At 41.3% G+C, this 56,377-nt stretch overlaps 1 protein-coding gene and 1 long non-coding RNA gene across 3 annotated transcripts; both read left to right on the top strand.

Moving 5' to 3' along the window:
• Positions 1 to 15,839: 15,839 nt before the first annotated feature.
• On the top strand, positions 15,840 to 38,147 carry LOC139580596 (interferon gamma receptor 1-like). Its single transcript, XM_071409443.1, has 7 exons — positions 15,840 to 16,303; positions 32,119 to 32,239; positions 32,510 to 32,688; positions 32,932 to 33,092; positions 36,081 to 36,252; positions 36,510 to 36,631; positions 36,882 to 38,147. The coding sequence occupies exons 1-7, from the start codon at positions 16,234 to 16,236 to the stop codon at positions 37,266 to 37,268; spliced, it is 1,212 nt and encodes a 403-aa protein (XP_071265544.1). The 5' UTR covers positions 15,840 to 16,233; the 3' UTR covers positions 37,269 to 38,147.
• A 4,696-nt stretch (positions 38,148 to 42,843) lies between these two features.
• Positions 42,844 to 47,575, top strand: LOC139580595 (uncharacterized). 2 transcript variants are annotated; one of them, XR_011676071.1, is made up of 2 exons: positions 42,844 to 43,218; positions 45,941 to 47,575. It is a non-coding gene; the product is annotated as an uncharacterized lncRNA (long non-coding RNA). The 2 variants fall into 2 exon arrangements; XR_011676070.1 differs by lacking the exon at positions 42,844 to 43,218 and adding an exon at positions 43,503 to 43,881.
• The last annotated feature ends 8,802 nt before the right edge of the window (positions 47,576 to 56,377 follow it).

Genomic DNA, 56,377 nt, shown 5'->3' with positions numbered 1-56,377 from the left:
ACTGTAAGGTCTACCTACACCTGTTGTATTTGGCGCATGTGACAAATAACATTTTATTTGATTTTAAGTAAACTTGGAATCATGCAATGAGATGTTGTGTGGTCCTCCTGCAATGACTCGTTGGGAAAGCATTACATTTTTTAGGCTACAGATTACCCTAACCCTAACTTCACAGGGTGGTGAAAGTGCAAGGTGATGAGCTTGCTGCTCCTTTCCAATAAATATTGAGGGTCCTATTCTGGTGACATGACGATCGATGCTTGGCTGCCATTTGACAAATAAGAATAATCTCGTTCTTTTGTTCCTTTCCAATAAATATCGAGGGTCCTATTCTCGTGACATGATCATCGATGCTTGGCTGCTATTTTATAAATAAGAATAATCTTATTCTTTTGTCCATAATAATCTCATCATGTAGGCTATACCTGCACTGTATCTGCGAGCTGTTGGCTAGAGCGCATGTACCAGAGTGGGCACACTCGCTATACACTGAGCGTGTGTACGTAAATCCGAGAAACTCCATTTAGTATTATATGTTAAGTTTCATATGGTTACATGAGACAGATGGTTTCTTAACTTCTCTGCGCTACGGATCCCTTTAGCGGGATCATTTTCCTAAACAACCGCTGAATTGCAGGGCGCAAAATATTACTAACAATATTTATAATCATGCAATCACAAGTGAAATATACCAAAACACAGCTTAGCTTGTTGTTAATCCACCTATCATGGCAGATTTTGAAAATATGCTTTGCAGCGAAAGCCATCCAAGCTTTTGTGAGTGTATCAATCAATGCTACAACAGCTAGCCCCAAATTAGCATGGTCACGAAAGTCAGAAGAGCAATAAAATTAATCGCTTACCTTTGATAATCTTCGGATGTTTGCACTCACGAAACTCCCAGTTACACAATAAATGTTCTTTTTTGTTCGATAAATATTACTTTTATAACAAAAAAACGCCATTTGGGTTGCGCGTTATGTTCAGAAAACTACAGCCTTGTTCCGGTCCTGAAAGGCAGAAGAAAATTCCCAAACGTATCAGATTCAAAAATATTACTAAAAATATTTATAATCATGCAATCACAAGTGAAATATACCAAAACACAACTTAGCTTGTTGTTAATCCACCTATCGTGTCAGATTTTGAAAATATGCTTTGCAGCGAAAGCAATCCAAGCTTTTGTGAGTGTATCAATCAATGCTACAACAGCTAAACCCAAATTAGCATGGTCACGAAAGTCAGAAAAGCAATAAAAATTAATCGCTTACCTTTGATAATCTTCAGATGTTTGTGTAACAGTATAACTTTATGGTGTCCCCTCGCCTCGACCCGGGCGCGAACCAGGGACCCTCTGCACACATCAACAACAGTCACCCACGAAGCATCGTTACCCATCGCTCCACAAAAGCCTTGGCCCTTGCAGAGCAAGGGGAACCACTACTTCAAGGTCTCAAAGCGAGTGACGTAACCGATTGAAATGCTATTAGCGCGGACCACCGCTAACTAGCTAGCCATTTCACATCTGTTACACTCACCCCACTTTCGACCTCCTCCTTTTCCGCAGCAACCAGTGATTCGGGTCAACAGCATCAATGTAACAGTATAACTTTATGGCGTCCCCTCGCCCCGGGCGCGAACCAGGGACCCTCTGCACACATCAACAACAGTCACCCACGAAGCATCGTTACCCATCGCTCCACAAAAGCCACGGCCCTTGCAGAGCAAGGGGAACCACTACTTCAAGGTCTCAAAGCGAGTGACGTAACCGATTGAAACGCTATTAGCGCGGACCACCGCTAACTAGCTAGCCATTTCACATCCGTTAGACTCACCCCACTTTCGACCTCGTGCCTTTTCCGCAGCAACCAGTGATCCGGGTCAACAGCATCAATGTAACAGTATAACTTTATGGCGTCCCCTCGCGCGAACCAGGGACCCTCTGCACACATCAACAACAGTCACCCACGAAGCATCGTTACCCATCGCTCCACAAAAGCCACGGCCCTTGCAGAGCAAGGGGAACCACTACTTCAAGGTCTCAAAGCGAGTGACGTAACCGATTGAAACGCTATTAGCGCGGACCACCGCTAACTAGCTAGCCATTTCACATCCGTTACATTTGCACTCACGAGACTCCCAGTTACACAACAAATGTTCTTTTTGTTCGATAAATATTACTTTTATAACAAAAAAACGCCATTTGGGTTGCGCGTTATGTTCAAAAAACCAAAGCCTCGTTCCGTTCGACAAAAATTCCAAAAAGTATCCGTAATGTTCGTAGAAACATGTCAAATGTTTTTTATAATCAATCCTCAGGTTGTTTTTAACAAACATAATCGATAATATTTCAACCGGACCGTAAGCTATTCAATAAAAGAGAGAAAGAAAATGGAGAGCTACCCCTCTCGCGCACAGGAACAAATCAGAGGACACCTGATTCGTTTAGAAAAATCTCGCTCATTTTTCAAAATAAAAGCCTGAAACTATGTCTAAAGCCTGGTCACAGCCCGAGGAAGCCATTGGGAAATGAATCTGGTTGATACCCCTTTAAATGGAAGAAAGACGGGCCAGGAAACACAGATTTTAAATTTAAAAAATCACTTCCGGGTTAGATTTCCTCAGGTTTTCGCCTGCAGAATCAGTTTTGTTATACTCACAGACAATATTTTGACAGTTTTGGAAAGTTTGGAGTGTTTTCTATCCTAATATGTAAATTATATGCATATTCTACGATCTGGACCTGAGAAATAGTCCGTTTACCTTGGGAACGTTATAAAAATAAAAAAAATAATCTGACCCCTAGCGTCAAGAGGTTATTAAGGCAAAAATGAAAGGAGGGTGATTGGTCTGGGTTGATGGGTGCGCGTATGATGTGCTTGTCTAGCAACCCAAAGGTTGGGAGTTCGCGTCATGGAAAACCTTAGCATTTTAGCTGATTAGCAAATCTTCAATTAATTACTACTTTTTAGCTATTTTGCAACTACTTAGCATGTTAGCTAACCCTAACTCTTGTAGCTAACGCTTCCCCTAACCTTAACCCTTTAACCTAACTCCTAAACTTAACCATAACCCCTAACCCCTAGTCTAGCTAACGTTAGCAAGATAGCTAACGTTAGCCACCTAGCTAGAATTTGTAACATATCATACGAAATGGGTGATGGACATCCACAAATTAATACATACCATACGAAAGGTAACATATAATAAATGGAGCGTCTCGGATTTAAGTACAAAATAATACGAAATGCTGTGAGACCAGGTTGCACAATCACATCTGTATCTATTTCCTCAACTAAGTATCAAACACACACAAACGTCTCCATGACAGATAAATATTTTATGGCTTCAAAATCCCAATGGGTTGTCACTGATGGCCATCCTATGCCGTTTAGACCTAGCTTCATAATTCCATCTTAAAATCTCATGAGCTTCAACTGTTCTGATCAGTTTGAAACTGCGAGTGAAACAGAGTGGAAGCTTGCGAGTTCAGGATGGTCATGCGGGGCTACTATGACTATGAATTTGAGAGAGGAGTATCTCCTCCCAACAGCAGTATCTCCTCCCCACCAGATGTTCATGACCACAGAAGTGAACTTAAATGACCTGACGGATCTGGCCACTGTTTCAACCTTCATTGGGGATCCAGATTGCCCTATTGGAAATGACCCCGATCCCTATGAAGCTCCCTTTTTCCCAGATTATTCTTACAAAGTTACCTTTCAGGAGTTCCATTCAGAAAATTTCCCAAAAACCAGAAGGTTTTCAGTTCTGTCTGACAACAGCTCAGATATATCATGTATGGTGATGTTTATGGTTTCCATAGCATCAAAGGTTGTGGCAGAACTGAGGTGAGCTGTTGTAACTTCTCAAGCGTTATGTCATTGTTCTGTGTTGGACTGTGACATACATTTCATAGAATCCTGTTATCACTACACCTTAACACAAGGCCATTATGTTTTGTAACTGTTGCTTGTATAAAAGGACTGTTGTGTAAACAATATTATTGTATTATCAATCATTATTAATACTTATTATTAATAGTTATAATAATATTTGCAATAAAATGCAAATTAATTACTTAAAAATCATACAGTGTGATTTTCTGGATTTTTGTTTTAGATTCCGTCTCTCACAGTTGAGGTGTACCTATGATAAAAATGACAGACCTCTACATGCTTTGTAAGTAGGACAACCTGCAAAATCGGCAGTGTATCAAATACTTGTTCTCCCCACTGTACCTGGACTTGAACACAGTCATTCATACATACAAATGGATTCAAAATGGCATAGGCTACATAAAAGTATATCTTGTAGGAGGCATATCTCATGGGATTTTATTATTTTACTTTATATATACAGTGGGGAGAACAAGTATTTGATACACTGACAATTTTGCAGGTTTTCCTACTTACAAAGCATGTAGAGGTCTGTAATTTTTATCATAGGTACACTTCAACTGTGAGAGACGGAATCTAAAACAAAAATCCAGAAAATCACATTGTATGATTTTTAAGTAATTAATTTGCATTTTATTGCATGACATAAGTATTTGATACATCAGAAAAGCAGAACTGAATATTTGGTACAGAAACCTTAGTTTGCAATTACAGAGATCATACGTTTCCTGTAGTTCTTGACCAGGTTTGCACACACTGCAGCAGGGATTTTGGCCCACTCCTCCATACAGACCTTCTCCAGATCCTTCAGGTTTCGGGGCTGTCGCTGGGCAATACGGACTTTCGGCTCCCTCCAAAGATTTTCTATTGGGTTCAGGTCTGGAGACTGGCTAGGCCACTCCAGGACCTTGAGATGCTTCTTACGGAGCCACTCCTTAGTTGCCCTGGCTGTGTGTTTCGGGTCGTTGTCATGCTGGAAGACCCAGCCACGACCCATCTTCAATGCTCTTACTGAGGGAAGGAGGTTGTTGGTCAAGATCTCGCGATACATGGCCCCATCCATCCTCCCCTCAATACGGTGCAGTCGTCCTGTCCCCTTTGCAGAAAAGCATCCCCAAAGAATGATGTTTCCACCTCCATGCTTCACGGTTGGGATGGTGTTCTTGGGGTTGTACTCATCCTTCTATTCCTCCAAACACGGCGAGTGGAGTTTAGAGCAAAAAGCTCTATTTTTGTCTCATCAGACCACATGACCTTCTCCCATTCCTCCTCTGGATCATCCAGATGGTCATTGGCAAACTTCAGACGGGCCTGGACATGCGCTGGCTTGAGCAGGGGGACCTTGCGTGCGCTGCAGGATTTTAATCCATGACGGCGTAGTGTGTTACTAATGGTTTTCTTTGAGACTGTGGTCCCAGCTCTCTTCAGGTCATTGACCAGGTCCTGCCGTGTAGTTCTGGGCTGATCCCTCACATTCCTCATGATCATTGATGCCCCACGAGGTGAGATCTTGCATGGAGCCCCAGACCGAGGGTGATTGACCGTCATCTTGAACTTCTTCCATTTTCTAATAATTGTGCCAACAGTTGTTGCCTTCTCACCAAGCTGCTTGGCTATTGTCCTGTAGCCCATCCCAGCCTTGTACAGGTCTACAATTTATCCCTGATGTCCTTACACAGCTCTCTGGTCTTGGCCACTGTGGAGAGGTTGGAGTCTGTTTGATTGAGTGTGTGGACAGGTGTCTTTTATACAGGTAACGAGTTCAAACAGGTGCAGTTAATACAGGTAATGAGTGGAGAACAGGAGGGCTTCTTAAAGAAAAACTAACAGGTCTGTGAGAGCCGGAATTCTTACTGGTTGGTAGGTGATCAAATACTTATGTCATGCAATAAAATGCAAATTAATTACTTAAAAATCATACAATGTGATTTTCTGGATTTTTGTTTTAGATTCCGTCTCTCACAGTTAAAGTGTACCTATGATAAAAATGACAGACCTCTACATGCTTTGTAAGTAGGAAAACCTGCAAAATCGGCAGTGTATCAAATACTTGTTCTCCCCACTGTATATATATATATAAGTACACAAAACATTAGGAACTCCTGCTCATTCCATGACATAGATTGACCAGGTTTCCAGGTGAAACCTATGACCCCTTATTGTTGTCACTTGTTAAATCCACTTCAATCAGTGTAGATGAAGGGGAGGAGAAAGGTTAAAGGAGGATTTTTAAGCCTTGAGACAATTGAGACATGGATTGTGTATGTGTGCCATTTCGAGGGTGAATGGGTAAGACACAATATTTAAGTGCCTTTAAACAGGGTATGGTAGTAGGTGCCAGGTGCGCCAGTTTGAGTGTGTAAAGAACTGCAATGCTACTGGGTTTTCCACACTCAACAGTTTCCTGTGTGTATCAAGAATGGTCCACCACCCAAAGGACATCCAGCCAACTTGACACAATTGTAGGAAGCAATGGAGTCAACATGGGCCAGCATCAGTGGTGGAAAAAGTACCCAATTGTCATACTTGAGTAAAAGTAAAGATACCTTAATAGAAAATGTACTCAAGTAAAGGTTAAAGTCACCCAGTAAAATACTAATTGAGTAAGTCTAAAAGTATTTGGTTTTTAATATACTTAAGTATAAAAAATAACAGTACAAATCGTTTCAAATTCCTTAAATTAAGCAAACCAAATGGCACCATTTTCTTTTATTTTCTTTTTTTACAGATAGCTAGAGGCACACTCCAGCATGCAGACATAATTTACAAAACTAAGCATGTGTGTTTAGTGAGTACACCAGATCATCAGTAGGGATGACCAGGGATGTTCTCTTGATAAGTGTGTGAATTGGACCATTTATTTTAAAATACTTCTTAAAAAACAGTTACTATTTACTATCAGTAACGTAACTTTTGTATTACCCAAACTCAGTAATGTAATCTGATTACATTCAGTTACTTTCCGATTACTTTCCCCCTAAGAGGCATTAGAAGAAGATAAAATGTATGGTACCAATTGAACCACATCTATTGCAGGATAAATCAATGTTAAAGTTTACATAGCTGGCCATATATGGATGTTAAATTTTACTTTATTGGTTGGTTATGTAGGCTTCTTCTAAACCATCGCTTTCAACTACATATAATAATATGATTAAATGATATCTTTACATTAAAAACCAAAGTCTATCAGAATTCCAGTCATTCCAATAAATGTTATACCCCTTGATCTTCAAGAATAGGACTTGGAAATATGGAAGTATAGATTAGCCAAATTGTTTTACCTGGGCATAACCCCAAAACTAAGGACTTATTAGCCAGCCCTACTCTATTGTTTATGATTTTGTTGTCATGGAGGACTGATTGGGCTCATTGATTCGAGTTGAAAAATAAATGCTGCGCTCATGAAATGGCATGCTTTGAGAACTACTGAAAAGTGCTATTTACATGTGAAAAATGTATGCCATATACTGCATTTGCTATAGGCCTATTAATAAACTTTTTGTTGGTGACACTTTGGTATCTTGATAATCCACAGATGAAATTGAGGGATGGGCCTGGAGAAATGTAACCACTCTCAGATTAATAGAAAGAGCCTGACCATCACTGATATCAACATTTTTGTTTTAACCATGTTATGAGCCTATACAGTGTTTATTTACATTTACAATGTTACGAACATTGGAGAAAAACAAGCTTATATTTTGGGTTCTCATGGAGTGTGACAGTTGAACCAAACTCCTGAGGCATTTATAAGTTATATTCTTCAAAAATCAATGGATATATATATACTTTATATGTCCAAAAATGGATGTAGCAACTACAGATTGCCCCTTTAAGTTTATCAAAAGTGTACGAGTTTGAACATTTGTCCATTAGGCCTATGGATTAAATATTTTTATCAGCATGCAATAGTTGAGCAATAAAAGCCCCACTTTTATTCCATAGGCTGGGATTCTGTAGCTGTTGCAAGAGCACATTTTTCACTGGCTTTCCACTGGTTTCAAAAACAATGTTTGATAGGCAGTTTAAACTTTTTGAATTCTATCATTATTGGGTGCATGGGCATCTCGACCCTCACAGTTAACATCCATTTGAAGAGCATAACCTGAGGTCTTTTTGAGTCGTTAAATCCGAGTTTCCTCTTTTTTGAATCCAAGATGGCGTAGCAGTCGGACGTGTGTTTGTCTTGTCTTGTCCCGTGTAAATAGTCCTCGTATTTTTCGTATACATTTCGTATATATTTTAATTTCACTTTCCATCTAGGAACTGAATATACATTCCTACATTCCGCATCACCCAATGTGGTACGGACCTGCTATTTTTTATACTTTAGAACCGTAACCCCAATCAGAAGCTAGCCAGATAACTAGCTACTAGCTAGTAGTCAGTTAGCCACTGCTGCGGTCTTCACCCTTAACTCGGACACAGCCAGCTTCAGCTCGGGCCAATACCTGCCAGTCTGCAAGCGCGATATCAACCCAGAGCATATAGGACTGCTTTTTCTCTACCACATCACCGGATTCCTGACGCAAGCTCTGGACAATTACACTGTATCATCACAGCTAGCTAGCTGCAACCGAGTGGCTACTACTGGCTAACACCTCTGTCCCGAAGCAAGCACCAGTTAGCCTTGAGCTAGCCTCGAGCTAGGCCCATCTGCCGGCTAGCCGAAGAGGTCTACCAGCGAATTCTTGGGCTACAATACCTCTTTTGCCAATTGGACTGGACCTTTTTTTGCCGACACAGAGCCCTGCCAATCCATCACAACTGGTCTAAATCAGCTACAAGCTAATTTAGCCATTTTTTTGCCGCTGCTAGTAGCTTTTACCTTCTGCACAGACACCAGCCCTGTTATTAGCCTGGATATTACTCACCAATTTACCAGCATCGGACTGTCTCTCGACAACAACGCCGGATTCCTGCCGTAATCCCTGAGCCACTACTTCTGATCCTCACAGCTAGCTTGCAGCTAGCGCAGCTAGCGCCACTGCCACGAAGCTAGCACCAGTTAGCAAACACAATTCTACAATTCACAACCTCTCTTTCGCCATCGCCATCCGGCTTGGATTCTCTGTCGACACGACCACGTCTGAGCAGACCCCCTCCGTCTGAGCAGACCACCCCCCGGGCTACTAACTTTAAACGCCGCGTGCTAGCTTAGTGGAGGCCTCCCTGCTCCATCTACGGCTGCCCCCTGGACACTATGATCACTTGGCTACATAGCTGATGCCTGCTTGACTGTCCATTAATTCACGGTACTCCATTCTGTTTATTTGTGTTTTATCTGTCGGCTCTGTGCTTTAACTCAGGATCTGTGTGTAGTTAATCCGACCCTCTCTGCCTAGTCGTCGCCATTTTTACCTGTTGTTGCTGTGTTAGACTAGCACCCTGTTATTGCTGCTGTTATCTTACCTGTTGTTTTAGCTAGCTCTCCCAATCAAGACCTGCAATCACTTTATGCCTTATTGTATGTCTCTCTCAAATATCAATATGCCTTGCATACTGTCGTTCAGGCTAGTTATCATTATCATTGTTTTGGTTTGCAATGGACCCCGTAGTTCCACTCTCCGTACCTCTGATACCTCCTTTGTCCCACCCCCCACACATGCGGTGACCTCACCCATTGAGACCAGCATGTCCAGAGATACAACCTCTCTTATCATCACCCAGTGCCTGGGCTTGCCTCCGCTGTACCCGTGCCCCACCATACCCCTGTCTGCACATTATGCCCAGAATCTATTCTACCACGCCCATAAATCTGCTCCTTTTATTCTTTGTCCCCAACGCTCTAGGCGACCAGTTTTGATAGCCTTTAGCCGCACCCTCATCCTACTACTCCTCTGTTCCTCGGGTGATGTGGAGGTAAACCCAGGCCCTGCATGTCCCCAGTCACCCTCATTTGTTGACTTCTGTGATCGAAAAAGCCTTGGCCTCATGCATGTCAACATCAGAAGCCTCCTCCCTAAGTTTGCCTTACTCACCGCTTTAGCACACTCTGCCAACCCTGATGTCCTTGCCGTGTCCGAATCCTGGCTTAGGAAGGCCACCAAAAATTCTGGGATTTCCATACCCAACTATAACACTTTCCGTCAAGATAGAACTGCCAAAGGGGGAGGAGTTGCAATCTACTGCAGAGATAGCCTGCAAAGTTCTGTCATACTTTCCAGGTCTATGCCCAAACAGTTCGAACTTCTAATTTTAAAAATTAATCTCTCCAGAAATAAGTCTCTCACTGTTGCCGCCTGCTACCGACCCCCCTCAGCTCCCAGCTGTGCCCTGGACACCATCTGTGAATTGATCGCTCCCCATCTAGCTTCAGAGTTTGTTCTGTTAGGTGACCTAAACTGGGATATGCTTAACACCCCGGCAGTCCTACAATCCAAGCTTGATGCCCTCAATCTCACACAAATCATCAAGGAACCCACCAGGTACAACCCTAAATCCGTAAACATGGGCACCCTAATAGACATTATCCTGACCAACCTGCCCTCCAAATACACCTCTGCTGTCTTCAATCAAGATCTCAGCGATCACTGCCTCATTGCCTGTATCCGCCACGGGTCCGCGGTCAAACGACCACCCCTCATCACTGTCAAACGCTCCCTAAAACACTTCTGCGAGCAGGCCTTTCTAATCGACCTGGCCCGGGTACCCTGGAAGGATATTGACCTCATCCCGTCAGTTGAGGATGCCTGGTCATTCTTTAAAAGTTACTTCCTCACCATATTAGACAAGCATGCTCCGTTCAAAAAATGCAGAACCAAGAACAGATATAGCCCTTGGTTCACTCCAGACCTGACTGCCCTCGACCAGCACAAAAACATCCTGTGGCGAACTGCAATAGCATCGAAGAGCCCCCGCGATATGCAACTGTTCAGGGAAGTCAGGAACCAATACACGCAGTCAGTCAGGAAAGCAAAGGCCAGTTTTTTCAAGCAGAAATTTGCATCCTGTAGCTCTAACTCCAAAAAGTTCTGGGATACTGTAAAGTCCATGGAAAACAAGAGCACCTCCTCCCAGCTGCCCACTGCACTGAGGCTAGGTAACACGGTCACCACTGATAAGTCCGTGATAATCGAAAACTTCAACAAACATTTCTCAATGGCTGGCCATGCCTTCCTCCTGGCGACTCCAACCTTGGCCAACAGCCCCGCCCCCCCCCGCTGCTACTCGCCCAAGCCTCCCCAGCTTCTCCTTTACCCATATCCAGATGGCAGATGTTCTGAAAGAGCTGGAAAACCTGGACCCATACAAATCAGCTGGGCTTGACAATCTGGACCCCCTATTTCTGAAACTGTCCGCCGCCATTGTCGCACCCCCTATTACCAGCCTGTTCAACCTCTCCTTCGTATCATCTGAGATCCCCAAGGATTCAAAGGGGGAGACACCCTGGACCCAAACTGTTACAGACCTATATCCATCCTGCCCTGCCTATCTAAGGTCTTCGAAAGCCAAGTCAACAAACAGATCACTGACCATCTCGAATCCCACCGTACCTTCTCCGCTGTGCAATCCGGTTTCCGAGCCGGTCACGGGTGCACCTCAGCCACGCTCAAGGTACTAAACGATATCATAACCGCCATCGATAAAAGACATTACTGTGCAGCCGTCTTCATCGACCTGGCCAAGGCTTTCGACTCTGTCAATCACCATATTCTTATCGGCAGACTCAGTAGCCTCGGTTTTTCTAATGACTGCCTTGCCTGGTTCACCAACTACTTTGCAGACAGAGTTCAGTGTGTCAAATCGGAGGGCATGTTGTCCGGTCCTCTGGCAGTCTCTATGGGGGTACCACAGGGTTCAATTCTCGGGCCGACTCTTTTCTCTGTATACATCAATGATGTTGCTCTTGCTGCGGGCAATTCCCTGATCCACCTCTACGCAGACGACACCATTCTATATACTTCCGGCCCTTCCTTGGACACTGTGCTATCTAACCTCCAAACGAGCTTCAATGCCATACAACACTCCTTCCGTGGCCTCCAACTGCTCTTAAACGCTAGTAAAACCAAATGCATGCTTTTCAACCGTTCGCTGCCTGCACCCGCACGCCCGACTAGCATCACCACCCTGGACGGTTCCGACCTAGAATATGTGGACATCTATAAGTACCTAGGTGTCTGGCTAGACTGCAAAATCTCCTTCCAGACTCATATCAAACATCTCCAATCCAAAATCAAATCAAGAATCGGCTTTCTATTCCGCAACAAAGCCTCCTTCACTCACGCCGCCAAACTTACCCTAGTAAAACTGACTATCCTACCGATCCTCGACTTCGGCGATGTCATCTACAAAATAGCTTCCAATACTCTACTCAGCAAACTGGATGCAGTTTATCACAGTGCCATTCGTTTTGTTACTAAAGCACCTTATACGACCCACCACTGCGACCTGTATGCCCTAGTCGGCTGGCCCTCGCTACATGTTCGTCGTCAGACCCACTGGCTCCAGGTCATCTACAAGGCTATGCTAGGTAAAGTGCCGCCTTATCTCAGTTCACTGGTCACGATGGCTACACCCACCCGCAGCACGCGCTCCAGCAGGTGTATCTCACTGATCATCCCTAAAGCCAAAACCTCATTTGGACGCCTTTCCTTCCAGTTCTCTGCTGCCTGCGACTGGAACGAATTGCAAAAATCTCTGAAGTTGGAGACTTTTATCTCCCTCAACAACTTTAAAAATCTGCTATCCGAGCAGCTAACCGATCGCTGCAGCTGTACATAGTCCATCTGTAAACTACCCACCCAATTTACCTACCTCACCCCCCATACTGCTTTTATTTATTTACTTTTCTGCTCTTTTGCACACCAGTATCTCTTCTTGCACATGATCATCTGATGATTTATCACTCCAGTGTTAATCTGCTAAATTGTAATTATTCGATTTATTGCCTACCTCATGCCTTTTGCACACATTGTATATAGATTCTCTTTTTTTTCTACCATGTTATTGACTTGTTTATTGTTTACTCCATGTGTAACTCTGTGTTGTCTGTTCACACTGCTATGCTTTATCTTGGCCAGGTCGCAGTTGCAAATGAGAACTTGTTCTCAACTAGCCTACCTGGTTAAATAAAGGTGAAATAAAAAAATAAAAAATAAAAATAAAAAAATTGCTAGCAATAGCATAAATTCTTCATTTAAGCTATTGTGCTTGGCAATAGGAGCACTCTCTATACATGCACTCTTTCTTCAGGTTCTCACAGCACAAAGACTCAAACTTTCTCAATGTTGCTGCAGCTGATCACTTTGTGAGGCTGTAGTTTGTCTGCCATGAACTGGAGGTTGGCGTGGGTTTTGCAGAGACATGTGTCCCGATCCTGGACTGTTGGCTTGACAACCCAAAAGGACTTGAATTGTGCCATTCAAGAAGCGCTTCTGCTTTTTCTTCTTGTTCCTCGTTAGTGTGTCCTTTTTCCCTGTTGTTGCTCTGCTGTTGTCATCACGTTCATAGAATCTAGTGATTTTCTCTTCTGTGGCAGTGCTAATTCTGTTACACTCATTTTTCCTGGAGTATTGAAGACTTGATGGCCTGTTTTCATTTGCCCTCATTGCTTTTGCTGAAAATCCAAATTCTCTGTTTGCAGCTTTGACCAGCCCATACTTTCTCAGGATGTTGCCTCTGAGCATTTTTGAAGCCACTTGTTTGTCCTTGGCACTGCACATTTTTTATACTTTTGTTTTAACTCTGCAATGATGGCATTTTGATACAATAAAATCCTTCTCAAATTCTTCGGAGTTCCCTTCATTTTCTGTTTTGTCTTTGGGGAATCTTGTCTCTTCATTTTGTTCATCAGTCGATCATAACTTTTTTGTATTTCTCAGCTTTCCGTAAAGCAATCAAGTTTGACATTTGTCATACTAAGATCTCTGTATGCTTTTGAGCGACCTCTTCCAACCTTTTTCCTTCCAGCAAGTATTCGACTTCTCATTCATGTTGCAGACGATGAGGAAGGGGTATCAGGGTGTGCATCAGGGACAGGTATGTTGGCCTCATGTTCTGGCTGCAAGTCATCTGGTGACTGAGGTGATGTGTTGCCTGATAGGTAGGTCTCCATTGCAACTGTTCTCTTTAAAGTCTGTCTTCTATTCCGTTGGTTACATTTCCATTGCCATCTCTTGTTACTTTGTTCTCGCTTTGTAAGCTCAGAGATAGATTTCAATTCTCCCTTCCCTTTTTTCTTCCAGTATCTCTCCCTGTCTTTTTGCAAATGTTCCTGGTATCGTATAGGATCATTTTTTATTTTGTTTCTATATGTCTGTGACCTCTGTGCTGTTTTATGTGGAATCTTCTAAAAATAAAGACAAAAACTACTTTGTTTTCAACTTGTGCACACCGTGGAGCATTTTCTAGATTCAATGAATTTAAACCATGATTAAATAGGCTTAAAGTTTTTTTTAAAGTACAGTAAAAACTAATAAGGTAATGGATGTGTCATTTCCACCACTTTCTGTCATTTCCACCACACTTAAGTTTGTGATGGAAATGACTGTGATGGAAATGACATTTCTACAGTTTCTGGAGAAAATTGACAGACAGCTTAGCATGCTTTGATGAGTATTACAGCTAGGATATCGTTCACACTAAACACATAAAATATTTTTAAAATTCTAAAATTCTACCACAAATTACAGAAATTATAGCCTGTTTGGAAATGACTGACAATTAAAATATTCTCTACACAAGCCATATTTACCTCGATTTTTCTTCAACCTCTGGACATCACATCTGGAACCACTGTTCACTGCAGCCATGTGCTTCAGTGTCACAATATGTTACCATGGTAACTAAATGAACATTCTCTTGAAAAAAATTTATTAATGAGGAATTTGTCCTCAGTGGTGGAAATGACACCACTCCCAAAGGACAGGTATATTGTGTGTAAAAAAAACTATGTAAAGGGCATACTCACAATAAATATTGATTTGGATTTTATTTAATTGACTCTTTCTGTAGTACATAACATTATATAATGTGCAATTATTAATGTTTTCTCATAGAAAAACATAGTAGAAGCTTAAAAGTCTGGGTCAGGGACAAGGGCAAAATAGTGAAATTTAGGTATAAAATGTATCTAAAGTAGCTAAAATACTTGATAGGGAGGTGTTTAAAAAAAGTATGGGGTGATCCAGTGTGAACTTAACATACAAATATTTGTTTTATTTTTTATAAAATCCCCCAAATTGACCCGAGAACATGGAAGTGCCCGTAGTTCACCCTAATATCAAAGTCTCTGTAAGAGTGTGTGGTTTCATAGCGTAGCTTGCCACTGACAGAGAGGTAGCGGAGCAGAAGATCCGGGAGATGGCGGAGATAGGGTTCATCTAGCCATCCAACAACCCTTTGCGCCTCTGTAGTCCTAGTCAAGAAGGACGGCTCAAGGCACTTCTGTGCAGACTACAGGCAGCTGAACTATGTGACCATGAAGGATTCCTATCCCATCAAGTGCATAGATGAATACACAAGGCACAATTTTTCCTTTTGATATGTCAGTCACTCAATTAGCCATGTCAAATAACAATTGCAGGAAATTTGGTTCAAAACAGCAAACATCTCTCCACCCCATGGCAAAATGTTTATAATTGCAGGAAGTGTTATAAACTTGCAAAATGTTCTCTCTGCCCAATGACAAAATTGTATAATAGTAGAAAACGTGCTTTAAAACAGCAACATTTCCTCTACGCCACATGGCAAAATGTGTAGAATTGCAGGAAATAAACTTTGAACATTTTCTCTCCCAAGAGAGTAGTGCAACCAAATCACGCTGAGGGCCCACAAAAATAGATTCAATGATATACATCTGGTGTAATTATTGGTACCATGATTGTATTCGAAATGTGTAAGTATTTACACGAAGATTGACCACGAAGTTAGCCATTTCCCCCTTCACCAGAATGGGGGATCGGGCAAACAATGCCTGTAGTACCGCGGTCGGCCTGGAACTTCGTCTGCAATGAGAGGGTGCAGTCGTTCTGCGCTGGTTCCCTGAGTTAAGGTTAGGTTTCGGGGAGAGGAAGCTGATCCGAAATGTGGAAACTTCACTACGGCGCAAGGCGACATGGTATCACTGCACGGGAGTTTTCCTACTGCCAGTAAACGTTTGTAGCAGGCGGGTCTAATGGCTGTTACAGGAACATTTCATTGGAAGTTGCGTACTGTGTAGCCTGCCGATTGGAGCAACGTCCTGTGGTCTGGCTGTACCGGAAATGCCTCAAGTTATTTAGACAAAGAAAGGGCTCTCAAGTCATCTAAAATAGCAATAGCTTATCATATAGACATTCAAATACATTTCATATAGTTTTACATAGGACTATAGACTCGACAATAAAAAATGGTCGGGATAGGATTAGCCCACATTTCCCTGATCTTCGTTTTAAGTCAACGTCATGTCGACTCTTACGGTAAGTAATTCTTGCCCTAAAATAGTTGGCTATAAATGTTGTTTGTGATTAATCACTTGGAGCTGATGTTACTGGAAGTATTTAGTACAGTATTCCTGCTTACATTTTTCAACAACATAATGCAGGCTATAGGCCACTGTACAATATGCTAATGTTCTTGGAATTTATATTGCTATTCCAAAAGTATACTTAGTATGAAAATATGTTCTAGGATCTCTTGGCGTAACTGCTAAGGTGTTGGGGTTGACAGTAGCTGGACCTGTGTTCGAGTCCCGGTCGAGGCTACCCCCCGAATTCGCTACAATATTGTCAGTCCATGTGTTTTCTTTTATTCAGGCGGTGGACTGATACACATACCGTTGGCCTTAAACGTAGTCAGTTGTTGTCAATAAATAAGGTGCTAGTTTGCAATAAGTGGTGAGCACTGTTTATTGTCAGTTGTTTTTGCATTATATTTGTATGCCAGTAGCCTAAGTCAAGTTTTTTGTTCCTTCAACCTCAGTGGGGAATTCACTGTAGATTTCACACTTACACCACAGAGAAACATACAGTTACAGTAGACCTCTCTGTGGTCTGACACCTCTGTGATCTGACACCTCTGTGATCTGACACATGTCTAACTTCATGTGTGGGTTATTACTGTGCCCTCAGTGGTTTTTATGGAGTGGTCTAGTCTAGAGTGTTGTGCTCCACAGAACAAAGGATATTGCCTTTCTCCACTCTAAAGTAACATTTATGTTGGGAAACTAAATCCGGAAGTGTATTTCCTCAAAACAGCACAGATGCTATGTGAGGAAATGTTCAATCGTTTGTACGTGCACTACATACCATACATAATGGCCCACTGAAACATGAGTAATTCTTCTGCAATTCATTTATTAAAAACATTTTGTTATATCCAACATCCAATTATCCCCTGACAATGAGACCAGTTCCTTTCTGACTAAATACAGGCTGATATTTTCACCTTCCTCAGCTAATAGTGCCAGGCTTCTACTGCAAGTGAGATGTTATCTTCGCTGCAATCACTTACTATACCATATGCTGTGCTGGAGATTTATCAGGTTGTTTAACTTGCACACAATGCAGCCCATATCTTGAATATTTCCCAGTGAACTTAAAGCTGCACGTAGAAATGTGAGTTATAGATCTGTCATTCTCATTGAAAGCATATGGGGCGGCAGGTAGCCTAGTGGTTAGAGCATTGGGCCAGTAACCGAAAGGTTTCTAGTTTGAATCCCCTGTCGTTCTGCCCCTGAACAAGGCAGTTAATTAACCCACTGTTCCTAGGCTGTCATTGTAAATAAGAATTTGTTCTTAACTGACTTGCCTAGTTAAATAAAGGTAAAATAAATATCTAAGAAGTGGTAGATGTGCTTTGTTTCCCGTTCTTACATTTATTTTTTGCGTCTTTTACTTCTGGTTTTGTACACAGTTTCAAACAGCTTTGCAATATTTTTGGTTATTGAAAATATATTTCACAGCAATTTAGATGGTACAATATTCTCTACACTATTCATTGCTTGTTTAGTCACATAAACAGAAATTCAAATCAAACTTTATTTGTCACATGCGCCGAATACAAGTGTAGACCTTACCGTGAAATGCTTACTTACAAGCCCTTAACCAACAGAAGAGTTAAGAAAATATTTACCAAATAAACTAAAGCAAAAAATTATAAAAAGTAACACAATAGCATAACAACAATGAGGCTATATACAGGGGATACCGGTACCGAGGTAATTTGTACATGTAGCAACAGTGTACAAAACAAATGGAGGGGGGGGGGGGGGGGGGGGGGTCAATGTAATAGTCCGGTGGCCATTTGATTAATTGTTCAGCAGCCTTATGGCTTGGGGGTAGAAGCTGTTAAGGAGCCTTTTGGTTCTAGACTTGGCGCTCCAGTACCGCTTGCCGTGCGGTAGCAGAGAAAACAGTCTATGACTTGGGTGACTGGAGCCTCTGACAATTTTATGGGCTTTCCTCTCACACTGCCTATGATATAAGTCCTGTATTGCAGGAAGCTTGGCCCAGTACGCACTACCCTCTGTAGCGCCTTACGGTCAGATGCCTAGCAGTTGCCATACCAGGCGGTGATGCAACCGGTCAGGATGCTCTCGAAGGTGCAGCTGTATAACTTTTTGAGGATCTGGGGACCCATGCCAAATATTTTCAGTCTCCTGACGGGGAAAAGGTTTTGTTGTGCCCTCTCCATGACTGTCTTGGTTTGTTTGGATCATGATAGATCGTTGGGGATGTGGACACCAAGGAACTTGAAATTAGGCAAACTATTAGAATTTTAGCATCCAGCTATCATAAACCATAATTTATTGGCATGGGAATTATTTAGATGAACATTTTTCTTGTTATTCTACGGCATACCTGCATAGAACAGTCAACATACATGTAAGCATACAGTATATATTTTTATTCCTTCTTGAAATGGAGTTGTGGGACTTTGGTGGTTCCTCAAAGACAGTACCTGCTCTTGTGAAATAACAGTGACGTGCTGCTGTGTTCTGTTGAAACTTTTCAGACGTCAGACATAATGATCCCCAGAGTCATTTGTAGAAAGAAAAAAACATTGTTTTGTGGATCTCCCCGTTACAATTTGCTCTTAAGTCAGTTTTTATCTTTTGTTTTCCTTTAATTCCAAACTGATACAGACGATTTTGATTTACCGGTGGATTGAGTTTAACCAAATCTTTCACAAATAAGGAGCTAGGCCGATCATGAATCTGTATCTGCAATTGTGTCTAAAAAATAGTAAAGGCTGAACCGATAAGACCATGTAGAACAGGCACTATTACAGATATATTAGGTGCTATGGGATAGGGTTCAACCACCACAGGTCTGTCCGGCAAGAATAAGTCCAAGATATCTTCAGAAGAGTATTCAGATAATGGTTCACCACACCACACTACTTTGTAAAAGTGAGAGTGTATAAAAGGGGTTCTATGGAAAGAATAGAAAGGAATAACCATGATTGTAAGGTTACATACAATATTCAGGCCCAGTAAACTGTAGAGGTATACAGGTAGCCTAGTGGTTAGAGCGTTGGGCTAGTAACCAAAAGGTTGCTGGATTGAATCCCTGTGCTGACAAGGTAAAAGTATGTCGTTCTACCCCTGAACAAGGCAGTTAACCCACTGTTCTCCTTTTGTGGCCGTCATTGTAAATAAGAATTTGTTCTTAACTGACGTGCCTAGTTAAATAAAGGTTAAAAAAAATACACTGAGTTTACAAAACATTAAGAACATCTGCTCTTTCCTTGACAGTCTGACCAGCTGAATCCAGATGAAAGCTATGATCCTTTATTGATGTCACTTGTTAAATCCACTTCAGTCAGTGCCAATGAAGGGGAGGAGACAGGTTAAAGAAGGATTTTTAAGCCTTGAGACAATTGAGACATGGATTATGTGTGCCATTCAGGCAATATATAAGATTTAAGTGCCTTTGAACAGGATATTGACACAAACCAGGCACACCGCTTTGTGTCAAGAACTGCAATGCTGCTGGGTTTATCACAGTTTCCTCTGTGTATCAAGAATGGTCCACCACCCAAAGGACATACAGCCAACTTGTCACAAGTGTGGGAAGCATTGGAGTCAACATGGGTCAGCATCCTTGTGGAACACTTTCGACACCTTGTAGAGTCCATGCCATGACAAATTGAGCCTGTTCTGAGGGCAAAAGGGGGGGTGCAACTAAATATTAGGAAGGTGTTCCTAATGTTTGGTATACTCAGTGTACATGCTATTATCTATGTCTATAACGTACTAGTATTAACAGAATATATATCCTAAACAATGCAGATGGCACACAGCATAAATGAGCGATGCATGACTGGCTAAATAACTACACTGCCTTAGCAACACACAATTAAAGAGCAATGTCATGTACAATACTTAGACACTTAGATGCACACGCTAACACAAGTACCGATAAACTTGAGGTACAGTTCAACGAGTCCAGTCACTTCTGACCGAGATCTCACTCAGAAGACAGGAGCGGGGTTCAGTGAGGTGCATGGGGAATGACAGACTGTGATTGGCTGATACAAGTGGGGTTTCTTATAGCTACCACTAATGAGAAAATAAGGGGTGTTGGCTCAGTTTCTGTCACAACACTGATTGTACAGATTAGATTACATCCATGGTTGTGACTATTGAGACTGATCACGGTCCTGTTATGTTTGGAAATTAATACTGTTTGTCTTGTCTTCCCAGTTGTAGGCCTAGGCCTACAGTACATGGTGTTTCTGTTGTTGAAGAGAAAGCATTGCAAATGTATCAGTGGAATCACTGTCAAGTGAACTGCAAAGACAAGATGTCAGGAGCAATTCAGAAAATAACTGAATATACTGGGGTGCAATTTTGTATACAACATCATTTAACGTATCAGTTTTTGTGCATTTGTGAAATCGGCAGGACATTTCAATATTTACCTTGGGGTATGTGCTGTAGTGGTCTACATCCTGTTTTGTTGATAGGCTTTTGATTCAGAAGACAGGACGGTGAACAGACCATGACTCCTCATAGTGTGTGTTTAAGACACCTTCAATAGAGTATACTGGTTTTGCAAGTATTTGGATAAACTGAAAAGCTAATGATATCATTACTATCACAAACTATGCAATTAATATTTGGTGCCCTTCATCATCTCAAAAAGCCCAAAGCAGCTGTATTCGATGTCTTAAAGTATGACAGAATGCAGAATAGTTATAATAGATGTCATAAATGATATAGAGCGTATTCTTGTGTGTTAAGATGTTCATGGTAGGCCTGAAGGCCAATCAAGATTGATTAAATTAAATCATCTTTATCTTTATTAAGTCTCGTGACTTTACTTTCATTAATCTAATTACTGTTACTTATCTAATCAACTAACTATATTTAATTGTTACCCGATTTAAATTAATCATGTAACAATTAACTCATTAGGAATTGGGGCACCACGAGAGCCGTTCTTTAAAGAGCCCGAATTAAACTCTAAAGGTCTTAACCTATCACATCCATAAAGTCAACTTATTAATCATAACCACGCATCATATTCATTCTGAACAGTCTTAACCTCCTGCATCTGCAAAAACCCCAGCCTTACTTAAGATTCAGTACTACACAAATTGGTTTAATTATTTATTTACTAGCTAACTAAATGGTAACACAGGATAAACATGCACACTTAATACATTAGAAACAGGTCCCTAGCGGACTGACACAATATGGCAGCTTGTTACAAAAGACATGGAGAGGGTGAGAGAGAGAGAGAGAGACAGAGACATAACACTTTGCTACATTTAGAAACTACTCTCACAGTAATCATATACTTTACACACGCACCGCCGCCCGTTTGGAGTAAGAAATCATTAATGTATTTACGTGTAAATGTCTTGGTTCGCCATGTATCTCTGTCGGAACCAGGCCGCCTTGGAAAGGTAATTGGACCTTTTTGCGGCAAGCTTGTAAGGCTCTGTTATGAGAATTTAGTTCTCAGTTGTTCATAATACCCAATTGAAATAATTACTCAGCCTGAAACCCAGAATTTGTAAGAAACTGGTTGAAATGATTCAGACGGAGGCCCAGTCACAATAGTCAGAAAATGTATTTACGAGAGCGCTCTGCTGTGCATATACAAAGATGTTATTTTTATACCATTCCTACGCACATACATACACACTAAACTTTGGATTCTCTCTTTCTCTCCTGGAGTCTCACCAAAGTTTATTACCACACAGCTGACAGTTCCAGTCCCCTCCAGATACGGGAAATCTGGAGGGGCTCTCCATGTCTTCATCTTATCTCCCCAGAGTTATAGCCGGGTCGGTTCAAACATAGTTTAATGATCCACTTTGTTTTCTTTAGGCACACACATACCTTCCTCTCTTCCCATGTACATGCTACATAACCTCTTTCTTATTAACTAACATTATTTATCAATACAGAAAAACAGGGTAGAATTCAATTAGTTATAGTTAAATGTATACATCATTTAGTCATTATTCATAAAATTCATAACAGGCTCTGATTGTCCAAAATAGGTTCCCCACCCGTCTCCTACTGTTGCTCTCCTCTGCCGTCGCCCGGCATCCGGCGACCCGTTGTGTAGTCCTGAACAGAACTACAGAGCTCATTTATACTTCCACTTTCTCTGGAAGATAATTATTTTAAGATAGGCTAGACAGCCGTGTCAATGGTTCTCAGTGGGGTGATGAGAGTAGCGTACTACGGTGATTTGAGAAGAGTAGTAGAATTGTCCCGCGTTGAGATTTCAGATTTTGAACCACTTTGGACGTGAGCTGCCTCTCAATGCCTCTCTGGTCTGATATGTTAATTCTTAACCTATCGTTTTATACAGTTCGTTCAAAAGGGGTGGGTCTTGAGGCTGACACGCTCTCTGACCTCACTCAAGTGGGCGGTGACTACTTACTTGTACAAAGTCATCGAAACAATTTCCTCTTATAGTTTCTAAGATCACATCCCTCTCAAAAACACTTTCAGAATTTTAAATATTTCATACACAACGTAGAAGATAACTTCATACATGTAGTGTATACTTTTCAAGTTACAGTATTTCCTTTAACATTTTTAATGACATCACAAAATAACAACCAAAATAACATTATTATTCGTTAGATCGCCTTTAACCATTCCCCACGCTCTGTTAGAAATATTGTTCCAGTATTCGCTTTAGAACGTGTAGAGTTTTTAACTCAACAATGAAATTAAACACAGACTACCCTTGCTAATCAGGAGACTCTCGGGAATGTTTTGGTGGACTGTCAATACAATTGCTCCACCAGGACCTGGTACGATCAAGTTTGTAGCATGGCTAGCATGGATGGCTCTGATTATGCACTGTTAGCTTGCAGTCAAAGCTACAAAACACTTTTGGAGCTAACTAGTGCTTTCAAATTGTATTCTGATGTTGACAGCAGGTGATAGTTATATTCATTACATAGCTCACTCAGCTAGATAACATACAGTACCAGTCAAATGTTTAGACACACCTACAGTTGAAGTCGGAAGTTTACATACACTTAGGTTGGAGTCATGAAAAATTGTTTTTCAACCACTCCACAAATTTCTTGTTAACAAACTATAGTTTTGGCAAGTCGGTTAGGACATCTACTTTGTGCATGACACAAGTCATTTTTCTAAAAATTATTTACAGACAGATTATTTCACTTATAATTCACTGTATCACAATTCCAGTGGGTCAGAAGTTGACTCTGCCTTTAACAGCTTGGTATATTCCAGAAAATTATGTCATGGCTTTAGAAGCTTCTGATAGGCTAATTGACATGATGTGTGTCAATTGGATATGTACCTGTGGATGTATTTCAAGGTCTACCTTCAAACGCAGTGCCTCTTTGCTTGACATCATGGGAAAATGAAAAGAAATCAGCCAAGACCTCAGAAAAAAAATTGTAGAACTCCACAAGTCTGGTTCATCCTTGGGAGCATTTTCCAAACGCCTGAAGGTACCACATTCATCTGTACAAACAATAGTACGCAAGAATAAACACCATGGGAACACGCAGCCGTCATACCGCTCAGGAAGGAGTCTCCTAGAGATTGACGTACTTTGGTGCGAAAAGTGCAAATCAATCCCAGAACAACAGCAAAGGCCCTTGTGAAGATGCTGGAGGAAACAGGTACAACAATATCTATATCCACAGTGAAATGAGCCCTATATCGACATAACCTGAAAGGCCGCTCAGCAAGGAAGAACCCACCGCTCCAAAACCGCCATAAAAAAGCCAGACTATGGTTTGCAACTGCACATGGGGGAAAAGATTGTACTTTTTGGAGAAACGTCCTCTGGTCTGATGAAACAAAAATAGAACTGTTTGGCCATAATGACCATCATTATGTTTGGAGGAAAAAGGGGGAGGCTTGCAAGCCGAAGAACACCATTCCAACCGTGAAGCACGGGGGTGGCAGCATCATGTTGTGGGGGTGCTTTGCTGCAGGAGGGACTGGTGCACTTCACAAAATAGATGGCATCATGAGGAAAGAAAATTCTGTGGATATATTGAAGCAACAGCTCAAGACATCAGTCCGGATGTTAAAGCTTGGTCGCAAATGGGGCTTCCAAATGGACAATGACCCCAAGCATACTTCCAAAGTTGTGGCAAAATGGCTTAAGGACAACAAAGTCAAGGTATTGGAGTGGCCATCACAAAGCCCTGACCTCAATCCTATAGCAAATGTGTGGGCGGAACTGAAAAAGCGTGTGCGAGCAAGGAGGCCTACAAACCTGACTCAGTTACACCAGTTTTGTAAGGAGGAATGGGCCAAAATTCACCCAACTTATTGTGGGAAGCTTGTGGAAGGCTCCCCAAAACATTTGACCCAAGTTAAACAATTTAAAGGCAATGCTACCAAATACTAATTGAGTGTATGTAAACGTCTGACCCACTGGGAATGTGATGAAAGAAATGAAAGCTGAAATAAATCATTCTCTCTACTATTATTCTGACATTTCACATTCTTAAAATAAATGGGTGATCCTAACTGACCTTAGACAGGGAATTTTTACAATGATTAAATGTCAGGAATTGTGAAAAACTGAGTTTAAATGTATTTGGCTAAGGTGTATGTAAACTTCCAACTTCAGCTGTACTCATTCAAGGGTCTTTCTTTATTTTTACTATTTTCTACATTGTAGAATAATAGTGAAGACATCCAAACTATCAAATAGCACATATGGAATCATGTAGTAACCAAAAAATTGTTAAACATTTGAGATTCTTCAAAGTATCCACCCTTTGTCTTGACAGCTTTGCACACTCTTGGCATACTCTCAACCAGCTTCATGAGGTAGTCACGTGGAATGCATTTCAATTAACAGCTGTGTCTTGTTAAATGTTATTTTGTGGAATTTCTTTCCTTCTTAATGTGTTTGAGCCAATCAGTTGAGTTGTGACAAGGTAAGGGTGGTATACAGAAGATAGCCCTATTTAGTAAAAGACCAAGTCCATACTATGGTAAGAACAGCTTAAATAAGCAAAGAGAAACGACAGTCAATCATTACTTTAACTTCTTATGGCTGAGATCCAGTTAACGGGATCGACTTGACAACAGCCAGTGAAAGTGCAGGGCGCCAAATTCAAACAACAGAAATCTCATAATTAAAATTCCTCAAACATACAAGTATTTTACACCATTTTAAAGATAAACTTGTTCTAAATCCAGCCACAGTGTCCGATTTCAAAAAGGCTTTACGATGAAAGCACACCAAACGATTATGTTAGGTCAGTACCTAGTCACAGAAAAACACAGCCATTTTTCCAGCCAAAGAGAGGAGTCACAAAAAGCCTAAATAGAGATAAAATTAATCACTAAACTTAGATGATCTTCATCAGATGACACTCATAGGACTTCATGTTACACAATACATGTATGTCTTGTTCGATAAAGTTCATATTTATATCCAAATATCTTAGTTTACATTGGTGCGTTATGTTCAGTAATGTTTTGCCTACAAAACATCCAGTGATTTTGCAGAGAGCCACATCAATTTACAGAAATACTCATAATAAACATTGATAAAAGATACAAGTATTACACATGGAACTTTAGATAAACTTCTCCTTAATGCAACCGCTTTGTCAGATTTCAAAAAAACTTTACGGAAAAAGCACACCATGCAATAATCTGAGTACAGCGCTCAGAGCCCAAACAGGCCATACAGATATCCGCCATGTTGTGGAGTCAACAGAAGTCAGAAATAGTATTATAAATATTCACTTTGATGATCTTCATCAGAATGCACTCCCAGGAATCCCAGTTCCACAATAAATGTTTGTTTTGTTCGATAACGTCCATAATTTATGTCCAAATACCTGTTCGCGCGTTTAGTTCCAAAGCAGGTCAGACAAAGTCAAACAATTCCATTACAGTTCGTAGAAACATGTCAAACGATGTATAGAATCAATCTTTAGGATGTTTTTAACATAAATCAATAATGTTTCAACCGGAGAATTCCTTTGTCTTCAGAAATGCGATGGAACGCAGGTCGCTCTCACGGGAGAACGCGTGGTCAGCTCATGCCAGACACCTGACTCAGAGCTCTCCTTCCCTCATTCTTCACAGTAGAAGCATCAAACAAGGTTCTAAAGACTGTTGACATCCAGTGGAAGCCTCAGGAAGTGCAATATGACCCCAAAGACACTGTATATTGGATAGGCAAACCTACAAACCTCAGATTTCCCCCTTCCTGGTTGGATTTCTTCTCAGGTTTTTGCCTGCCATATGAGTTCTGTTATACTCACAGACATCATTCAAACAGTTTTAGAGACTTCAGAGTGTTTTCTATCCAAATATACTAATCATATGCATATCTTAGCTTCTGGGACTGAGTAGCAGGCAGTTTACTCTGGGCACCTTATTCATCCAAGCTACTCAATACTGCCCCCAATCATAAGAAGTTAAGACATGAACGGCAGTCAATACGGAAAATGTCAAGAACTTGAAGTTTCTTCAAGTGCAGTCGCAAAAACCATCAAGCGCTATGATGAAACTGGCTCTCATGAGAAACTCCACAGGAATGGAAGACCCAGAGTTACCTCTGCTGCAGAGAATAAGTTCATTAGAGTTACCAGCCTCAGAAATTGCAGCCCAAATAAATGCTTCAGAGTTCAAGTAACAGACACATTTCAACATCAACTGTTCAGAGGAGACTGCGTGAATCAAGCCTTCATGGTCGATATTGCTGCAAAGAAACCACTACTAAAGGACACCAATAAGAAGAAGTGACTTGCTTGGGCCAAGAAACACAAGCAATGGACATTAGATTGGTGGAAATCTGTAATTTGGTCTGATGGGTCCAAATTTGAGATTTTGGGTTCCAACCACCGCGTGTTTGTGAGACTCAGAGTAGGTGAACGGATTATCTCTGCATGTGTGGTTCCCATGGTGAAGCATGGAGTAGGAGGTATAATGGTGTGGGGGTGCTTTACTGGTTACACTGTCAGTAATTTATTTAGAATTCAAGGCACACCAGCATGGCTACCACAGCATTCTGCAGTGATACACCATCGCATCTGGTTTGCACTTAGTTCCACTATCATTTGTTTTTCAACAGGACAATGACACAACACACCTCCAGGCTTTGTAAGAGCTATTTGACCAAGAAGGAGAGTGATGGAGTGCAGCATCAGATGACCTGGCCTCCACAATCACCTGACCTCAACCCATTTGAGATGGTTTGGGATGAGTTGGACCTCAGAGTGAAGGAAAAGCAGCCAACAAGTGCTCAGCACAAGTGGGAACTCCTTCAAGACTGTTGTAAAAGCATTCCTCATTAAGCTGGTTGAGAGAATGCTAAGAGTGTGCAAAGCTGTCATCAAGGCAAAGAGTGGCTACTTTGAAGAATCTAAAATATAAACTATATTTTGATTTGTTCAACACTTTTTTGGTTACAACATTATTCCATATACAGTGGGGCAAAAAAGTATTTAGTCAGCCACCAATTGTGCAAGTTCTCCCACTTAAAAAGATGAGAGAGGCCTGTAATTTCCATCATAGGTACACTTCAACTATGACAGACAAAATGAGAGAAAAAAATCCCGAAAATCACATTGTAGGATTTTTAATGAATTTATTTGCAAATTATGGTGGAAAATAAGTATTTGGTCACCTACAAACAAGCAAGATTTCTGACCTGTAACTTCTTCTTCTGTAAGAGGCTCCTCTGTCCTCCACTCGTTACCTGTATTAATGGCCCCTGTTTGAACTTGTTATCAGTATAAAAGACACCTGTCCACAACCTCAAACAGTCACACTCCAAACTCCACTATGGCCAAGACCAAAGAGCTGTCAAAGGACACCAGAAACACAATTGTAGACCTGCACCAGGCTGGGAAGACTGAATCTGCAATAGGTAAGCAGCTTGGTTTGAAGAAATCAACTGTGGGAGCAATTATTAGGAAATGGAAGACATACAAGACCACTGATAATCTCCCTCGATCTGGGGCTCCACGCAAGATCTCACCCCGTGGGGTCAAAATGATCACAAGAACGGTGAGCAAAAATCCCAGAACCACACGGGGGGACCTAGTGAATGACCTGCAGAGAGCTGGGACCAAAGTAACAAAGCCTACCATCAGTAACACACTACGCCGCCAGGGACTCAAATCCTGCAGTGCCAGACGTGTCCCCATGCTTAAGCCAGTACATGTCCAGGCCCGTCTGAAGTTTGCTAGAGAGCATTTGGATGATCCAGAAGAAGATTGGGAGAATGTCATATGGTCAGATGAAACCAAAATATAACTTTTTGGTAAAAACTCAACTCGTCGTGTTCGGAGGACAAAGAATGCTGAGTTGCATCCAAAGAACACCATACCTACTGTGAAGCATGGGGGTGGAAACATCATGCTTTGGGGCTGTTTTTCTGCAAAGGGACCAGGACGACTGATCCGTGTAAAGGAAAGAATGAATGGGGCCATGTATCGTGAGATTTTGAGTGAAAACCTCCTTCCATCAGCAAGGGCATTGAAGATGAAACATGGCTGGGTCTTTCAGCATGACAATGATCCCAAACACACCGCCCGGGCAACGAAGGAGTGGCTTCGTAAGAAGCATTTCAAGGTCCTGGAGTGGCCTAGCCAGTCTCCAGATCTCAACCCCATAGAAAATCTTTGGAGGGAGTTGAAAGTCCGTGTTGCCCAGCAACAGTCCCAAAACATCACTGCTCTAGAGGAGATCTGCATGGAGGAATGGGACAAAATACCAGCAACAGTGTGTGAAAACCTTGTGAAGACTTACAGAAAACGTTTGACCTCTGTCATTGCCAACAAAGGGTATATAACAAAGTATTGAGATAAACTTTTGTTATTGACCAAATATTTATTTTCCACCATAATTTGCAAATAAATTCATAAAAAATCCTACAATGTGATTTTCAGGATTTTTTTTTCTCATTTTGTCTGTCATAGTTGAAGTGTACATATGATGAAAATTACAGGCCTCTCTCATCTTTTTAAGTGGGAGAACTTGCACAATTGCTGGCTGACTAAATACTTTTTTTGCCCCACTGTATGTTATATCATAGTTTTAATGTATTTACTATTATTCTACAATGTAAAAATGAAAAGAAAATAAACCCTTGAATGAGTAGGTGTGCCCAAACTTTTGACTGGTACTGTACATTTAGAGAAAACAAGTTATATTAACTGGCTAGCTAGCTAGCTAGCGTTAGCAGCATTTCAATGGTGGCCAACGATACTGAGAGCTAGCAAATAATAATTTGTAGTATAATTTAAGAATCGAAAAATACTAAATTTCAGGAATCACTGTCGCATGTACCCCTGGTGCACTGTTAAATCATTTAGCCATTAATTTGTTGTATTTTTTAAAAGAAAACTCTACTTTTGCCATTGGCTTCCATTCTTTTTTAAACGAGAGCTTGTCCAAGGATGTCAGACACGAGCTTGGTTAGAGACGGTTGCTATCCAACGGAGCACTGCAATTGGTTGCCCAATATTCTAGGGCAGACCTTGGCAATGGGTCAATTGGAATTAATGGCAGTAGAGGCATATTGCTGATTTTATTTTTGCAGGAAAATTAAAGTAAGGCATGTGATATCAGAAATGTTGTAATAGAGTGAATGTCAGTATACAGTATCAGTTCTCTGTTACTGTATACTTTTACAATTGAAACCATTAGAACTGCTGTAGCCTAATGGTTTGCTTGTTCACCTGGAAGGGTCTAACTAATCTAGACCTTTTTGAAGAGAATAAACCACACATAGAGGGCCGTTTCCTGGACACAAATTAAGCCTAAAAGAATTACAAACTGAATTGCTTTCAGTAGGACTGGCTAAAATTGTGAGGATGACCATACAATCTATTTTCATCATGAGCAAAAGCTATTGGTTTTCTACCCAAATTGGATTCATTTAATAAACACGAGACCAGCCACATGGGCATCTAGTGGGCAAAACTTTGTAATTTCACACTAATTTATGGTAAATAATTCAAGCAACTTCAGAGGCTAATTACTTTGAACAGGAGGGAAAAAATATCACCAGATTCACAGGTCTCTAATGGATGAATTACAAAGGATGAAGAAGCAATACTCCAAGCAGCAGCTCCATACTACTTGTCAAACATAGAGAACCGATACTGTATACTGGCTGTTTGGGTGGGGTGTGGAGGGTACGTGGGTGGCTTTTGATCAGTTCATTGGATTCTTCATGCCTTACTCATTGTTAGTAAAACTTATGGTCCAAATCGGTTGTTTAATACTACATTTATTAAAGATTATATGAAACATATAAATTAAAATGGCCAATTTGGGTGCAATCAATTGGCCTAATTTCTCAGAGATCAAATTATAGGAATTCTAATTTTCTGTTTCTAACTACAGAAAGGATTTCAGAACAATCTGAGATGGTGTGTGTCAATCCTCTTTCTTGTGCTTTTTGAGGTGTAATGACTCATCTGTATTCTTCAGATACTGTTTACAGCAGGGTTCCGCAATAGGTGGCCTGCGGGACAAATTATTTGACCCCCCCCCCAAGTTTTCTGAGCAAAAATAATAATAATAATAATACAAAAATAATAATAATGAATAACAATGTTTTGTTATTGGACATGACTGTAAAATCACCAATTTAGGAAATCTGTTCCCAAGTATCCCCACGCATAAATAGAGAGGCATATGTGATTGTATCCCAATGTAATCAAGGTTTGAATCATGATTCTGTTTTTGTTAAATAATGTATCTGTTTTTTTGTGTTCTTGAGGTCAATTTGCAGTCTACAAATTATTTATAACTATGTTCTGGTCCCCTTAACATCCGCTCAAGAAAACATTGGCCCACCGCTGACTGTAATTGGGGACCCCTGGTATACAGGTTATTGTTTCAACATCACTTGGATAGATTTAATTGCTAGTATGTTATGCTGTTAGATATATTATAAACTGGGTGGTTCCAGCCCTGAATGCTGATTGGATCCCAATTACCTTTCCTTCTTACATCAGCTGATATCTCAAAGTGCTGTACAGAAACCCAGCCTAAAACACCAAGCAATGCAGGTGTAGAAGCACGGTGGCTAGGAAAAACTCCCTAGAAAGGCCAGAACCTAGGAAGAAACCTAGAGAGGAACCAGGCTATGAGGGGTGGCCAGTCCTCTTCTGGCTGTGCTGGGTAGAGATTATAACAGAACATGGCTAAAATGTTCAAATATGACCAACAGGGTCAAATAATAATAATCACAGTGGTTGTCGAGGGTGCAACAGGTCAGCACCTCAGGAGTAAATGTCAGTTGGTTTTTCGTAGCCGATCACATTCAGAGTATCTCTACCGCTCCTGCTGTCTCTAGAGAGTTGACTGCAAGGAGTCATCAGGCCAGGTAGTCCTGAGTGTGAATGTGTGAGAGAGTGAGAGATAGAACTTAAATTCACACAGGACAAGACAGGAGAAATACTCCAGATATAACATATAACATAGCCTCCAGTATTTTATGTGTCGGGGGGCTGAGACAGGAGGGGTCGGGAAACACTGTGGCCCCATCCGACGATACCCCCGGACAGGGCCTAACAGGCAGGATATAACCCCACCCACTTTGCCAAAGCACAGCCCCCACACCACTAGAGGGATATCTTAACCACCAACTTACCAGTATATGGCCAATATAGCAAGGCTAATGGCTGGATCCAGGCACTCCGGGATGCGTCGTGCATAAGAACAGCCCTTAGCAGTAGTATATTGGCCATATACCACACCCCCTCGTGCCTTATTGCTTAATTATAGCACAGTTTTAGAAACGGATTCTGACTGACTTTATACTATTTTGTCCTACAGTTCCTCCTCCCGTCAACGTGAGCCTCATGTGCCACAATTTTCAAAATGTGATCTATTGGAACTACAGTGAACCATCTCTGCAGCCACAGTTCAATGTGGAAATGACAAGAAAATATTCTGGGTAGGTGCTGCAGCATATTGGTTGCTTAATCTCTCACCAAATAGGGCCTATGTTATCCAATGTAGGTTATATAGCTAGTGAATATTAAGTCTTTCTTGCCACAATTTCAAGTAGAAATTGGAAAATTGACATGCACTGTCAGACCCATACAAATGTAAAGTCCTGTCAACAGTTCTTTGTCAGCTTCTCCATTGTAATTGTGAACTAACATTTCAGTCCAAATCAGAGGTTGCCATTAACCCACAACAATTGTTTTCCTCTATCTTTCAGTGCTGCCTTGGTTTGTTCAAACACTTCCCTCTACCACTGCGATGTCTCCTCATTTACCAAAGTAATACTAGAGGGCTACCGTTTCATATTGACTGCTGTTGTTGGACAGAATACCAATTCCTCCGAAATTTCATTCACCTACGATGATACAGTGGATCCAGACCTGTTGGATGTACAGTGTAAGTTCTCACACTGAGCTAACCAATAGGCAAATTATGGGAACAATGTTATACAGTATGTAGTGATTGACAACTAGAATTGAGGTAGTATCTTGAAAGGGTTTGTAAGTATACTGTATGCACTGCAGCACATGTAGCATTTCTTTGTTGATCTGACCACACAATGTTCAGAGCCGGGAGATTTTGAACATATTTACTGACCTCAGATTTTTTCACAAAGTAATAGTCTTTTGTGTTTTTTAGGCTCATTGGATTTCCCACCTGTCAACATCTCTGCTGTATCCGATCAAATTATCAAAGTTCAATTCATTCACCCGTTTCACATCTACAAACATGCCATCATCAAAGATGAAAGACCGGATCATAAGGAATTTAATTACATGGTTATCACAGAATATCACTTGGTAAGAACTGACAGAAAATTATGACTTCGAAATGACTGGGGAACACTTGTAGAACACTTGTAGAAGCTGAGTTGAAGTCGAAGTTTACATACATTTAGGTTGGAGTCATAAAATTAGTTTTTCAACCACTCCACAAATTTCTTGTTAACCAACTATAGTTTTGGCAACACCATGGGACCACGCAGCCGTCATACCGCTCAGGAAGGAGACACGTTCTGTCTCCTAGAGTTAACATACTTTGGTGCGAAAAGTGCAAATCAATCCCAGAACAACAGTGAAGGACCTTGTGAAGATGCAGGAGGAAACAGGTACAAAAGTATCTATATCCACGGTAAAACGAGTCCTATATCGACATAACCTGAAAGGCCGCTCAGCAAGGAAGAAGCCACTGCTCCAAAACCGACATATAAAAGCCAGACTACGGTTTTCAACTGCACATGGGGACAAAGATTGTACTTTTTGGAGAAATTATGAAACAAAAATAGAACTGTTTGGCCATCGTTATGTTTGGATGAAAACGGGGGAGGCTTGCAAGCCGAAGAACACCATCTCAACCGTGAAGCACGGGGGTGGAAGCATAATGTTGTGGGGGTGCTTTGCTGCAGGAGGGACTGGTGCACTTCACAAAATAGATGGCATCATGACGTAGGAAAATTATGTGGATATATTGAAGCAACAGCTCAAGACATCAGTCAGGAAGTTAAAGCTTGGTCACAAATGGGTCTTCCAAATGGACAATGATCCCAAGCATACTTCCAAAATTGTGGAAAAAATGGCTTAAGGACAACAAAGTCAAGGTATTGGAGTGGCCATCACAAAGCCCTGACCTCAATCCTATAGAAAATTTCTGGGCAGAACTGAAAAAGCGTGTGCGAGCAAGGAGGCCTACAAACCTGACTCAGTTACACCAGCTCTGTCAGGAGGAATGGGCCAAAATTCACACAACTTATTGTGGGAAGCTTGTGGAAGGCTACCCAAAACATTTGACCCAAGTTAAACAATTTAAAGGCAATGCTACCAAATACTAATTGAGTGTATGTAAACTTCTGACCCACTGGGAATGTGATGAAAGAAATAAAACCTGAAAGAAATCATTCTCTCTGCTATTATTCTGACATTTCACATTCTTAAAATAGGTGGTGAATCTAACTGACCTTAGACAGGGAATTTTTACTTGGATTAAATGTCAGGAATTGTGAAAAACGGAATTTAAATGTATTTGGTTAAGGTGTATGTAAACTTCCAACTTCAACTGTATCTACCTGCTGCGAATTGTTTTCACTTGCAAGCAAAGCAAGTTTTTCAAAAGGAAACACATTTATAACCTTCAAATATAAACGTTTGCATATTTATTTTTTATGAACATTGTTATAATATAGCCTATATACACTGCTCAAAAAATTAAAGGGAACACTTAAACAACACAATGTAACTCCAAGTCAATCACACTTCTGTGAAATCAAACTGTCCACTTAGGAAGCAACACTGATTGACAATAAATTGCACATGCTGTTGTGCAAATGGAATAGACAACAGGTGGAAATTATAGGCAATTAGCAAGACACCCCCAATAAAGGAGTGGTTCTGCAGGTGGTGACCACAGACCAATTCTCAGTTCCTATGCTTCCTGGCTGATGTTTTGGTCACTTTTGAATGCTGGCGGTGCTTTCACTCTAGTGGTAGCATGAGACGGAGTCTACAACCCACACAAGTGGCTCAGGTAGTGCAGCTCATCCAGGATGGCACATCAATGCGAGCTGTGGCAAGAAGGTTTGCTGTGTCTGTCAGCGTAGTGTCCAGAGCATGGAGGCGCTACCAGGAGACAGGCCAGTACATCAGGAGACGTGGAGGAGGCCGTAGGAGGGCAACAACCCAGCAGCAGGACCGCTACCTCCGCCTTTGTGCAAGGAGGAGCAGGTGGAGCACTGCCAGAGCCCTGCAAAATGACCTCCAGCAGGCCACAAACGTGCATGTGTCTGCTCAAACGGTCAGAAACAGACTCCATGAGGGTGGTATGAGGGCCCGACGTCCACAGGTGGGGGTTGTGCTTACAGCCCAACACCGTGCAGGACGTTTGGCATTTGCCAGAGAACACCAAGATTGGCAAATTCGCCACTGGCGCCCTGTGCTCTTCACAGATGAATGCAGGTTCACACTGAGCACATGAGCACATGTGACAGAGTCTGGAGACGCCGTGGAGAACGTTCTGCTGCCTGCAACATCCTCCAGCATGACCGGTTTGGCGGTGGGTCAGTCATGGTGTGGGGTGGCATTTCTTTGGGGGGCCGCACAGCCCTCCATTTGCTCGCCAGAGGTAGCCTGACTGCCATTAGGTACCGAGATGAGATCCTCAGACCCCTTGTGAGACCATATGCTGGTGCGGTTGGCCCTGGGTTCCTCCTAATGCAAGACAATGCTAGACCTCATGTGGCTGGAGTGTGTCAGCAGTTCCTGCAAGAGGAAGGCATTGATGCTATGGACTGGCCCGCCCGTTCCCCAGACCTGAATCCAATTGAGCACATCTGGGACATCATGTCTCGCTCCATCCACCAACGCCACGTTGCACCACAGACTGTCCAGGAGTTGGCGGATGCTTTAGTCCAGGTCTGGGAGGAGATCCCTCAGGAGACCATCCGCCACCTCATCAGGAGCATGCCCAGGCGTTGTAGGGAGGTCATACAGGCACGTGGAGGCCACACACACTACTGAGCCTCATTTTTACTTGTTTTAAGGACATTACATCAAAGTTGGATCAGCCTGTAGTGTGGTTTTCCACTTTAATTTTGAGTGTGACTCCAAATCCAGACCTCCATGGGTTGATAAATTTTCCATTGATCATTTTTGTGTGATTTTGTTGTCAGCACATTCAACTATGTAAAGAAAAAAGTATTTAATAAGAATATTTCATTTATTCAGATCTAGGATGTGTTTTGTTAGTGTTCCCTTTATTTTTTTGAGCAGTGTATATTCCTTTTTTTATTTCCCCAGAAACAACACAGCTTTGACTGCTCCTACAAGCAACAACACCATGTGTGTGAGGCTGAAATACTAGTCGATGGAGAGATGGATAGGCACTGCATCAAGATCAAAGGAAAAATGAACAATGTTCATGTCTCAGCTCACCAGAACATATGCATTGAGAGGAAGCATGGGGATTCTGGTAAGACTTAATTTCTCACATGATTGATACATCAAAGTCATATTAGCTCTCAGTACGTCTGTTATCGTTTAGTATACATTGTAATCATTTGATAAACCACATCTGCTAATATCTGATACGTGCTTTGAAAGTTATATGTGTCTGTATTGTCATATTATGGCAGATTTGATCAGCAAATGCTCAATTAGGACGCTGTACAGTTTTGAATGTGAAATCAGTTTGACTGTCAGTCTAACTGCTGGACTTGTCCCTTGTAGGTCCTAACTACACTGCCATCTACATTGTGATCCCTATCGTTGCCATGGTGGTGATTGCGTTCATCGTGTGGCTTATATACAGTAAACTGAGAAGTGGCTCATTCCCTCAACCAAAGATTTTGGTGTGTTCAGCCTTTCAACTGTTTGGCCTGCACTGCAGTGGATTTAGTCATAAAGCTACTACATATAGACTAGGTTATAGTCATGCAGAGATAGTTTCAGGAGAGCACTTGAGTGTCATGTTCCTATTGGAGTTATCAAACTATTGATATGCTACTTCCTGTAAACACTGTCAAAACAATAGCAAATTTAAAAACATATTTCACCCACAGAATGTTTGACTGAGTGTTGCATATTCTCCTTCTCTGGTAGGCTTCCGTGCTGTCACATATGAGTTCAGGTGAGTCCCTTATGCACCCTGAAAGAGACATTCTGAGTGAGTTACAAACAGGTGGCTCTCCACTGCTGCAGACCCCCGTGGAATCTTTGCCAAATGACTGTGAGGGTCTCATCAGTACCCCCCAGGAAGAGGTCCTCCGTCTCCCCATTGGACTGAAGGACCAGGAGTGGAGCGGTGGGGAGGTCATGTTGCCTAACGAGGGGTCAGGCTCTTCACTGCAGGTAACGAGAGAGTTGGGACTGGAGGTGAAGAGTGACTTCTCTGAGCTGTCGGACTATGACTGCCCCCATAGACCTGTGATTATTCCTGTGATAGAGGAGATGAGTCCTGGGGACACTGTTACAGGATACAAGATCTGAGTTTCTCTCAAGAGAAAGGATGGTGATTTATTTACATATGCTCAGCTCGTGCGTCTACTTAACCGCACCTGAATCTGTTTGGGGGAGAGCAGGGTATTCAGTTTAGTCTTTGATTGGTTGTTCTAGGCCCACAGCCTGGAGTCCTACCAATACTTTTCCTGTTCCTTTAACTATTTAAATGGGCAGCCTATGGTGGAGATGGAGAGGATAATCAGAGGGGTAACCTGGGACTGTTGCTTACTCAGGTGAACCAGGGATAGTGAAAACCAAGTGGTATTGAATGCTGGGAACTGCCCCATTGTAATGTTGAATTTCATTAGACCGAATTAATGCATTTCCGACAGCACATTTGTAAAAATAAAAAGTGTTCCTCTTGTCCATTCTTTTACTGTGCCTACTTGAGTGACATGAATGTTTTCTAAGGTAGCAAGAGAATAAGGGTTGAGAGAGGAGAATGAATGATATTCATTAGGTTATTGTCTTGTGCTGTGTATATTAGTTCTCTTTGCACTTTTTACATGATTGTCATACATGTACAATGTTTCAAAATGTATTATTAGGTCCTATTATATTCAGATGACCAAGTTATACCAATGCAATTGGATTGCTGTGGTGATAATAATGTATGTTGTTATCAGTGCCTTGCTGTTTGCCCTATACCTAATTATTTAGTTTTTAATTGTGTACAATTTTGACACTATACTTTTCATACAGCTAAAATTATATATTAAAAAATGATGTTAAGAATTTTTCTATTTTGTGTGCAAACTAATTCTGTTGTACTTAATGTTTTAACTCACCTTTCCCCAATAATTTCCCTTACCTTTGTTTTTTTGTATTTTCTTTGCATAATATACAATAAAAAGCTAATTAAATGGATTATTGTAATTACTATGTTAATAAATGCAGATTTGAAAGAGCAAACAAATTGTTATCCTTGCAGGGTAGACTGAAGGACATTTATGTCAATGAAATTCTATTTCATGTCAATTAAATTCTACCGTAAAGCAGTCAGACTCTGCAGATTCTGCATTGCGAAAGAGTCCAATAATGTTGGCCTGCTTCCTACAGAGTTGCACTTAAACAGCATGATGTGCCACACCTGCATGCTATTCAACCGATCACTGCTCGCCCGTCCAGCATCACTACTCTGGACGGCTCTGACTTAGAATACGTGGACAACTACAAATACCTAGGTGTCTGGTTAGACTGTAAACTCTCCTTCCAGACTCACATTAAGCATCTCCAATCCAAAATTAAATCTAGATTCGGCTTCCTATATCGCAACAAAGCATCCTTCACTCATGCTGCAAAACATACCCTCGTAAAACTGACCATCCTACCGATCCTCGACTTTGGATATGTCATCTATAAAATAGCCTCCAACACTCTACTCAACAAACTGGATACAGTCTATCACAGTGCTATCCGTTTTGTCACCAAAGCCCCATACACTACCCACCATTGCGACCTGTACGCTCTCGTTGGTTGGCCCTCGCTTCATACTCGTCGCCAAACCCACTGGCTACAGGTTATCTACAAGTCTCTGCTAGGTAATGCCCCCGCCTTATCTCAGCTCACTGGTCACAATAGCAGCACCCACTCGTAGCACGCGCTCCAGCAGGTATATCTCACTGGTCACCCCCAAAGCCAATTCCTCCTTTGGTCGTCTTTCCTTCCAGTTCTCTGCTGCCAATGACTGGAACAAACTGCAAAAATCTCTGAAGCTGGAAACACTTATCTCCCTCACTAGCTTTAAGCACCAGCTGTCAGAGCAGCTCACAGATTACTGCACCTGTACATAGCCCATCTATAATTTAGCCCAAACAACTACCTCTTCCCCTACTGTATTTATTTATTTTTGCTCCTTTGCACCCTATTATTTATATTTCTACTTTGCACATTCTTCCACTGCAAATCTACCATTCCAGTGTTTTACTTGCTATATTGTATTTACCTCGCCACCATGGCCTTTTTTTGCCTTTACTTCCCTTATCTCACCTCATTTGCTCACATTGTATATAGACTTATTTTTCTACTGTATTATTGACTGTATGTTTTGTTTATTCCATGTGTAACTCTGTGTTTTTGTATGTGTCGAATTGCTATGCTTTATCTTGGCCAGGCCGCAGTTGCAAATGAGAACTTGTTCTCAACTAGCCTACCTGGTTAAATAAAGGTGAAATATATATATTTTTTTAACCTCAGAGTTGTTCAGCAGGAGGGCCACGTTGAGTGGGGACGTGTACCAGATGGTCAGGCATCTTATTTGCACCAAGCTGGGGCTGTCTGCCTGGTGCAGCAAAGAGAACGAGTGGTCTTTACAGGTACACTCTCGGGCTGATGACGCCACAGGCCACCAGCTCATGGACACCTGCACATTATAACAGGCTGTGGTCAGTCACATGGGCTAGTTTGAACTCTGGCCTGAGGAGGCTGGAAACTTCCATCCATATCAAGCAGTACAACAGAGCCTGACCAAGGTGCCTGAGGGCCAACATCTCCAACAAGGCCCTCGCACAGCACAGCAAGCGTGATTAGCACTCAACTGTGTGTGTGGAGAGAGAAACAGACCACACAGTCCATTTAAACAGAGAAGCACATCTCAATGAAGTCAGGCCAAGATGGTGCCTCTGATTCCTTTATGAAATGGATCCTGTTCCCCAGCCAGAGACTGAGGAAATCTTCAGGCCTAAGTAAGCAGCTTTTGGATGATGAAGAGAGAATGTCCAATCAGTCTTTTTTATGTTTGTAGCTCTGCCCAGGCTGAGCTGTTCCATGCTCTGTTTAAGGCTGTCCTGACCAGCTGGAATGGAAGATATTGGCTCAGGAGCCTTGTTAGCACAGGGTCACATCTGTAAACAACAGAATGAACAGTAAATAGAAACAGTTCATCCTGGACCTCACTCAAAGAAGACTCCCACAGTACATCTAGCAAGTCATTAGAGGTCTAACATGATTTTAATCTATATACTTGGCGCATTCCTGTGTCTTTCCACAATTTTTTTTTTTTTTAGGCCAACGTGTGTGATTAAAACCTCTACAGGATCAGTGTCCCCCCGCGGGACGGTTGAGCTAATGTAGGCTAATGTGATTAGCATGAGCATAAGTAACAAAAACAATTCCCAGGACATAGACATATCTGATATGGGCCGAAAACTTAAATTATTGTCAATCTAACAACACTGTTCAATTTACAGTAGCTATTACAGTGAAAGAATCCTCAAACAATAGGATGGTAGAGAATGTATTAATAAACCAATTAGGTACATTTGGGCAGTCTTGATACAACATTTTCAACATATATGCAATGGTTCATTGGATCAGTCCAAAATGTTGCGCATACACTGTTGCCATCTAGTAGCCAAAATCTAAATTGCGCCTTGGCTGGATTAATACTTTATAGCCTCTATTGCATTTCGAAGATGGAACAAATACAAATATGCATGTTTTTTTCTGTGTATTATCTTTTACCAGATCTAATGTGTTGTATTCTCCTACATTAATTTAAAATGTCCACAAACTGCTTCAGGTCCTGAGCTACAGGCAGTTAGATGTGGGTATGTCATTTTAGGTGAAAATTGAAAAAAAGGGTTGGATCCTTTTAAGTGACATATTGGCAGACATTAGCCTCATACATGCTGTAATTACCTGATTGTTTGGAGGTGTTATGCAAAACCACAAGAGGGCCTTGGATGGAAAACAGATTAGTTAGCAGTGTTTTTAGAGACAAGCTATTGCTTAGAAGTATATTGCTAGTATGTTCCAGGGATTCTGAGAACATCTATTAAAGATGTGAGATGTGTGCCAGTAACTAGTTTGAGTGTTTGTTGGTTGTGATCACTGATCAGGAACGCAGGACACACCCAGCTGTGGTTTATTAACTCCCTCCCTGAGAGATGAGTGTGTCCCTTTGTTTCAACTCGGGATGGTCATTGGATACTATGTGCAGTTCCTTATGGAATCACATTCACGTGCCCGCGTGGACACACACACATACACACTTGCTGTTTAATAGTGCAGAACAAAAATGTCGTTATGGACAGGATTGCACAAAGGCTGTTATTTATATGCATTGGCTTGATAAAAAGGGTGATACAATTCATAGTTTGTTCAAGTTAGCCTTTGTTCAAAATGTCTGGAGGTCAAATTTCAATTTATCCGCCAATCAACGTAATAGTTTTTAATGAAGACTCCCTCATGACTGGTAGAGTTACAAAACAAATCAAGAGGGTCTTCCTGACTATCACAGGTCTCCCCATAGAGCCAGAGCTTTGTTTTGATCTCCCCATAGAGCCAGAGCTTTGTTTTGGTCTCCCTATAGAACCAGCGCTTTGTTTTGGTCTCCCCATAGAGCCAGAGCTTTGTTTTGGTCTCCCTATAGAACCAGCGCTTTGTTTTGGTCTCCCCATAGAGCCAGAGCTTTGTTTTGGTCTCCCTATAGAACCAGCGCTTTGTTTTGCAGGCAGTTGAGCCCCAATAGAGAAATAGAAATCATCCCAGACTGCCAAGACCATGCAGACCAGACCCAGACTTTTTCATTCCTCCTAAGGGGCCATATCCAGACCTCTTTAGTTCTCATTCAAACCATGTACCACAGCGTGGCCAATGTGTACAACAGTCCCAATGCTCTGTTAACTGTTAATAATCCTAGCTTGCAATACGGTTTTGGAAAGCTTAGGAAGTCTACCTTCATATCACACAAAAATTATTTTACAACTACAAAAGATACAACTTACTGTGTGCCGTTCTAATCACTCCGCCATTTCATAGATGCAAAAATTCTAAGTTCACCTAATTTCAGTTGATGTGACAAAACAAGCAATTTATAGTGTAGAGAATCATTGAACCATCTAAACCACTGTAAAATATATTTTCATTAGCCAAAAATATTGTATTTTCAGCTGTTTGAAGCTGGTGTACAAAACCAAAAGGTGAAAAGAATCTACTTAAGAATGGGAAGCATATAAATAGCGCACATAGAACGGATCTACCGCTTCTTAGACTTGCTTTCAATGACTGGTCTATAACTCACATTTCTATGTACATTTGATTGGGTCGCACAAAAAGTTATATATTGCAGCTTTAAATTGAAGTTGAAGGTTTATCAAATCATATGCAAACAAGAATAGTTTTAAGATCGAGTATTTCACGCTTTGACCAATTACCCTGGAGCCCGAAGTGCGATTTTCCTTTTTGTAAAAGATGGTAAAAATCATAATTTCGTCTGGACTGTCAAAAACACATTAGGCCTAGAAGAAAGCAGTGCTCCTGATAGGGCTACAAATCATAAACTGGGAAATGGAACTGGAAATGTATTTGTGAATAATAACTTATCACTGACGTCACTCTCCCGTAGCAACTACCGATGAACACTGCTTACAGGACTGGAAAGGGGTTTGGGGAAAAAATGCTTTTCCTGACGTCGGGACTTGGGAACTACTTGTCCCAAAAGGCCACGCTTTGACTGATGCTGCGTTCATAACAACTGGGAACTCCGAAAAATACGAAGTCAAATCATGACGTCAATAATATTCAGGACAGAAAGTCTGAGCTTTATAAAGATGCCCGAGTTCCGAGTTAGAATTCCAAGTTGGATGACCGTTCAAAACGACTTTTCTTCCAATCGAAGCTCGTTTTTTCCCCTAATTCCCAGTTGTTTTGAACGCACAGAATTCTGAGATTTCCGAGTACCCAGTTCTGAGTTCCAGTTCTGAACGCGGCATTTGTAAAGTTGATATATTTATGGTACTTAGGTTTGTTCGGTCTGACAGCGGATTTGCACCGTTTGCTCAATGTGTAGCTTGCCTGGCCTGGCCTGTGCCTTGCGTGGACCTATCTACCAGCTCACTGGGCAAGCTACATCAAGCGCACCTATCAAATGCAATGGGTGTAGACTGAGAGGAAAATAGAGACCCAACTCGGCGGAAAATATGTCTCCCTCCAGCAGGTGACGTTTTTCGTTGTATGGGAGGTCAATGAGTGTCGAATTTGGTCAAAAACAAACATGAATGGCTTATTTGCTACGTGAGGTTTATTTGATAGAATAAAATGTTCGTAATGCTTAAGTTGTTACGAGTGTACTAATATAATTAGGACACGTGACATCCCGGCAACTTTGAGAAAAAACACTTTATATTGGAGTTGTCTCGAGGATGCCTATGCATATTCATGATATGAGTCTCTCCATTGAACGCATGCAGTTGACGTCAACAACCCTCGTCGAATTGAGTACCACAGTTCGAGTCATAATACTGTAACGACCCTGGGTTTATAAGCGCGGATATCGACTCTGCCGTTCGAGCATTCTTTTGCGGCACAGTCGATAGCGCGCCGGACCTCCCTAGAAGGTCGAGGGCTCGAGACCTGCTCCCTGCTGTTTCATTACAATACCTATAAAACTAGCGGTAAAACCCGGAAATTATTCCAATTGTTTTTCCAATATACATTTTCCGTAGGGGGTTTTAGAACTACTTTATGTAAGTCTATGTTTCGTGTAGGATTACCCTTGCATGACGTTTTGCCTGTAATGAAACGCTAATCAGCCGCTAATGTGGCTATCATACAGAACTACACTTCCTGTCGCAACCTTTGACGTCATCACTTAAGCAGGGTAGGAGAAACATCCACATTTCTCCATGCAAACTCATTGCCAAGTAACCTAGAAAGTAGATATTATAGCCTTTTTACTTTCTCGTGTAAATAATTGATAGTGTGTTCTTGGTTAACACTTTAAGTCACCTTGCTAGCTACCCTATAATTTTACAATGAATATAATTTGTTTAATTACCCTGGCCTTTGTAGCTAACCTTAGGTCTCTTTGTCGATCAGAAGCAAGGATGGTTCTGTACCACTACTCCGATAAGCACATGTGCATTTTATCGTTTTCCGACCTCTAAGCGAGAGGCGTTGCTGGAGCTGTGTGATAAGGGGAGACCTGTTTGCTAGCACCTAACCACAGATTTGACCTAAACAAAATAGTTTTAACTAGATGCTCCCACCAGACAATAGTTAGCTAGCTATATCCCGGCCCTGGTGGGCTAACTTTAGCTTGCATGTCACCACGTGAAAAAATGGGACTACACAAAACACGTGTTAACGTTAACTCAATGTACTCGTCAACAATAAAAGGTCACAAGTCATTATACTAGCCTATGCTGGTTTTCTTTTTACTTGAAAGGAAGGTAACTTGCGTTGTACACGTAACTACAGTCGTTGGTTACCTAGCTCATTTGCATAAGCATCTACAGTAGTTAGGCACTTTGTTTGGCAACATTAAATACATGTTTTTTTCCACATCAACCTACACACACTACCACACAATGACAAAGCAAAAACAGGTTTTTAGAAATTATATAACAATTATTTAAAAAACGGAAATACCTTGTTTACGTAAGTATTCCAACCCTTTGCTATGCGACTCGATAATTGAGCTCAGGTGCACCCTGTTTCCATTGATCATCCTTGAGATGATTGGAGTCCACCTGTGGTAAATTCAATTGATTGAACATGATTTGGAAAGTCTATATAAGGTCCCAGAGTTGACAGAGCAAAAAGCCTGCCACGAGGTCGACGTGATTGTCCGTAGAGTTCCGAGACAGGATTGTGTAGAAGCACAGATCTGGAGAAGAGTACAAAAAAAAATCTGCAGCTTTGAAGGTCCCCAAGAACACAGTGGCCTCCATCATTCTTAAATGGAAGAAGTTTGGAACCACCAAGACTCTTCCTAGAGCTGTCTGCCTGGCCAAACTGAGCAATCGAGAGGAGGGAGGTGAAAAATAGCCTAATGTTCACCTTCCAGAAGGACAACCATCTCTGCAGCACTCCACCAATCAGGCCTTTATGGTAGAGTGGCCAGACGGAAACCACTCAGTAAAACGCACGACAGCCTGCTTTGAGTTTGTCAAAAGGCACCTAAAGGACTCTCAGACCAGGAGAAACCAGGAGTGTTTAAACCCATTACAATGAAGATCTGTGAAATTATTTGGATTTTTACGATTTATCTTTGAAAGACAGGGTCCTGAAAAAGGGACGTGTCTTTTTTTGCTGAGTTTATAAACAGCCTTTGTGCAATCCTGTCCATAATTAAATTTTTGTTCTGCACTATTAAACAGCAAGTGTGTGTGTGTCCGCGTGAATGTGATTCCATAAGGAACTGCACATAATATCGAATGACCCTCCCGAGTTGAAACAAAAGGACACACTCATCTCTCAGGGATGGAGTTAATAGACCACAGCTGGATGTGTCCTGCGTTCCTGATCAGTGATGACAAACACTCAAACTAGTTACTGGTATACATCTCACATCTTTAATAGATGTTCTCAGAATCAGTGAAACACACTAGAAATGAACTGCTACGTAATAGTTTGTCTCTTAAAAACACTGCTAACTAATCTGTTTTTCCATCCAAAGCCCTCGTCTTTTTGCATAACACCTCCAAACAATCATGCAATTACAGCAGGTATGAGGCTAATATCTGCCAATATGTCACTTAATCACACACGTTGGCCTGAAAATACAAACCAATGTGGAAAGACACAGGAATGCTCCAAGTATATAGATTAAAATCATGTTAGACCTCTAATGACTTGCTAGATGTACTGTGGGAGTCTTCTTTGAGTGAGGTCCAGGATGAACTGTTTCTATTTACTGTTCATTCTGTTGTTTACAGATGTGACCCTGTGCTAACAAGGCTCCTGAGCCAATATCTTCCATTCCAGCTGGTCAGGACAGCCTTAAACAGCTAATGGAGCAGCTCAGCCTGGACAGAGCTACAAACAGATAATAAAGACAGTCCGTGATTGGACGTTCTCTCTTCATCATCCAAAAGCTGCTTACTTAGGCCTGAAGATTTCCTCAGTCTCTGGCTGGGGAACAGGATCCATTTCATAAAGGAATCAGAGGCACCATCTTGGCCTGACTTCATTGAGATGTGCTTCTCTGTTTAAATGGACTGTGTGGTCTGTTTCTCTCTCCCACACAGAGATGTGTCCTAATTACGCTTACTGTGCTGTGCGAGGGCCTTGTTGGAGATGTTGGCCCTCAGGCACCCTGGTCCCTCTGTTGTACTGCTTGATATGGATGGTGTTTTCCAGCCTCCTCAGGCCACAGTTCAAACTAGCCCACGTGACTGACCACAGCCTGTTATACTGTGCAGGTGTCCATGAGCTGGTGGCCTGTGGCGTCATCAGCCCGAGAGTGTACCTGTAAAGACCACTCGTTCTCTTTGCTGCACCAGGCAGACAGCCCCAGCTTGGTGCAAATAAGATGCCTGACCATCTGGTACACGTCCCCTCTCAACGTGGCCCTCCTGCTGAACAACTCGGAGGTGTAGCATCTCACGCTGATCAAGTGCAACTCTGTAGGAAGCAGGCCAACCTTTTAGGACTCTTTCACAGTACAACATCTGCAGAGGCTGACTGTGTCTTACCCCTTGTGTTGGTCTGGCCAGACACATGACATCATACTGGGGAGGGAAATGGGTGCACCTTACTATGAAGAGACCAGGCTAGCAATCATCCACAGCTCAGTGCTGCTGGGAGAATCTAATGTGAAGGCCTATAATGTTCAAACCAATATAGACAGTAACGGAATCCTCCCTTTTTCATATCTCCTGTCTGAAGTCAAGCTACCAGAGACTTCCTGTATATTTGTAATTTTTATATACTGTACTAATGCAGATTATTTTTTCTATGCTAACATTGCCAATTTACCACTACCTATGTCTGTGACTACAATTTTCATAATCACTGTTGACCAAACAGAATGTTTCTCCTTGTGGTCATTTCAATATAATAAGGTCAGGATTCAATCATTGCAGATGGTATATTTTCGCACTTCTTTTTTTAGGAGTGGGTTAGATTTACATAATAGCATGTCTCAAATTGTGCCATTACTTTTTAAAATATATGTTTTAGATATTTTCACCTCATTTAGACAGTAAGGAAATCAGAGGGGGAGACCGGTAGGTGGGAGGAACAGTGGACACGGGGATTGAACCCTAGTCCCCAGCGGGGAGTCTTACATGCGACTTGTTCCAGGGAATGTTTCCACTACAACACGGCTCTGCACAGAGAGTGCCATTTCTTGAAAAGAAAGTACATGTTATGTCGTTCTTTCTCTAAACATCAACAGCCTTGAAGGATACAGATGGGAGGACTAAGTTGTCCAACACTGGCTCACTGCCATAAATGGCCCCTGCTTTCCACTGGTGCCAAAAGTCCTGTTCCCCTCATGGGAGGGAGACATGCATGCAACATCTTTCTGCATGACACTTCATAATTAAATGCTCTGCAAATTGCCACCATCTCTGTTCGGCGAGTTGTTTTGTACGCAGTTAAGAACATGTGCCTGCTGGGTGCACAGTGCAAGCACATATGAAAGTAATATGAACAATAAACATGGTTGATGACAATGTTTACCAATTTCGAACAAACCCCTAAACTAAGAAATATAAATCAGGGCCCATTGATAGTAATGCTATTAATACACAAAAAAAAAAGAATTATCTTCAGTCAATCGCCATAGAAACTCAATATGTGATTTGTGTAAACTACATGCTTGTGTGTGTATAATGATGAAGCAGAACATCTTTTAGTTTTCTACACTGGATGTGGGCAGGACATGAATGTTTTCTCCTTCCATTAGCTTTTTTATTTAACTAGGCAAGTCAGTTCTCTTATTTACAATGACGGCCTACCTCGGCCAAACCCGGGCAAATTGGGACTCCCGATCACAGATGGTTGTGGTACAGCCTGTGATTGAACCAGAGTCTGTAGTGACACCTTTAGCAGTGCAATGCAGTGCTGCAGACTGCTGCACACCCGGGAGCCCTGGCATTATTGCTTTACGACAGGGAACACAACCTGATTGTTTTGTATGAATAATGGCACATGCAAAGCTCCCTTGCAAAAGAGACCTTGGTCTCAATCTGACACTCTGCTTAAATAACGGTCAAATAAAATAAAAAAGATAATCTTCCTCAACTTTTAATGGGATTGTGCTCCATCATTGTTTGAAAGACAATAAGGGGCTGCAAAAAATAACCACCTGGTGGCAGTGTAGACTTATCTGAACTACGAGGCCAGTGTGTTGGCAGACACTTGTCCTAGTAAGTAGATTCAGGAACACAGGCATTCTGTTCCACCAGGGAGAGCACACGTCCCAGTACTCCTGTACATGCCCCTCTAGTCTTTTGCATTTTGGTTGACTCAACTGGGTTTATTGACCACTTGATATTTTTCCTTGTGGTCCTCTGTAAATTAGGTTATTTGCCTGGAGAGTTACCATTCAAATAGGGAAACAGTTTTTTTCCAAGTTTGAATTTCATGCCACACTTAATATTAGGGTTAGTTGCACAAACAACACTTGGTTGAATTGGATTAACATTTTTGGGGTACAAAATAGTGTATTAACTTTTACACCTGTAGCTATATAAAGTCTTCTCAGTAATATCTACAATTATTTAGGCTACCCTTCCCTTTCATGCAGCATATTCAACCCATCAATGTCTCCAACAGTCCTTTGATCCTGACACCTCTCCATCCATTCCTCCACAAAGACATGGAAATATTGTTGATATTAATGCAATTTCATAGATTTTTGTTGAGCGCTTGGCTCAGCAGCATTCTTGTGTTGTTGCTAAGGACAGGAATTGTTGAATATCATGTCACACATAACATTACATTGACCTTCCCTGCTGGGCTTTGAACTGATCCCATGGTCATTGTGACATTTACTGTGGCAACCGGGGGCTGGGAAATAGGCAGAGGCAGAAACAATTCATCCCATGTCACTCTTTAACTGCTTGACTACGTCTCCTGCCTTGACTGTTGCCTCACTCTCTGGGAAGGTATTCTTGAGACAACCCTCTTTTAAAGGTCTAGCTGTATGGTGACCTTAAGTTTCTTTTCATATGTATTTCCATTATGTTATTGACATATCATCAAATTATATGTGAACAATATCAGTATTTTAGTGGAAAATAGTACCAAATATCTTATGTCATTGCCACTATATATGAATTATTGTTGATAATGGCATTTCCCCATTTACTTGCAGTACACACCTCTTTTGAAGTATTAAATTACTAATCCAAAATTAAACATTTTCCTTGATCCTGCAATCCTGCCCCAACTGTTTTGTCAATTGATATTCAAATAATACATTGTTTATGTCAAGATGTCACATCTTCACCTGCTCTGAAGCAATTGTATGTTGTTCGTCTACAGTGCCTTCAGAAAGTATTCACACGCCTTGACTTTTTCCACATTTTGTTGTGTTACAGCCTGAATTTAAAATTGATTAAATATATATATACACACACATTTCAGCTTTTAATTTTTAATTAATTTGTTTTTATATATAGAACAAATTAATTAAAAATGAAAAGCTGAAAGGACATAATTTGGTGATATGTCAAGAGTCAATAAGTATTCATAGAGCAATGACTACATGGAGCTCTATTCCACATCAGGTAACTGATGCAAGCAGTAGAATCACATTTTTAAAACAGATAAAATACACCTTATGAAACAGTGGGGACTGAAGCAACACAAACATAGGCACAGACACATGCACACATACACATGATAACATACGCACTATACACACACGTACACATGGATTTTGTGTTGTAGATATGTGGTATTGGAGTATGGGCCTGAGGATTCACACTTAGTGTGTTGTGAATTCTGTAATACATGTATTGTAATGTTTTTAAAATTGTATAACTGCCTTAATTTTGCTGAACCCCAGGAAGAGTAGCTGCTGCCTTGGCAACAGCTAATGGGGATCCATAATACATACAAATACAAACCCCTTTGTTATGGCAACCCAAATAAGTTCAGGAGTAAAAATTTGCTTAACAAGTCACATAATAAGTTGCATGGACTCACTCTGTGTGCAATAATAGTGTTTAACATGATTTTATTTATGACTACTAATCTCTGTACCCCACACATACAATTATCCGTAAGATCCCTCAGTTGAGCAGTACATTTCAAACATATGTAAATTAAACCACAAAGACCAGGGAGGTTTTCCAATTCCTCGGAAAGATGGGCACCTATTGGTAGATGGGTAAAAGGCAAAAAAAAGCAGACATTGAATATCCCTTTGAGCATGGTGAAGTTATTAATTACACTTTGGATGGTGTAGCAATACACCCACTCACTACAAAGATACAGGCGTCCTTCCTAACTCACTTGCCGGAGAGAAAATAAATCGTTTAGGGATTTCACCATGAGGACAATGGTGACTTTAACACAGTTACAGAGTTTAATGGCTGTGATAGGAGAAAACTGAGGATGGATCAACAACATTGTAGTTTCTCCACAATACAAACCTAATTGACACCGAAAAGAAGGAAGCCTGTACAGAATAAAACTATTCCAAAACATGCATCCTGTTTGCAACAAGGCAAACAAAGTGTACATAAAGTGTTATAATTGGGGAAAATCCAATACAACACATTACTGAGGCCCACTTAGTATAGTCAAATCAAATCCAAATTTATTAGTCACATGCGCCGAATACAACAGGTGTAGACCTTACAGTGAAATGCTTACTTACGAGCCCCTAACCAACAATGCAGTTAGAAAAAAAAATAAGAATAAGAAATAAAAGTAACAAGTAATTAAAGAGCAGCAGTAAAATAACAATAGCGAGACTATACACAGGGGGGTACCTGTAGAGAGTCAATGTGCGGGGGCACCGGTTAGTCGAGGTAATTGAGGTAATATGTAGGTGTAAAAGGGGGTGGGGGGCAATGCAAATTGTCTGGGTAGACATTTGATTAGATGTTCAGGAGTCTTATGGCTTGGGGGTAGAAGCTGTTTAGAAGTCTCTTAGACCTAGACTTGGCGCTCCGGTACCGCTTGCCTTGCGGTAACAGAGAGAACAGTCTATGACTAGGGTGGCTGGAGTCTTTGACAATTTTTAGGGCCTGGATGGCGATGTGGGCCGTACACACTACCCTCTGTAGTGCCTTGCGGTCGGAGGCCGAGCAGTTGCCATAACAGGCAGTGATGCAACCAGTCAGGATGGATGGCTGCATCATGTTATGGGTATTTACATTTTTTACATTTAAGTCATTTAGCAGACGCTCTTATCCAGAGCGACTTACAAATTGGAAAGTTCATACATATTCATCCTGGTCCCCCCGTGGGGAATGAACCCACAACCCTGGCGTTGCAAGCGCCATGCTCTACCAACTGAGCCACACGGGTATGCTTACAAGTCGTTAAGGACTGGGGAGTTATTTAGGATTAAAAAAAGAGCTAAGCACAGGCAAAATCCTAGAGGAAAACCTGGTTCAGTCTGCTTTCCACCAGACACTGGGAGATGAATTCACCTTTCAGAAGGACAATAACCTAAAACACAATGCCAAATCTACACTGGAGTTGCTTACCAAGAGACAGTGAATGTTCCTGAGTGGCTGAATTACATTTATTACTTAAATATACTTGAACATCTATGGAAAGACCTGCAAATGGTTGTCTAGCAATGATCAGCAACCAATTTGAAAGAGATAATAATAATGGCCAAAGTATGGAAAGGTCTTAGAGACTTACCCAGAAAGACTCACAGCTGTAATCGCTGCCAAAGGTGCTTCTACAAAGTATTTCCTCAGGGGTGTGAATACTTATGTAAATGAGATATTTCAATACATTTGCAAAAATTTCTACAAACATGTTTACACGTTATCATTATGGGTTATTGTGTGTAGATGGGTAAAACTATATTTAATACATTTTGAATTCAGGCTGTAATACAACAAAATGTGTGGAATATGTCAAGGGGTATGAATACTTTCTGAAGGCACTGTAGATATTATTGCATTGATGCAATGGGACAATACCCCCCAACCAACCAAAAGCCTCTTAGGCTTGTTCAGCGAGAGCTTAAGGAGGGCTTAAGAACGACCCTTTAGAAACGGTACTTCAGGGCTGCGTCTAGCCTTTACAAATCCATACTCTACTGTTTGTTGCCACAGCGATGAGACCAGGAAGAGCATGGGGACCGGGTCCCAGTTTCTGTTTAACGAATGGCCAGTGCTTTGAATGTCCTTGTTGGATATGGTGGCTGGGAGGCCCAGGAGCCATGTGGCTGCTCTGCAGACTTGGGGTGCCCTATGATGACACGTTCCAACTTCGCTATCAGCTCCCCTGCCTGGTGTAGACAAAGGTATCTGCAGGCTCTGAGCCAAGCACATAGATTTGCAAACTGTTGCGAGTCAGTTCCCAAGGCCAGGGGACGTGGGTTCCGTGACAATGGGGCCCTGAGTAGAGGGAGGGCTGTTTCACCCTGGAGAGAGATTGGCGCTTCTGCCCTGTGGGACACTTGTGGCTGTGGGAGGAGGGGGTGGAGGGAGGAGGGTGTTTATGGCATGGGGTGGGTGATAAGATATGAGAGAGGGTCCAGTCGTTTAGCAGCAATTTTGCATCAGGCTTTAAGCATTGAGTCATTTTAGTTTCAATATATTATTATTGATTCCTGGTTACAAATCAATCTCCAATTCAACATGCATTAGTACATCAATATCAGCAATATCAATATTTGGGATTTGTTTAATGGCGTTTTGTCGGATGGCGTTCTTTTTTAGTATTACACCAAATGTAATTTTGATTATTGTAATGATTTTGTTTAACTTAAGTGGGAAGTTTTGAGGGGAAGATTAATTTGACATGTCTATCAAACAACTCCCTTTCAATTCGAATCACAAATGATGTTGTTTGTAGTAGATCTTGGCTTTCACTAGCTCCTCAGGCCACATTGCTGGCAGGCCCCAATGGCGGCACGAGAAAAGAGGCTATTGGTGTGAACACACAGTGTTTACTCTCCTCTGGCACTAGGGCACGGACAGGGCTGAAAGAGACCCAGAGAAGAGGCGCAGAGGCAGGGCCAGTGGGGCGCCTCATCACTCTCTCCACACTTCTGCTGTCATGCTCTTTGTGTGGGGAGCATTACTCAGACTCCAGGCTGCAGGCTCCCAGGTAACTGGAGTCTGTGGGGAGCGCGGCTGTGGCCCGCAGAGACTGGCTTTTGTTCACACCAGAAGAATCAGGCTACCTTACTTTTATCTGGCACCCCCAACATCAGTCAAACATAGGAGGCAACAACTTTAATGGAACTTTGTTTGTCTTTGCACATAAGGTATTTACGTCCATTATATTGCCTTACTGATGCCTTGATGGAAGGGTTTAACACTTTTAATTTGTGAAATTCCATCTGCAAATATACCCACCTAAAGAAAAACTTTGATTAGTCATGAAATGAAAAGTCAATTTGATAATAAATAATGAGAAAGAAAATGGTTTATTGTAGCTGAGAATTGTCAAGGAGAGATCAAAGTAATACTGTAGCTGCATAGCCAAACCCTTGAAGACTTACTGTATTGATCGTGTTTGCTATTCTTTCCAAATCAGAGACATTTCATGTTGTTTTGATAATGTGTTGACTTGCAACAAGTTATCGTATTCTATCAAGGCGACAGAGAGAAACCATCTAATGACAGGGTACAACTTCCTTTTCAGTTTTCTGCAATGACAAGGCAGCACTTTGTTTGGTAAAATACTTTGTGATTCAGTATGGATTTTAATGACTTTCTGTCTCATGATTTTTTCATACCTTCTCATTTACTTTCATTGACTGTTCAAATTGATATAAAAAAGCTTACCCCCTGGTGTCAAAGCATATAGAAAACACAATTGAATAAACAAAGAGGGAACATGTTAAATGTTTCTTTAGTATCAAGCTGTGTTTTTTAAATGTTTGTTTTCCAGACATCATTCGCCTTGTAATTAACTTTGCCTTAATTCACTTCAAGCAATTCTATATCCTTTTTCATTACCTTGACTGTTGCAAAGATTTAATTTTAAAATTACTTTTCCTTTCCGTCATGTATTATGAACTTCTGAAGAAAGTGAAAAGTTCAATTCACCAATATCACTGTTTTCTTAGGTAATCAACCTAAAGCAGAACAACACGGAATATTTAATGATGAAGGTATTGGACATGACAGTTATGAGCTTTTGCAAAAGAGGAGTGCATTTGGTCAATGATTTATCACTCTGGGCCAGACTGACTGGTTAAGTGCCATCACGACGTTACTGGGGACTGTCCTGTCCATCGTCCTATTTTAACACCTCGTTAGGGGGAATGAGAATAATTTACCCAGCAGCCTCGTGGGCCTGACTACATGGGCATGGTCTTCGGCTCCGGTCTCCACAGAGAAACAGTGTGGAGTGGTCAGTGCGGGCCTGACCTATAACCCCTGCCTGTCATGCCGACCATCAGGTCAACAGTTGGTCCACAGAGCACGAGGGACTGGCCTTTCTGTTGGTGTCAGGAGGCGCTGCCTGATATTATCCCAGGGTAATTAAGCAGTCTGCAGGTCAATGTCGACAAATAAATCATACTGATAGTTTAAACGCTGCCGCTCAATGCCCCTGATTGAGCAAAAACAAGGGAGCCGTCCCATGCTTGTTACTGCCTCGCTTGAGGTCCACCAGGGCGCTTCACATTACATCCCCAAAAGCAGCAAGTGGGAAAGCTTTGTGAAGGATCAAAAGCTGTGCAAAGAGACATGAGCCTTAATTGTTCAACTTTATTTTTAAGATAAAGGCAGACGGGGCATCAATTTAGCCTGTCTTTATTAGAGAACAAAGCAGAATGGGCTAACAGAATGCTAATTGGCAGAGGGATGATGAAAGTGATGTGGATTACTACATCAGAGGAGATATGGGTTTTGATCACGTTGCACATACAATATAAGCACTTGCTCGCATTTTCTCAGACTTAAGCACAGCTATTCTGCAATATACTGTATCACAAATAACATGGTCATATCACATGTTTGTTGGAAGAACAACTTAATATTGTTTGTTTTATTAATTGATTTAACAAAGTTGCTATGCATATGGTCTATATCAAATGGCCTGTACAGTTGTTAAAGGCCCAGTGCAGTTAAAAACCTGATTTTCCTGTGTTTTGTATATATTTCCACACTATGAGGTTGGAATAATATTGTGAAAATGCCATTTTAGTGTAGAAGTAGTTTGAAAAGACCGCCTGAAATTTCAGCTAGATTTGGTGGGATGGAGTTTTGGCCTGCCCACTCAGACCACTGCCAGACAGTCATAGCAGAATTCTTGCTTGAGAAATTGCTCTTTGCTAAGAAGCTATGTTCGTTCCTTTTTTACCATTTTATTTGAAAATAATCACAGTAAGGTACTTCATTGTTACCCAGAAATGATTTGATACTGAGATATTATTATTATTTGTATTTTTTATTTAACCTCTATTTAACTAGGCAAGTCAGTTGAGAACAAATTCTTATTTACAATGACGGCCTAGGAACAGTGGGTTAACTGCCTTGTTCAGGAGCAGAACGACAGATTTTTACCTTGTCAGCTCGGGGATTCGATCTAGAAAACTTTCGGTTACTGGCCCGACGCTCTAACCACTAGGCTATAAAACAGCTGTGTTGGACCTTTAAATGACAATGAGAAGCATATTATGGTGGTATAAAGCTGCCTTACTGGAATGACTTTAATTCTGAGATGCCTAAACTTTCCTATTACACATTTTTGGAAGCAATAGCCTACTGTACGTATACATAGTATAGTTTTGGTTGGCTCTGAGTACTATTTCTATATTAAGTATTGAAAATAAACTCCCAATAGAGATAACTAAGTAATCCCCAAAAATAGTTATAGGGTGATAAAGTAGCCACAATTAATTTGAATTTGTTACTTTATAAATATAATAAATAAGCAAACAAAAAAGTAAATTACGTGGTACCTAGCTGCCATAATACATTTCTGATTCACATACACACTGAATTTACTGTGGGATAGAGTAACTAAGGTATGCATATGGAAATCAAATTGGAAAGCAAAATCTGGTGCAATGCATCAAAAGGCTGCATTTGACTGCAATAAAGTTGCATATGGTCCCTGACAAATAAAATAATTAAAATGTGTGGATGGCTGACATCCAAATACCAAGACAGTCACTGAATATGACCATTTATAGAGATATTGTTTCTGTTTTATCTTACAAAATACTTGTGTTCTGGTATCATAGTATGAACTATATTTTTATT

Source organism: Salvelinus alpinus, chromosome 7, assembly GCF_045679555.1.
Source record: "Salvelinus alpinus chromosome 7, SLU_Salpinus.1, whole genome shotgun sequence".
In the NCBI taxonomy this organism is placed as follows: domain Eukaryota; kingdom Metazoa; phylum Chordata; class Actinopteri; order Salmoniformes; family Salmonidae; genus Salvelinus; species Salvelinus alpinus.
The sequence above is the reverse complement of the archived record's forward strand: the minus strand, read 5'-3'. Positions and strand labels throughout refer to the sequence as shown.

What these genes read in the sequence shown, in the direction of transcription:
- LOC139580596 (XM_071409443.1), top strand. Translation starts at nt 16,234, where the DNA reads ATGGTCGGGATAGGATTAGCCCACATTTCCCTGATCTTCGTTTTAAGT. An exon ending in ACGTCATGTCGACTCTTACG is followed by an intron (nt 16,304 to 32,118) that starts GTAAGTAATTCT and finishes TTTGTCCTACAG; the next exon opens with TTCCTCCTCCCGTCAACGTG. An exon ending in TTATCACAGAATATCACTTG is followed by an intron (nt 33,093 to 36,080) that starts GTAAGAACTGAC and finishes TTATTTCCCCAG; the next exon opens with AAACAACACAGCTTTGACTG.